This window comes from Cannabis sativa, chromosome 1 (genome assembly GCF_029168945.1).
Source record: "Cannabis sativa cultivar Pink pepper isolate KNU-18-1 chromosome 1, ASM2916894v1, whole genome shotgun sequence".
NCBI classification, from domain to species: domain Eukaryota; kingdom Viridiplantae; phylum Streptophyta; class Magnoliopsida; order Rosales; family Cannabaceae; genus Cannabis; species Cannabis sativa.
The window spans coordinates 52,637,231-52,709,319 of NC_083601.1; the positions used below are offsets into that span (position 1 = coordinate 52,637,231).

Here is a 72,089-nt window from a genome sequence, read left to right on the forward strand (position 1 = left end):
GATTTGCATCTGGATTATCATCCATTTCGAATGACGGCTGAAGGAAGTCATCCACTATCGGAATCATCTCGTCAATTTCAGTATCATCATCAGCGGCATCATGGTCATTCATTGCATTAGTGGCACTAGATTATGCCTCCCCGTGGTAAGTCCACTTCTCGTAACCAGTAAAAAAACCCCAATCGAATATATGTGCTTTCACAACAGGTAAAGTTTGAAGCCTATTGTTCACACATCTTACACATGGGCACCTAATTCTACCATCACAATCTTTACATTTCGAGGCCATCTCTAAAAATGCATTTAGACCATCCCAATATTGTGGACATTTACAATTTCGCAAAGTGGTCCAAGACTTGTCGATTGTCATCTAAAATTTTATGAAGACATAAGATTTAATAGTATAAAGAAAAATTGAATGATAAAATTTTATGCTATTTTAAGCTATTTTATGATATTTTATTAAAAAATTTTCATTATTATTTTAATACTTACACAATTATTTATATATTATTAAAAAAACATTCCTTATTAAATATATTTTCTATTTTTAATTTTTTAAGAAAATATTATTTAAAAATATTTTCCTATATTGAATCTTTTTCTTAAAAAAATTATAATTAAAATCGTAAAAGAAATTTTAATTTTTTACATCTAAATATTTTTTTTTGCTTTTATATTTTTTTTTCAAGTATATATTACAATAAAATTTTCATTTATTAATTTTTTTTTATATTTAAAAATTTTTTATTTTATTAATATTTTTTTTTACATATTTTAATGTTAAAATTATATTATTTAATTAATTTTTTAAAGAAATATTATTTAAAAATATTTTCCTATATTGAATCTTTTTCTTTAAAAAAATTATAATTAAAATCGTAAAAAAAAATTTAATTCTTTACATCAAAATATATTTTTTTTTTTGCTTTTATATTTATTTTTCAAGTATATATTATAATAAAATTTTCATTTATTAAATTTTTTTAAAATTAAAAAAATTATTATTTTATTAATATTTATTCTTTACATATTTTAATGTTAAAATTTCATTATTTAATTAATTTTTAATATTTAATTATTAAGTATATATTTCATAAAATTTTTGTTGTTAAATTTTTATAATTAAAAAATTATAATTTAGATTTTAAAATCTTATTTAATAATTTACATGAAAAATTTTATTTTTTATGTTGTATATACATAAAAATTATTTATATTTATTTACATTTATATACTTAATGTTAAAAAATATTATACTTCTAAGTATTTTTTTCCAATAATAAAGATTTATTCTAATTTTTTAACTACATTTTTTAAAAATAATCAATTATATATCAATTTTATAATTTCCTATATATATATAAGTTATATAAGTTGTTTATATATATTATATATACAGTATATATACATTATATACAGTATATACACTGTATATACAATATACAAAATACAATATCCAATATACAATATACAAAACACAAAATACAATATTTCCAAACACATATTTCCAAGTATAATGTGTATATTACATATATTATATATTAACATACAATTGATATCCATGCATATTTTATATAAAAAAATCATACACTTATACTTACACTATCAACAATACACACAGATTTATATATATTTATATACCATTTACAAAAAAATCACAACACAAAAAATAAAATACCAACAGAAAACTAAAAGCACCAACCTCTTTAATTTCTGGTAGAAATTTGTATTCTTCCTCCGATGTTGCAAATCTCCGTTAGCTATTATACTCCTACCCAAAACTTAAACCAAAGATAACAAAAAAAAATAATTACAAAAAAAATTTTAAAACCGAAATAATATAGCAAAAAAAAATATTATAACAAAAACTTTACCTTTGCAATGGCTGGAATGGGCACCGGAGATGGAGGAGGAGAAGGGGGATGGGCGTCGGAGATGGAGGCAGAGCAGAAGGGGGATGCGCCGAAGGCTGGATGGGTTTTCTTTGAAGGAGTCGTGGGGTTTTTTTTGAAGGAAAATGGAAAATATTTTCAACCTTGGGGGGATATTTTATAGAATTTAATTAACGGTGGGACCCGCCGCTAATAAAAGGGTTTCGCCGGTAATAATACAACGGTCAGACTCCCCTGACTATTATCGGCGGAACCCGCCTCTACTAATCCGCCGGTAATGGTTGTTTTAAATTTTGGGCGGTCAAATTCTCGCCCAAGGAATCAGAGGCGGAATTTTCGCCGGTAATAGTGTGATCCGCCGGTATTACCTTGTTTTTTAAATATTAATTTTTTTTTTTAATTTTCAAAAAAAAATACCGGCGGATGACCAATTCCGCCGGTAATAACCAATTAATACCGGCGGTTTGGCTCCGCCGGTAATTAATAAATTTGTTGTAGTGAGACAAATCTTGTATATTAGAAATTTGCTAATTACTCTATATTATAAATAAAATCAATAATAGTTACCTTTCGTAAATAAAATATATAGTAAAACTTATTAGTACACTATTACTAAGGTGATGAATATGGAAGAATTTCAAAAACAATTATTAAACTTCTAATTTCCATCAACATTGGATAATAAGGAAAACAAGGAAGTTATTCCTGATGAGGATATTAGTGGTTTAATTGAAGAGTTATATTACGAAGATGATTTAATAAGTAATAATAATTCGATGCAATTAAACTTCCAATTATTACCAATATCAGAAGATGATGATTTAATAAGTACCATTATTCTTAAAGAAACTATTTTTTTTTATGAGGAGGCTGTTGGTGATATTATGCAACACATATTTAAAGACTCTAGTACTTCTCCTAATAATAACAATCCTCATCAACTTGGCATCTCAAATTTCATGCAACAACTCAATATGTAAGTTTATTTTATTAATTAATTTCTCTCATTATATAATTTTATGATATATATATATATTAATTTTGTGTTTTAATATATGATACTAGTGATGATCATGTGACTAATGAAACTCAAGTACCATTCTTGATGAATAATGAAGATCCCTTTGCTTCAAATTCAATGCCCTTCCGGCCACTAATACAAAATCAGGTAAAATTATATTATAATCTTATCTTCAATATATATATATTTAAAAAGATCTTTAAAATTACTAGAATTACATAAGAAAAAAGTGAATTCTCTTTCTTCATTATCCATCTCTTCTTCTGCCTGTTTTGAGTTTTGATAATAAAGATTAATTTTGTAAGAAAATTTGGACATAATTTAAGTTTTGTTGAGTTGGTTTGATTTGTCAATTTTGAATAGTTTGTTTGCTGAGTTGATAGTCAGAATTATTTAATCATGCTCTCGAAGCATAATCCTTAACTAAAAGGAAATAGAGTACCTTGGAGATTTTGTGGTGAATGATCACCTTCAAAACCGATTGTTACAACAATAACAATATTCAAGAATGCATAAACAAAACTAAAACCAATCACAAAATTAAAATTAGAACTTAATTAAAATTAGACAAGAAAAACTTAGCTCGAGAATGAATGAATCATGGATCTTTTATCAATTAGGAATAGTCAATAGTACACAATTGAATAAGCCTAAGATTAAAACTCAACACAGTGAATAATTACAAAGAAATAGAAAATCACTTCTAGAGTGATACTCCTATTACATTCCTTTACACACACTCATTATGATCTTGGACTCTCTCTCTAAACTTGACTCTGAATCTCATGAGCTTTAAAGATTGGAGATCAGAACTCCCTTTTAGAATAGAAAAACACCTATTTATAGTTGTTACATTTAATCTCAATAGATTCTCTAAGAAATTAAATCCGATTCAATCCCGAAATTAAAAAGGTGTTTAGTAGATATACATATATATATATAATTAAAGTCGAAATTTTATTCTTTTGCATTTGTTATTATAAGCTCTACTTGAAGCAAAAAATTCTGAATTTAAAAGATTATTGATGAATAAATTTTTTTTTAAGGCTCCTCAGATGGATCTGTCAATCAATAATGCAGAAGCAGTATTAGAAAGGTTTAAAGCAGTGGTGAATCAGGTTATTATTATTTTCTTTCTTTATTATTTTTTTTAAAGAAAAGATTGTTTAAAAGAACAAAATTATATAAAACATAGATTTTTGTAAGTATTTGATTCATTTGTTAGTAAATTTTTAACACAATTTTATTTTTAACATAGATGCCACAAAGTGATCGGGTTTATTATAACAATGTGTTCCGTCACCTTGCAACAAGCTTGGAGGAAAGACAAAGCCAAGGTGGTAGAGAAGAAGAACCAAATAGGTGAAAGAGAATTGATTTTTAAAAGTTCTACCTTGCTAGTAATTAATTCTCAAAATTTATTTTTTGGCACAAAACTCGTATTCTGTTAGCAGTTTGATATATTTATTTATTTTTTGCTATTAACGGCCATGGTGGACTGCTCATGTATTTATGGTGTACACATGACACATTTAATTGACATAAAAAAATATATTTTTTGTTTCTTTTTTACTATTTCTTTTTTGGAGATTTTTTTTTCTTCTACTATTACCTGTATATATCAAGTATTATTACCTGGCAAGAATAAGTTATAAATGTCTAAGAATTTTTCACCATTAATTAAGTAATAAATGAATATAATATAGGGTATATATAATAAAAATAATTAAAAAGAATATATAAAATATAAAAAGGAAAATAGTAAAAAAAAAAAAAAGAATTACTCCATATACTATTTTTTTTAAATTTACAGTTTGGGTGTCTAAAGTGGTTGCAGCGCTAGTTGCAATAGCGGCCATTTCTATACGATTTTTTGTTGCAATTTAGGTTACAGCGCTAGTTGCAATAGGAGTTTTTATGTAAAATTCTGTAAAAATGCAAAAATTACTATTTTGAAGTGTAAAAATAAAAAAAACAGAAAAAAAAAATAAAAAAACAGTAATGAAGACAATTGAGATACAGTAAATAGCTTTGAAGCGACGATTTGGACCATAATTGTGGTTAAGATGGCAATTTAGGCCATCTTATTGGCACCACACCACCCGCTCAAAGCGCCACTCATCCAAAATAACACTGAATCCAGTATGCCTTTACTTGGAGATTACTGCATTCATAGTACAGTTGAAGTACCGTTTACTCTAAAGACTACATAAGCTAATCATTTTTTATATAGCTTACCTATGAACACCTCAACTCAAGTTTTGAACTTACTTCAAATAGTACTTGAAATACTATTGAGTATGAGCTAATTGTTTCCAACTTGAAGAGAGAAAGAAGAGGCTTGTCTTCCACTGACTAGTAGTGAATGATGACAACAACAACAATTCACATACAACTTTAATTGCTTCAAATGGCAGTACTCAAGATGCCTCTTCATATGTTGTTGATTCAGACTCAGATTATGGTCGTCTGATTCAAGCTCTATTCTACTCTTCCTAATTAATTACTTTGAGGTTGGAGATATGCAATCCAATACTCTTGTCTTGAACCATATATCTGTTTTACAGTGTTTAATTGGATAAAGAGTTTAAAACCATTTCTCCAATTCCTCATCCATCTTTTGAGGCTGTCTCTTCATTAATGTCTCCTGATATGAGGCAACATGGAATTGGAGGCCTTGGTATGCAATGCAAGGGGAATGAACAATATGCTATTCATAACCATTTATTTGCTATGGAATGGAAAGCCATTCAAGTAACTTATCAGCATCAAAGGTATATATATTATTAGTATGTACAGTATTGTGTTATATACATTAATTCTATGTAGTTACTTATAATGCCATTTACATTGCTCTTAACATGTTGATTAGGCATGTTATATACATTCTTAGCATCACAGATGGTCAAGCTGAGGTATGGTCTTGTTAAACCCCATTAATACTTATTAATTGCTTCATAACAAATGATATATATACTTTTCTTTTTCTTTTGTTTTGATTGATCTGAATAACATTAGTGAGGTTGTTTTCCCATGTGATGAAATCGTGTTGTTCGAACGAGAGCTAGTCACTGTGACCAAAGCCATGCTGCAATTTCTTCAAAGCAAATTAGGCCTCTGTCTCATGCCTGTTGCTCTTGCTTCTGCCATCCACTCACCAAAAAAAGACAAATGATCTCTTCTGTGTCTCTCAAGATTACACCAACAAAAATGACTTAAAGAGAGCGACCTAGTCCGCGACTCAACCCAGTTCTATTTCGGTAACTTCGTTCCTTTTATTTTCTGCAGCAACTAGTTTCTAACAATAAGTTTTTATTTTTGCACATCTTTCTACTTTTTACATTTTTATAAAAATAAATAAATAAAGAAAAAATAATTAATTACAGCAAAATACACGTAAACATATATCTTCATCATCTTCATCTTCTACCTTCAGATCTGATTCAGAAAGTTCTCCCCATATCATCCATAAGCTTTCGTCATTAGGAACTTGCTGCCAATGTCATGAAGCCTTCTCCGTCAGAACCAAGGGACTGGTGCGGGGTTTCAAGGAGAAGATATTGCAATGGCGGCAGCTAGCTACGCTTCATGAAGAAGATGAAGATGATCAAAAATCGGGAGAGAGAGAGAGAGAGAGAGAGAGAGAGAGAGAGAGTGTGTCAAGAATATATGTTTTTTTAATTAGTTCAGATGAAAAAGAAAAAAAAAAAGAAAAATATAAATAAGATATATATTTTTAATTTTGATAATTTTTAAATTATTTTTATATTGTAAAATAATTTTAATATCACGTGGACTATTAAAAACTTGACACGTGTAAATGAGAGTATACGTGGGTGGTCCATCACGTGAGTTTGATAAGTTTTACCGTCAAAAAATTAGTTTATGTAATTAATTGTTAAAAAATATAAAATTTAAATAATTTTACCGTTAAAAAAAATAAATAAATTATCATTACTTTGTAAATTGCTTTCACGCATATACCTCATATAATAATTTTAATTAACTTAAAGTAACATAAGAAAAAAAAAAAAGATAACATAATAATTTTTAAACTAACTTAAAAAAGAACAGGTATATATATAAATTCTAATGTAATTAGGAAGTGATAATAATGTCTATATATATAAGAACGTAATTACTAGTATACCTAATTTTTTTGTATTCTTTCTTTACTTTACGATAGATAATTAAATACATACAAACTTAGTTTGTGTTTAATTATTCGAAACACATTATTATTGTTTGATACATTTAGTTATATATCATGATGAAGATGAATGATTCTTCTCGTAATGATGATAATAATAATAATAATAATAAGGGGAAGAATGTTAAAGATATAGAAAATGAAGATTTATTAAACTTCAAATACCCAACATCAAATATTGAAGAAGATGATATATCAAAGTATTTTCTTGAAAATAATGATGTTGGTCGTATTATGGAAGACATCTTTAAAGAATCTCCTCTTCCTCCACATTATTCTCAACATAGCCTCTCAAATTCCATTCAAAATCTCAACAAGTAAGTTTCTTAATTAATTAGTTATCTCATAATTATGATATATAATTCATTTTTTTTTTCAATTATAGTACTAATGTTTTGGTTTCATACTAGTAATGATCATGGGACTGAAATTCCAACAATTAATAAAGATGATCCCCTGCTTTAATGTCCTTCCCACCAATAGAACATCAGGTGAGATGTATTTTTGGAATTAAAAAGCCTAATTATTTGGTTGTCATGTCTTCTTTATATCTCTATTATATTAAATGTGCGAGTTTTTAGCGATTAAACCCTTCCAGTTATCATTTTACTTACACTTAACATTTCAACCTCAAGTTCGCAATTAACTGTGAAAAATAGATGACACTTTAAATTTATTAACCGTTTAATAGTTTGGAGGGTTTTACCACTAAAATTTGAATTTAGAGAATTAAGTGTAAGTGGAATGATAGTTGAGAGGGTTTAGTCCTAAACCTCTTAAATGTGCTTATGTAATTGCTCTTTTTTTAAACATTGTGATTCAAATTTAAATTTACTGTACATATCTAAAAATATTTAATATTGTGATTCAAATTTAAACATACTGCATATATCTAAAAATATATTATTATTATTATTATTATTATTATTATTATTATTATTATTATTATTATTATTATTATTATTATTATTATTTAAACTTATTACTATTATATTATATTTGTCTTATATTAAATGTGAATATTTAACGAAAATGATTAGTTTAACGATTTTTTTATTTTTCGTTAATCGGTTAAAACTAACACAGTTAAATCAATCAACTAATTATTTCTTTTTAAAAAAAATTAAGACTAAATTTAATTTATTTATTAAAATATAATTTAGATAATTATTTAAAAGTATCAACAAAATTAGATAAATATTTTTTTATATATAAATCTTAATATAAATTTAAATTAGACATTATTCAAATAATTAATCATACTTTATATCAAAAAATTTTAGTTATTTACTTAATTTATTATTTAATAAAATTAATTAGTTAGATACAATTTTTTATAAATAAATTTAAAATCGTATTTTATATATTTAAAAAAATATAAGAGTTGTATTAAATTTACTTTTTATTATTATTATTTAAATTAATAATTAAGGTTAACAACTTTGATACAATTTTAAGCAAACATGCATTACATGTTACTAATGCCTAATACTATATAATATAACAAAAGTTGAAATTGCCTTCTCTTGCGTTTATTATTAAGCTCTACTTTAAACACTTAATTTAAAAGGTGAAATTTTATTGATGAATAATTTGTTTTATTTTAAGGCTCCTGAGATGGAAATATCAATCGATTTTGCAGAAGCAGTATTACAGAACTTTCAATTAGTGCTGAATCAGGTAATTTTATTTATTTTTTAATTTTCTTTTAAAAGAAAAAAATTATATAATAGAGATTCGATAAAATACTAGATGTATTTCTAAGTAAATATTTGACACAATTCTAAAATAGGTCCCAAAACGTGTTCGAGATTACTACAAAAATGTATTGTATCGCCGTGCAAGAATATTGCAGAGACAAAACCAATATGGATAAACAATAAGGTAATATTACATATAGTTTTTTATAATTCTAACAAAAAAAGTGTACTTTTTTATTGCTTCTATAAAAATTATAATTTTTTTTTTTTTTTAATTTACACTTCTAATAATTTCAGGACAGACACAGTGGAAGAGATATTCACTAATTATATTGACACAAGACTTATATCACTGTTGTTCATCGACGACAAACTTTAACCACTCATGTCTTTTATTCAGTCTTTTAGAAGAGAATGATGAGTTTTTTTTTTTTTTTTCCTTTTTATCTAATGAAATACTTTTCCATTCAAAAAATATATATATATTATTCCTTTTCATATTGGGAATTACAAAAGTCACCCTTTATACTTGAGATTCTCTTTTAAAATTTGTAACCTTGACGATGTGGTATGGGAAATTTCTATATGTATTTTTACTAGTGACAATGTCCATCAACACTCATAATGTCATCAACTCAATTTTTTATTGGCCACTAAATACTAATCATAAGCAAAAATTTATTGTGAACAAAAATTAAAAAAAAAATAGAGAAATTTGCGGCTAAACCCCCATATATTTTTAAGGGTGATTCTATAATGCACCCCCTTAAAAAGGATGTATTGATGCACCCTTAACTTATTTCAGCATTTAGAAAAAAAAATTAGTCTAATTTTTTTTCATATTCATGTATGTTATAGCTATTTAAGATATCCTATATAATTTTAAGAAATTCGGAATAATTTACAATATAGAGAACAATGTTCAAACAGTCGATTTTACACGCATATAAAATAAAATAGTCACGAGTGCAATACACTGTTTGAACATAGTTTTCGGCGTGTTAAACTTTTTCAAATTTCTTAAAATTTTGCAGGATATCTTAAATAACTATAACGTACATGACCATAAGAAAAAATTTAAATAAAAAATTATTTCAGAAGCTAAAACAGATAGGAGTGCATCAATATATCTATTTTAAAGGGGTGCATTGTAGAATTTTTCTATTTTTAATTGTTATACACTTAACTTTTTTTTTTTTTTGTAAAACCCTCTTGTCTTTAATTCTGCATCGTTAAATTTGGCCATTAAATACCAATTGAGTTCACCGATATGTACACGTGTTTTCATTGGCCTTAACAATTTTAATAATTTAAAGAAAAATTCGCAGCAAAAGTCCTCAAAATGTTCACTTTGTTACAGATTAGTCCTCAAGCTCGAGAAATAGCGGCAATAGTCCTCAAGGTCGCACCCTTTGTAAGTCCGTTAGTCCTAAATTTAACTGCTCTGTTAATTTATTCAAGAGTGCCACGTGTTGAAGCCTTATTGGTCCAAATAATAATTTTAATTAAAAATAATTAAAATAAAATAAAAACTAAAAAATATTTTAAAATTATAAATTTATCTTATTTTATTTATTTTTTCTTAGTCATCTTCTTCCTTTCTGTTGAATATCTCATCAGTTAAAAAAAAATTCCAAATCACATAAAGTAAAACTTAAACCCTAAAAACGAACAAAACTAAACAAAATGGAATCTTCCCAATTCAGACATCCAAATAATGAATTGATAATAAAAAAAGAGAAAGCCCAAACCTGAGGAATGAATCAATGGTCGTGTTCCTTGGTGTGCTGCTGGTGCTCGAGATGGTGATGCTCTACGGGCAGAGCGACGAGGAAGGAGAAGATCATTCCACCGAAGCAGACATGGTAGAACGGATCGATGGAACCGGTCTGAATGTGGGTTGGGGGTTGGCGGGTTTCTCCACGCCAAGAGAAAGGGCTGGGGGTTGGTAGGTTTTCTGGCAGAGTGAGAAGAAGAAGAAGACGAAGAAGAAAAGAAAGCAAAGAAAAAGAAAAAGAAAAAGAAAAAGAAAAAAGAAATTATTTTTATATAATTTATTTATTTTTATTTTTATTTTTATTTTTTAAAATTAAAATAATCATTTTGACCAATAATATTTTGACACGTGTCAATTTTTAAAAAATAAACGGCTCAGTTAAAATTAAGACTAATGGACAAATAAAAATCATGAGCTTGAGTACTATAACCGCTATTTTTCGAGCTTGGAAACTAATCTGTAATAAAGTGAACATTTTGAGGACTTTTGTCGCAAATTTCCTTAATTTAAACAATATAAAAATTTATTTTTAAATAAATAAATAAAAAAGAAACAAAAAAATATCCTAAAATCCAAATCCATGGATGAACCCCTTTTCTCTCACCAATCTGATTTCACTCTTTCTCTCTGCGATAAACCAAAGCACCACACTACAATACTAATCGTCCCCATTTTGATCTCTGAGATCTAGAGTTTTATTTATTTGATTTGGGTTTTTTAGGTTAGATATGAAAATGTAATTGTTTTCTAATTTTATTTTGGTGTTGATTTGGATTAAAGGAATAGATTGTGGGTCGATCATGGATAGTAATGGTGGATGAACCATAGATCCAAGAAGAAGAGAAATAACTTATTTTATTTTATTTATTCTTAATTTAAAACAATTTTTGTAATATTTAAATTATTAAAATTATTAGGACCAATCAAAATATGATACGTGTACATATGTGCATTTATAGTGGCAAACCCAATTAACAGTCAAACTTAACGGATTTAAATCCCTATCTATTTTAAAAAAAAAAATTAAATCCCATTTTTTATTTATTTACATTTTTTTTTTTGACAAAGTGATTAGAATCACTCATGAATTTACGACGCCCACGTCTGCCACCGGCGCTAGAACCTCCTCGAACCAGGATAGCTCATCGTCTAACCGCAGAGCATGCTTTGCCAACACATGGGCCGCTAAATTCTCAAAGCGAGCCACATGGGACAAAACTGCCCCCGGAAATTTAGACAATAAAGCTATAACATCTTCAAACAACACTCCTAACTTGTTGAAATACATTTTCCCATTGTTGATAGCCGTCACCAAAGCTAACGAATCTGAATAAACTGAAAACAAATCAAAAAACCAAAAAATTTTATTAGAAAATAATCAATCCGATCAAAACACTCAAAACTCAAAATTGAAAAACTAGATCCCCATATAAAATACTATCCCTTTGGCTAGTGGCAACTTAACTCTTGTATTTTACTTCATCATCATCTTAGGATTACTATCCCTTACTAAGACCCTAAAACCTAAAAAATTTTGATATGTAATCTAATAATAACAAAAACCTGCAATGCTCCCATCCATAGGATATCAAAAGTTTACTTTGAAAATTATCGCAATAATAAAGTAAGCAACGAATAATGTATTCAATTACCTTGATTATCAATAATTAGTGTAATTCAATACAATGAAACAAAATAACATTGATTATTAAGCATTAATGACCCATTAATTTCATAATCCTTCCCAAAATAATCAAAATCAACCATATTAATTCATTATTAATGTTCGTATTTCCAAAATATTACAATTTTCTTTATTGTACTTATCCCAAAAAAAAAATTATACATATTTATTTATGGTAAAACTTTATTATAATCAAATCAATCTATATTGAATTGAAATTACTTAAAATAATCCAATTCAGTTATTATGACATAATTATTCCTATTTTAATTTCCAAAAGACAAGTTGTAAAACTTCCAAAAATTGTATCACCATAAAACATTTATAATGATACCTTCTTATACGATATAGATTGCAAACTAAATTCCATAAAATTTGACTTCCCAAATATATCTGAACACAATAAATTCGCATTTGACAATTAGTATTCCCACCTCCTTTTATTACAATATCTTCGTATTTATTATTCTTCAAATTACTTGATTAATTTTAAATAATAATATTAGAATCTGAATACTAAATTCCACCACTTTCCCTTTTTGCTAATAATTCCTAAAAATATGAACCAACCATAGCTAAAAACTATTATCGTTTAAACTTAATCCTTCTTAAACCTTATTTCACTTGAAAATATTTTTAAAATATCACTTTAAAATTTCTTTACATCATACCTTAACTTAAAATTTGTCTAGTGCATAACTTGTTTATTTTGCAATTTTATTGTGCCAACATTTTGTTATATTTTCAATACAAGAAGCCGTAAAATTTTAAACAAACTACCCTAAATAATTAGGGGCCAACCATATAATAGGCGCTATAGCCTTCTAAGGCGCCAAAGCCATAAAAATGGCGCAAATATAGAACAAATCAATAACAAAAAGATTACAATATATCCCATTATAACAATTCAACATTATAGAAACAAGAAATTTTCGGACAACAAATTCTTTGAAGAAAACTTTATAGTTTGCTCCGTACTCTTTCCTCTTACAACTATCAAAACAAGATTATACAAGAAAAATAATAAAATTAAAAACAGAATATGCAAAATTTAAAATGCAAAAGAAAAAACTTGATGGTAGATCTTATAAGAAAACGACACCATATAAAACTTTAAAGATTTTTTCCATATATTTTGACATTGATTAGAACAGAACAAACCTACACGAATTCATTGATGAAAAAAATGGCAAAAACACTAAAGAGAACTTGATTCTAATCTTATTAAAGAGAGAACAAGATAAAAGAATGCCAGAATGAACCTTACCTCCAGTGAGCAGGCCGAAAATAGTCTCATTTAATATTACTAAAATGAAAAATAATAATGCAACAAATGTAAAGGATTTTCTTAAACATCTCCCACAATTACTATATATTTAATAATGTTATAAATAATTATTACTACAATTAATTAATTTGAAATTAATATAAAAAATGAATTTCTTTAAATATATTGGATTCAAAACTTAAATTTAGAATCAATCTTAATGCATTAAAAAACAAAAATAATGCAAATATGCTAGAAAAAGATCGTTGACTCCTCAACAAACATTACTAAAAAAACATAATCAATGCAAAATAAGCCCAAAAATATCTCAGAATTTATAGCTCCCATATTAATATTTTTTTAATTTAATATAAATTAAAATAATAATATATATTTATTACGTGTAATTAAAAAGAATAATTAATTAAAGCAATCCCAAAAACTAAAACTCCAAAAATCTTTGCCATTAATACACGTTAAATGACAATGCCGCAAAAATCTCAGCCATTACTGCCAAAATCATAATTTGCGCCACCGCATTCACACCCCAACTCAAGCCGCCACTCTCACTACCACCTTTAATCATCGGCAACAACGGGCTTGAGAGTCTCCACAAGTCCAATACATCACTGAATCCGATAAGCCCTTCCTTTGGAATGTATCCATAAGGAAATAAAACCAATCAGATCAAGGCTTAAACTTCTGCAACACGAAATTAAAAACTCCAACTAAGAGATTAAAGAAAATATGCATGGAAAAAAAAATCATTTGCTAATGATACCAAATAAAATTTTAATATATCCAAATAAATCAACATATGATAATGAAAAAAAGAAAATCAACGACAGAAGCATGAAGAAGAAAATCAATAATAATAATAATAATAATAATAATAATAATAATAATAATAATAATAATAGACGCTGAGGAGTGATCTGTGGAGATCCAAAACACAACCCGATGAAACAACTAATTTCTCTTTCGTTATGTGCTATGCCGACGATGGCACAACACCACAGTGGGTCTTACCTCTCAGCATATGTTGAGTTAGTTTATTTATTTACATTTAATTAGTTCAAAAATAATAATCTTTTTTTTGTCAAAAAAGATAACATAATTCTTTTAAGGGTAAATACCATTTTGGACTTTTGTAAAAGTTACCAATTGGACCCTGTGTTTTGTTAAATGACAAAATGGATCTTGTATTTTCTAAAATAGTATAAATAGGACCTTGAATTGATTTTTTGTCAAAATAAAATTTAATTATAATCCGATCTAAAAGTGCTATGAAAAAACTGTTTACATTTTTTGTATCTATTCGTATTAAGCATTGTCTTCAAGTTGGTTGTATTAAAAAAAAAATTGTCATAAATTAAGCTCAGGGTCCTATTTTTACTATTTTAGAAAATACAGGGTCTATTTTGTCATTTAACACAGGGTCCAATCTGTAACTTTTACAAAACACAGGGTCCAAAATAGTATTTACCCTTCTTTTAAAAACTAATTAGAAATAATAAGCCTACGTATATAAATAGACAAATCATGTACATTAGGAATTTGCTCATTACTCTATGTTATAAATAAAATCAATAATAAGTCTACGTATATAAATAGACAAATCTGTATATTAACAGTACGATGAATATGGAAGAATTTCAAAAACAATTATTAAACTTCCAATTTCCATCAACAACATGGGATAATAAGGAAAATAATGAAGTTATTCCTTATGAGGATGTTGATGGTTTAATTGAAGAGTTATATTACGAAGATGATTTAATAAGTAATAATAATTTGATGCAATTAAACTTCCAATTATTACCAATATCAGAAGATGATGATTTAATAAGTACCATTATTCTTAAAGGAACTATTTTTTTTGATGAGGAGGCTGTTGGTGATATTATGCAACACATATTTAAAGACTCTATTACTTCTCCTAATAATAACAATCCTCATCAACTTGGCATCTCAAATTTCATGCAACAACTCAATATGTAAGTTTATTTTATTAATTAATTTCTCTCATTATATAATTTTATGATATATATATATATTAATTTTGTGTTTTAATATATGATACTAGTGATGATCATGTGACTAATGAAACTCAAGTACCATTCTTGATGAATAATGAAGATCCCTTTGCTTCAAATTCAATGCCCTTCCGGCCACTAATACAAAATCAGGTAAAATTATATTATAATCTTATCTTCAATATATATATATATATATATTTGAAAAGATCTTTAAAATTGCTAGAATTACATAAGAAAAAAGTGAATTCTCTTCCTTCATTATCCATCTCTTCTTCTGCCTGTTTTGAGTTTTGATAATAAAGATTAATTTTGTAAGAAAATTTGGACATAATTTAAGTTTTGTTGAGTTGGTTTGATTTGTCAATTTTGAATAGTTTGTTTGCTGAGTTGATAGTCAGAATTATTTAATCATGCTCTCGAAACATAATCCTTAACTAAAAGGAAATAGAGTACCTTGGAGATTTTGTGGTGAATGATCACCTTCAAAACCGATTGTTACAACAATAACAATATTCAAGAATGCATAAACAAAACTAAAACCAATCACAAAATTAAAATTAGAACTTAATTAAAATTAGACAAGAAAAACTTAGCTCGAGAATGAATGAATCATGGATTTTTTATCAATTAGGAATAGTCAATAGTACACAATTGAATAAGCCTAAGATTAAAACTCAACACAGTGAATAATTACAAAGAAATAGAAAATCACTTCTAGAGTGATACTCCTATTACATTCCTTTACACACACTCATTATGATCTTGGACTCTCTCTCTAAACTTGACTCTGAATCTCATGAGCTTTAAAGATTGGAGATCAGAACTCCCTTTTAGAATAGAAAAACACCTATTTATAGTTGTTACATTTAATCTCAATAGATTCTCTAAGAAATTAAATCCGATTCAATCCCGAAATTAAAAAGGTGTTTAGTAGATATACATATATATATATAATTAAAGTCGAAATTTTATTCTTTTGCATTTGTTATTATAAGTTCTACTTGAACCAAAAAATTCTGAATTTAAAAGATTATTGATGAATAAATTTTTTTTTAAGGCTCCTCAGATGGATCTGTCAATCAATAATGCAGAAGCAGTATTAGAAAGGTTTAAAGCAGTGGTGAATCAGGTTATTATTATTTTCTTTATTTATTATTTTTTTTAAAGAAAAGATTGCTTAAAAGAACAAAATTATATAAAACATAGATTTTTGTAAGTATTTGATTCATTTGTTAGTAAATTTTTAACACAATTTTATTTTTAACATAGATGCCACAAAGTGATCGGGTTTATTATAACAATGTGTTCCGTCACCTTGCAACAAGCTTGGAGGAAAGACAAAGCCAAGGTGGTAGAGAAGAAGAACCAAATAGGTGAAAGAGAATTGATTTTTAAAAGTTCTACCTTGCTAGTAATTAATTCTCAAAATTTATTTTTTGGCACAAAACTCGTATTCTGTTAGCAGTTTGATATATTTATTTATTTTTTGCTATTAACGGCCATGGTGGACTGCTCATGTATTTATGGTGTACACATGACACATTTAATTGACATAAAAAAAATATATTTTTTGTTTCTTTTTTACTATTGCCAATATCAGAAGATGATGATTTAATAAGTGCCATTATTCTTAAAGGAACTATTTTTTTTTTTATGAGGAGGCTGTTGGTGATACTATGCAACACATATTTGAAGACTCTAGTACTTCTCCTAATAATAACAATCCTGATCAACTTGGCATCTCAAATTCCATGCAACAACTCAATATGTAAGTTTATTTTATTAATTAATTTCTCTCATTATATAATTTTATGATATATGTATATTGATTTTGTGGTTTGATATATGATACTAATGATGATCATGTGACTAATGAAACTCAAGTACCATTCTTGATGAATAATGAAGACCCATTTGCTTCAAATTCAATGCCCTTCCGGCCACTAATTCAAAATCAGGTAAAATTATATTATAATCTTATCTTCAATATATATATATATGAAAAGATCTTTAAAATTATTAGAATTACATAAGAATAAAGTGAACTCTCTTTCTTCATGATCCATCTCTTCTTCAGCCTGTTTTGAGTTTTGATAATAAAAATCAATTTTGTAAGAAAATTTAGACATCATTTGAGTTTTGTTGAGTTGGTTTGGTTTGTCAATTTTGAATAGTTTGTTTGCTAGTTGATAGTCAGAATTATTAAATCATGCTCTCTAAACATATTCCTTAACTAAAAGGAAATAGAGTACCTTGGAGATTTTGTAGTGAATGATCACCTTCAAAATCGATTGTTACAACAGTAACAATATTCAAGAATCCATAAACAAAACTAAAACCAATCACAAAATTAAAATTAGACAAGAAAAACTTAGCTCGGGAAGAAATGAATCATGGATCTTTTATTGATTAGAATAGTCAATATATAGTATACAATTGAATAAGCTTAAGATTACAACTCAACACAATGAATAATTATAAAGAAATAGAAAATCACTTCTAGAGTGATACTCCTATTATATTCCTTTACACACACTCATTATGATCTTGAACTCTCTCTCTAAACTTAACTATGAATCTCAAGTATGAGCTTTAAAAATTGGAGATTAGAACTCCGTTTTAGAATAGAGTTCCACCTATTTATAGTTATTAAATTTAATCCCAATAGATTCTCTAAGAAATTAAATCATATAATCAATTCAATCACGAAATTGAAAAGTTGTTTAGTAGATATACATGTATATAATTAAAGTAGAAATTTTATCCTTTTGCATTTGTTATTATAAGCTCTACTTGAAGCAAATAATTCTAGATTTAAAATATTATTGATGAATAAATTTTGTTTTTTAAGGCTTTTCAGATGGAACTGTCAATCAATAATGCAGAAGCAGTATTAGAAAACTTTAAAGCAATGGTGAATCAGGTTATTATTATTTTCTTTATTTATTATTTTTTTTTTAAGAAAAAATTGTTTAAAAGAACAAAATTATATAAAACATAGAATTTTGTAAAGTATTTGATTCATTTGTTAGTAAATTTTTGACACAATTTTATTTTGAACATAGATGCCACAAAGTGATCGGGTTTATTATAACAATGTGTTCCGTCACCTTGCAACAAGCTTGGAGGAAAGACAAAGCCAAGGTGGTAGAGAAGAAGAACCAAATAGGTGAAAGAGAACAGATTTTTAAAAGTTCTATCTTAACTAGTAATTAACTATCAAAATTTATTTTTTGGCGACAAAACTCGGGTTCTATTAGCATCTTCATATTTTTATCTATTTTTTGGAACGCAAACTGTCATGGTGGACTATTTATGTATTTTTGGTGTACCCGTGATACAATTTAATTGCCATACGTAAATAAATGTTTATAAATAAATTAAATTTTAAAATTACAAAAAAAAAAAAACATAAAAATATATATTTATTTTTCTTTTTTTTTTTTCTTTCTTTTCTACTATTTCTTTTTTAGAGATTTTTTTTTTTCTTCTACTATTACCTGTATATATCAAATATTATTACCTGGCAAAATAAGTAATAAATGTCTAAGAATTTTTCACCATTTATTAAGTAATAAATGAATATAATATACGCTATATATAATAAAAATAATTAAAAATAATAGATAAAATATAAAAAAGAAAATAGCAAAGGCCACAACAATACAAAAAAATAATGAAGGCAATTGAGATACATACGTTAAGGCTAAATCCAAAACTGAAACCAAAATCATTTAGGCTAAATAATGTAGTCTCTCTCATTTTAATTATGCATAGTACTTTTAAATTTATCTTCTCATTCAACTCAAGTTAGCTAGTTAGGAGTTATTAATAATAAATGGGATTATTGCGGCAAAAGTCCCAAAAAACTTGAGGTTCATGCCGATTAGTCCTCAACCTCAAAAATTGGCGGTGAAAATCCTCAAGGTGGACAAAGTTGTTTGTCCGTTCATACTCAGTCCGTTAGTATGACTAACGTGACACGTGGACGCACCAGATTTAATCCCCTTTTTCTTTTTAATTTTCTCCTAAAATATAAAAGTAATAAGTTAAAAAAATTAATAAATAAAAAACTTTAATATTTTTTTTATTTCTTTTTTGTTTTTCATTTATTTTCTCTTTGACTCAGTCTTCTTCATTATCCTTGAGCAGGCACAAACCCAAAATTTGTTCAACCAACAAATTTTTTTTTTTGCAAGCTCTATTTCATATCTTTTTTCTTTCTTGCCTTCCACCACCACTAAAGGTTGGCTTGCCGGACTTTGAAAACGCCCAAGTCGAAGCCATGGCGGGTGAGACTTAGCTACACACAAGGCCCAAACATCACGGGGAGAGAGAAGCGGTAGATTTGTTCAGATCTTATCGACAGCGAGTGGAGGTAGTCCACTTTTTTTGGTCAGATCTCGTCGACAGAGAGTGCCATGGATGACGAAAGTGATGAGCTCTTTTGTAACCAACATAAACCACTCTTAAAGCCCACTCCCACACCATCGTCGACGTCCACCGCACCAAGAAGAGGGATGAAGAAATTGGGGCTGGGTAGTGAGTACCAAATCGTTTAATTTCAGGTTTGGTTTTTTTTTTATTTTCTGGGTTTTGAAAAAAAAAATATTAGATCCTCAATCTTCTCTTTTCGATTAATTAGAAAGTGGGATGTTGATTTCTTGTATAAGGAATCCCAAGGTTTCTGTATCTAGTAGCTCTGAAGGAATTATCATTAATAGAGTAGATTTTGCTATGTCATTCTTGTGTTTTTTTAATAGTTTTTTCACAGCTCTGATATAGAAGCAAAGTGATTTCACTACACACATTCACCCACACTCATGATAAGGTTGATAACTTGAATAAAAAAAAGATTGAATAAGGCTAATAAGATAACAAATATAGCTATGGTTGAATGATATACAATTCATTGTGCTGTTGGAATTATGAAAGTAAATATTCAATCTTCTCTATATAAGTTGCGAAACCCAAAAATAGATTTGGGCTTTTTAATTCGATTGTATGTTATTTTATCAAATATGTGAATTATTTTTATTCCTGAAAAAAATTGGTACAGATTCGGTTTCAGATCTGAGTTTTTACCCAGCTTTCTTGATGGGTTATAAAAAAAAATTGATGATTGAATTCGTAACTCGTGGTTGTGGTGGTATTATGATGGTCATGGTGATATAGTGTGTCAAGAAGACTGAAGGAAAAAAAATTAAAGAAAAACCATCTGGAAAAAGCAAAAATAATCGGAGAAGAATTGAGAAAAATGAAAAAAAGAAAAAAATAATTATTATTTTTTAAATAATTTATTTTAGTTTTTTTAATTTTAAATTATTTTTTAATTAAAATTATGAGTTGGCCCAATAATCTTTAAACACGTGGCATTATTGTCAGTATTTAACAGGTCTGTTAAATTGGGTATCAACGGACTTACAAATATGACGAGATTGATGCCGATTAGTCCTCAACCTTAAGTTTTTGGGGACTTTTGCCGCAATTATCCCATAATAAATTATTAAGTTCTTGTTTAGTTAGGATTATTGGTTTCTGATTGTGTTTTTTCACGTACCTTTACCTTTTAACTTTAATACAAGTATTTGTTGTTTTACAAAATCTATATCTTATGTTGGGATTTCTTATAATTTCATGTTCCATTGTGGCATAGGTAAAATAATCCAATATTTACTGTTGTAATTCTGTTTATAGAATTTTTTTTTTCTCTCTGATCACTTTTGAACATTATATATATTTTTTTCATATTAAAATCCCTTCATGTGCTTTCAGAATTGGAATTCCCATAGTGATATTTTAAAAACTACATAAGCTAATGATTTTTTATGTTCCTTACTTTTATATAGCTTAGCTATGAACACCTCAACTCAAGTTTTGAGATACTATTGAGTATGAGCTAATTGTTTCCAACTTGAAGAGAGAAAGAAGAGGCTTGTCTTCCAGTGACTAGTAGTGAATGATGACAACAACAACAATTCACATACAATTTTAATTGCTTCAAATGGCAGTATTGAAGATGCCTCTTCATATGTTGTTGATTCAGACTCAGATTATGGTCGTTTGATTCAAGCTCTATTCTACTCTTCTTAATTAATTACTTTGAGGTTGGAGATATGCAATCCAATACTCTTGTCTTGAACCATATATCTCTTTTACAGTGTTTAATTGGATAAAGAGTTTAAAACCATTTCTCCAATTGCTCATCCATCTTCTGAGGCTATCTCTTCATTAATGTCTCCTGATATGGGGCAACATAGAATTGGAGGCCTTGGTATGCAATGCAAGGGGAATGAACAATATGCTATTCATAACCATTTATTTGCTATGGAATGGAAAGCCATCCAAGTAACTTATCAGCATCAAAGGTATATATATTAGGGAAATTTGAATTCCTATACTTACATAACCTAAAAATTTGTCCCCTAAATGCAAAGTTATTAAAATTGGTAATATATGACCATTTTATCAATTTTCCTAAACTACCCCTCTCATTTGTAATCAGCTCTCTTCCTCTCTCTTCGTCTCTCTCAGCCGATTTCCCACACCAAACCCACACAGTCGCTCGCTCGCCGGACCCGTGACACCCAAACGACCAGGACACAGTCGACGAACGCAACCCGAACCCAACCCCGACCTTCGACGAACTCCCAACATCGACAATGTCAAAGGTATGGTTTTTTTTTTGTTTTTTTAGAAAAGATTTAAAGATTAATTATGTTTGAGATTGTTTGTGAGATATTATTGGTTAGATTTAGGTTTTTTTGTGAAAATGGGATTCGGATTCCGACTGTGAAGATGGGGTTCAGATTCCGACTGAAAAATGGCCTTCGGATCTGGGGAAGAAGGCCGGCCCGATGGTGTGCAGTCGGTCCGATGGTCCGATTGGGGTCCGAGTATGGGTCCGATGGTCCCATTGGGGTCGGGTCCGATTGGGTGTCCGAGTATGGGTCCGATGTTGGGGCTCAGACTGTTGTGCTGTATGGGCAGGGAGATTGGACCGATGGGTCCGATTGGACCGATGGGTCCGATGGATACCCAATCGGGCCAATTGGACCAATCGGACCCAATATATTTTTTTTTTAATATTAATGATTTAGTAATTGTTTTAGGTATTAATTTATTATTATATTATTTAGTAATTGTTTTAGGTATTAATTTATTTTTAATGACTTAATAAGTATTTTTTAATTAATTATTGGTAAGTAATAATTTTTAATTTATTATTAATTATTAATTATTGTTTTAATTTTTATTGTTTTATTAATTATTGTTTTAGTATTAATTAGTAATTATTGTTTTAGTATTAATTATTAATAAGTATTTAGTGATTGTTTTATTTTTTTTGATTAATAATTGTTTTATATTATTTATTAATTATTGTTTTATTATTAATTATTAATTTTTGTATTAATTTTTATTGTTTTATTAATTATTGTATTTTTATTAATTATTAATTAATGTTTTATTATTAATTATTGTATTAATTTGTATTGTGTTATTATTTATTATTTTTTACTAATTATTAGTTATTAATTATTAATTTTTATTAATTATTAATTAACATTTTATTATTAATTATTAATTATTGTATTAATTTGTATTGTGTTATTATTTATTAATATTTTACTAATTATTAATTATTAATTATAAATTTGTATTATTTATTAATTATTGTTTTATTATTAATTATTAACTTTTGTATTAATTTTTATTGTCTTATAAATTTGTATTATTTATTAATTATTGTTTTATTATTAATTATTAACTTTTGTATTAATTTTTATTGTCTTATGAATTTTATTATTTATTGATTATTGTTTTATTATTAATGATTAATTATTGTATTAATTTTTATTGTTTTATTAATTATTAATTATTGTTATATTATTGTTTTTTCTATTGTTTTATTAATTATTGGTTTTTTATTAATTATTGTTTTATTATTAATTATTGTATTATTTTTTATTGTTTTAATAATTTTTAATTATTGTTTTATTTTTTATTATTTTTTTAATAATTAATTATTGTTTTATTAATTATTAATTATTGTTTTATCTTTTATTATTTTATTACTTATGTATTATTGTTTTAGTATAAATTATTGATTATTTTTTTTTAATTTTTATTGTTTTATTGATTATTGTTTAATTATTAATTATTAATTATGAATTATTGTTTTATTTTTTATTGTTTTATTCATTATTGGTTATGTTTTATTATTAATTATTTATCGTTGTTGGTTATTAATTATGTTTTATTCCCACATAGGTTATGTAAGTATATTACCAATTGTATTTTTGTATTATTAATTATTAATTATCGTTGTTGGTTTTTTTTTCAGGGAAGTGCACATCTTATAATTCCAGTGTCGGACCATTACACTGGCCGTGTCACATGGCGCGGGGGTAGTTACTACTACCCGAAGATTAAGGCTAAATTTGAAGAATTTAACCTATTGGACAGGGTGAGGGAATCCCCTTTCAAACAGTTTTTCGAGAGAGCGCCCATACAATTTTCTGGAGCATTTTTTCATCAGTTGATGCTTCACAAAATAAAATCTGACAAGCCGGACGAGGTGCATTTCTATGTGGGAAGGAAGAGATGTAGATTTGGGAGGGTGGAGTTCGGCTTGGTCACCGGTTAAACTTATTGCCGGCCTACTGCGAGGAAGACATCAAACAAAATGGAAGCTCTGACCGGTTGATTCAGGAATATTTCAACGGTAGTGCTTCGATCACCTTCGGCCAACTGCGCAGAGTTTTTGAGAGCTGCACAGAAGCTGATGATGTTTACAAGTTGGGGATGGCCTTGTTTGTTATGGGCGTCCTCACTGGTAAGGAGGAGAAGACTGTCGTTCCTCCTTTTGTGATAAGAATGGTTGATAACCTTCCATTCTTCTACGAGTATCCCTGGGGAAAGATTTCTTACACCAAGCTGATGGAAAGTTGTAACAAGGATTACTTGGATGTGAAGAATAAGATGTTGAAAAAGATTGAGAAGGGAGTAACTCAGAAGGAGGCAAAATACTCAGCCTACGGCTATGCTGCAGCGTTGCAGTATTGGGCATACGAGGCCATATTACAGCTGGGCAACGAGTATGCAGTGAGGAGGTCGCATGGCTTTCCGAGAATGGTCAACTGGGAGAGTAAGCCGAAAACTACACTCGAGAAGGATGAAGTGACCAGATTATTTGCTGAAAATGTAAGTTTGTTACACTTTATTTTGAATTCATGTTAATTTCCATATATTATATTAATATATTTGTTATATTTTTCAGTTGACAGTGTACTCCGTGTTATGTCCTCGGCCGAACGAGATTGAGTTTGTGAGTTACATAACCGGGGGTCAGCCTCCGTTATTTGTTGACTTGGAGGAACTTGTGTTGGGTGAGGATGGGCAACCAACACAGGATGCTTTGCGAAGCCAGGCCGAAAGCTTGCCTCCACATTGGAAGAACGAGCGGAGGCAACCCGAATATTTAAAGACTCTACACCACCTCCACCGTCTCCTCCACGTGCACCGCCCGCAGTTCCAGATGGGTCTGGTGTTGACCCATCTCCAGCTTCAGTTCCTGATGGGTCTGGTGTTGACCCATCTGCAGCTTCAGTTCCTGATGGGTCTGGTGTTGACCCACTTGCAGCGTCACAGGGTCCTCCTGTTCCCCCGTCAGCTTCCATTCCCAGCACCTCGGAGGCTCGCGATCCAGTATACCCTGCCATTTTGGCAAGGTTGGAGACTGTGGAGAGGGGGCAGGCCGCTCTGCTAAGAGGACAAACAGCGATTATGGATCAGTTGAAGACCATAATGACGCTCCTGCAAGATCCTGGAAGGCCGGCAGCAGATTCACAGCCACAGCCACAGCCACAGCCACAACCGGAAGAGGAGGCTCGGACACCGGAAGATGACTTCATTCTCCCAAATGATTACCAACCGGATGATGATGACATGTTCTGTACACCTGAGAAGACGAATATCACCAGCATCGGGGATACTCAGGATTCTGAGGTGCAGGTGTTAGAGACAGCTCCAGAAGTCATGGAGAACCGGAGGAAGAGAAGGCGGCCTAGGTGGTTCGCTGAGTACACTGAAATGAAGAAGAAGCCTAGGGCTACTTCGACACTCGTGAATGCGGACCCACTTAGAGTGGTTGATCGGAAGCTGCTCAAGACTTTTCACAATTGGGTACTCGGCCAGATTGGGAACAATTACCCGAGAGAGTGCTTCACCGGTCGACACCATTCGTCTTGGTTCCTCGAACTGCATACTCCGAAATTTTGGCTTGGGAACGATGTAAGTTTTTAAGACTTTTTTACTGCTTTTGCTTTTAAAGACTTTATCTAACTCTTTTTTATTTAACTCTGACATATTTAATTTTCATGTTTTAGCATTTGGATGCGGCATTCCATTTGATGAGGAGGCGTCAACACTTTTATCCCGAGTCCTACCCGAATAGATGTGTCATAATGCCGTGTATTTTCCCAGCAGGAGTTATTGCTCGGTGGGAAGCTGCGGGTGATGACCAGGCTAACTATCAGTGGGACGAGAGCATATTAGATTTGATTCGAGGGGATGAAAGTCAATTTTTGGCCAGTTGGAAGAACAAGGAGAGAATATATATGGCCCTCTACTTCGATGGAGCAAAGCATTGGGTGGCATTAGAGATAGATCTGGATCATTGGTTGTTGAACATATTTGACTCCAGCCTCGGATCGATTTCCCCGAACGAATTGAACCGTCACCTGGCAATGTGGGAAAAATTACTACCAAATTTGCTGCTGCAGGCTGGCCTATTCGAGAGTCATGACATGATCCTCTTGCCTCAACTTACCGCCTCAGAGAGCCAGGTCAGAAATTTCACTTCAAAAGTCATGGATCGGGCCGTTGTTCCACAGACAAAGACAAGGTAATTTAATTACAATTGATTTTTTTTGTTATTTAACTTGAATTTAATTTGCACACTTTTATTCATTTACTTTTTATTGTCTCATACAGCAGTAACTGCGGGATGTACGTGATAGAGCACATCGAGCATAGTATGCTGGAGACTACGTTTGATAATGTGCACGATGAGAATATGAAGAAATTTAGAGAGCGGTGGTGTGTAGATTTGTTTTACCAGAATTTAGCATGAACAAATATTTTTTTTTATTTGGTATTTATTAAGATAACAATGTAACTGGTTTTTTTTATTGGTATGTTTATGTTTTTTCAAGAGTTCATACAAATTTTACGCCTTTCTTTCGTGCAACAAATTATAATAATTATGTAAACATAAAATATCACAAATTCTAATGTTTAAAATAGTCCAACATTAATTCAATAACAATACATAATAGTCCAACCCATCACGATACAAATAAACTAAAATAACATTTTTAACCTCGGTAGTTGCAAGTGCTTCTGTTGTGCCCCTTGGCACCGCACATGCTACAATTTCGCGATTTGATAATCCTTTCACCGTTACAAGCAGTTCGGTTGTTCTTAATTCTTCCAACCTTTTGCTTCTTGGGTCGCCCTACTGGTTGCTTCTCAACAGGCACTCCAACTCTCATGTTCTTGATGTCATCAGGCAATTCCCAATCATCCTCGTCACCAACTGGCATAATTGTTCCTTCATATGTCCTCCTCCAATATTCAGTTGTGTAATATGGCGAGCATAGTGTGTACGCGCTAATACTTCGCTCCTGAGATGCAGCACATGCATGAGGACAAGGAAACTTCATGCACTGGAACAAGCCGCAAGTGCAAGTATGTTCCTGCAAGTCCACTACGCCACCGGTCATAACTGTTCCTCCAGGGTGAACCTGCAACGTGTAAGGCCCGCATGAGTCAACGTTCAAATACCGACCTTTTTCAAAATGCAATGTCAAGTCCTCCTCCATTTCTGGTGCTAGGGGTTTCGTCCACTTGTCAGCTTTTTCTTTTCGTGAAGCAAACCACTTCTGGACTTTGGACCTCAGGAATGCTACAGCAGCAGTGATCGGGAAGCCTCTTGCATCCTTAGTTGTGTTGTTGAAGCTCTCATCCCAGTTGCTCGTCATTACATTGTAACGTACCCCTGGAAAGTACGACCGGACCCATTTTTCAAATCCGATTTCCTCAAGATATTTTGCAACCGCTGGATTCATGGCCCGAATGTTCTCAAATTCTCTGTGAAACTCTGATCTTGAATACGTGTACGCACACGTGTAAATGTGATTCGTGAAGACGTCAGTCTTGAACTTGTGGTTGACGTTCATAATAATGTGGTGGTAGCATGCACCGTGGTGTGCATCAGGGAACACGATATCCAAAGCACGAACAATGCTTTGATGCCTATCCGAAACAAAAGCTAAGTTCTCAACATCACCAATCGTTCTTTCAATTTTCTCATAAAATAGGTCCAGGAATTGTGGTTTTCACTGTCAACTATAGCAAAAGCTATCGGAAAGATATGACTCCCTGCATCCAAAGCCACTGCACACAACATTTGCCCACCATACCTAGTCTTCAAGAAAGACCCATCAACGCATATAACAGGTCGACAAAACTTAAACCCCCGAATAGAAGGACCCAGAGAGAAGAAACAATACTTGAAGCGACCATCTTCTACCACAAAATCCGTGATCGTACCTGGATTCCGCAACTGTAGCATGTGCAAGTAACTAGGTAATAAAGAGTACGAATCTTCAGGTGTACCCCGAGACAGGTGTATTGCCTTCTCTCTGCACCTCCATGCCTTTTCGTAACTCATTTGGATCCCGTAATCCTTGTGCATACTTTTTCTTATATCAGAGGGCAACTGATCCGAGCCGTCAGTTGTGAACTTATCCTTAATTAGATGGGCAACTATTACAGGTGATGCTTGACGGTTATCTTTTCCTCGAAGATCAAGGGAACATGTATGTACATTATGAAATGTACTCACCTCAAACATGTTAGAAAGTACGTTCTTCTTCGCTCTTAATCTCCACCCACAATCCGTATCCTTACATGTGACGTACCAAATATCGATGCTGGGACTTCCTAACGTAGTAGTCAAACCCTTTCTTCATTGCATACAGGCCAACAACCATCTTTAAATGCTCTTTGTCTCTAAAAAACTTTCCCACATGTAACTCCCCGCCTGGTGTGCCACCCGTAGATATATAATGACTATGATCCTCGATGTCTTCTCTTGTATATATTTTCTCCTTGAATTTACCGTAACTTGTCGAAGAAGAAAATGGATCACTCCATCCAGTCACATTGGTACCTCGAGCATCAGTAGGACCACTAATATCATTGGTCTCTCTACCATTATTAGGACCTGTACTGTCAGTAGTTCCTCTAGCATGACTGGTTTCGCCTGGACGACTACTACTAGTACCAGGTGTTTGGCAATTTTCTCTACGGGGCATTCTTTTCCGTGTCGGTGGCCTCGGTGGTATTTGGTACGATAGTGGAGTCAAGTTCAAAGGTACAGCAGCAGGGGCCTCTGTACCTTGGTCGTCTCTCACGCCATCATTGCCCTCAACATAACATTCAGGGTCTGGACCATTAAAAAAACCATCGATGAACGGCATTTGTGCTACAATATCAGCACTCGGCATCATATTGTTTAATTCAGGTAATACATCTGCAACCAACACCTCTGGATTTGTTTCTGGACCAACAAAACTCCCAACCTCGCTACGATTATCCTTAACAAAACTTGGTGTGGGACTAGGATCGACGCAAACATTCTTCTTTAACAGAGTCACAAACAAAGGAGTAAATTCATCTGGCTTCTTCGCAAGTGTAGATAAAAAGTACCTTGCACGCTTATCATTTCCAATAACTTCAGGGCGATACTCAAAGCCTTTCTTGTACTTGTAATGTACTTCCAATTTCAAGTCATACTCCACTTTGTCGACATCCAGTTCTTCGTACAAAACATCAACCAAACCTGAGTAGCTGAGGTTTGGATTAATGTCAAATGTCAAATTGTCGCCCCGTTTATAAACCCAATCTCTACCATCAAACTCCCAAACACCATTATACATAACACACGCATTAACAGTTGAACCTGTCACATATATTTAAAAAAACACAGTTATAATTTACAACAAAAATCTCACCGAAAAAAAATCTTAATTAATCATTAATAACAAAACAATAATAATTAATTGATAATAAAATAATAATTCATAATTCATAATAAAACAATAATTAATATTCATAATAAAAAAAATTTAATGATTAAAAAATAATTATTAATTGATAATAAAATATAATTAATAATTATTACTCAAACCATAAAAAATAAACAATAATTAATAATAATTCATAATTTATAGTTAATAAAATAACTAAAAAAAAATAATTCTTAAAACATTAACTAAAATAATAATTAATAACTAATAATGATTAATAAAAAAATAACTAATAACACAAATAATAAATCAATATAAAATAAATTAATAATAATAAATAAAAAATAATAATAGATACAAAAAAAAAAAATCCCGTAGGGTCCGATTGGTCCGACCATCGGACCCCACAAGGATCGGACCTTATATTAAAAAATTTAAAAAAAAAATAAAAAATTCAAAAAAAAAATAAAAAATTGGGTCCAATGGGTCCGATGGTCCGACCATCGGACCCCTATGGGGACCATCGGACCCGTGTTCCAAAAAATAAAAAAAATTAAGAAAAAAACATCGGACCCTCCTCGGGTCCGACCATCGGACCCATCGGGTCTTCACCCCTGTCAACAAATTTTTTCCCACATCGGGCCACCCATCGGGCCAACATCGGGCCCCATCGGACCCGACGAAAAAAAATGCAGAAAAACAGCAAAATCCCAGTTTTCACATGCAACAAAAATTATAACAGAAAAAATAGCAAAATAACAGCAACAATCCACAGATCAATCATCAAACACAACATTCTTAATTAAATATGACAACAACAAACAAGATTTAGAAAAAAAAAAATAAAATTAATTACTTACCCATTGATGGAGCTTGTATGTGTTCTTGCTTCTAATGTGGTGGATTAGTGTGGTAGCTTGTAGTGTGGAAGGTTGTAGCTTTTAGTGATGAGTGAAGAGAAGAAAATTTTTTTGGTGGTTGTGGAAGCTTTCGGGTGGGGATTTTGTTTGTTGAATTGATGAGAAAAAGGTTGGAGTGGGTAGATGTAGGTGGGGAGTGTATTATGGGAAAAATACAAAAAGTGTCATATAAAATTAATTATGTATAATATTAGTTTAGGGGAATAATATATGGGTTATTTAAGCATGGAAATTCAAATTTCCCATATATTATTAGTATGTACAGTATTGTGTTATATACATTCTATGTAGTTACTTATAATGCCATTTACATTGCTCTTAACATGTTGATTAGGCATATGTTATATACATTCTTACAGATGGTCAGGCTGAGGTATGGTCTTGTTAAACCCCATTAATACTTACTTATTAATTGCTTCATAACAAATGATATACTTTTCTTTTTCTTTTGTTTTGATTGATGAAACGATCTAAATAACATTAGGTGAGGTTGTTTTCCCATGTGATGAAATCGTGTTGTTCGAAGGAGAGGAGAGCTAGTGAAGGTGATGGAGTCCTCAAAGCCATGCTGCAATTTCTTCAAAGCAAATTAGGCCTCTGACTGTCTTATGCCTGCCTGTTGCTCTTGCTTCTGCCATCTCCACTCACCAAAAAGACAAATGATCTCTTCTGGGTCTCAAGATTACACCAACAAAAATGACTTAAAATATAAGTTTTTATTTTTGCACATCCTTCTACTTTTTACATTTTTATAAATAAATAAATAAATAAATAAAGAAAAAAGAATTAATTACGGCAAAATACACGTAAACATATATCTTCATCTTCTACCTTCAGATCTGATTCAGAAAGTTCTCCCCATATCATCGATAAGCTTTCGTCGTTACGAACTTGCTGCCAATGTCACGAACCCTTCTCCGTCAGAACTAAGGGACTGGTGCGGGGTTTCAAGGAGAAGATATTGCAATGGCGGCAGCTAGCTACGCTTCATGGAGAAGATGAAGATGATCAGAAATCGGGAGAGAGAGAGTGTGTCAAGAATATATGTTTTTTTAATTAGTTCAGATGAAAAAGGAAAAAAAGGAAAAGAAAAGAAAAATATAAATAAGATATATATTTTTTATTTTGATAATTTTTAAATTATTTTTTATATTGTAAAATAATTTTAATATCACGTGGACTATTAAAAACTTGACACGTGTAAATGAGAGTATACGTGGGTGGTCAATTATAACACTTGAATGTGAGTTTGATATGTTCTACCGTCAAAAAATTAATTTACGTAGTTAATTGTTAAAAAATATAAAATTTAGGGAAATTACCCATTGTACCACTTTTTTCAACTTTTTCCTATTTTTACGTTTTCTTTTTAAAATTTTTAATTCTATAAATCTTTATTTACATAAATATTGATTTTTCAAAGTGAAAATTACACCATATATGGGATTCTATAGAAAAAGTTTCATAAATATGGCTTTTTTAACTTTACCACTCTTATATGGCATTTGTCCAAATTTAAAGTTTTTTATGGTATTTTTTTTACCACATTTTTTAAATTTAATTTTTAAATCCCATAAAAGGAATCATCTTAAACCTAAACGCTACTCTCTCTCTCTCTCTCTCTCTCTCTCTCTCTCTCTCTCTCTCTCTCTCTCTCTCTCTCTCTCTCTCTCTCTCTCTCTCTCTCTCTCTCTCTCTCTCTCTCTCTCTCTCTCTCTCTCTCTCTCTCTCTCTCTCTCTCTCTCTCCAATCGGACTGAAACCGAAGGCCACACCACTCAGTAGCTGCCTCTCTCCTTTCTTCTCTCTCTCTGACCACCGATCAGTGGTAGCTCCGGCGACTAAATCCCTTCTCGACCACTGCCTTTTGCCTTCTCTACAAGTTTTGCCACCACCACCACCATCACCTTAGTTTACAGCAACTGAAGTTTACATCAACTGAAGAGGATCAACAACAGTGTGTTATGCCTTCAAAAACAACAGTTTATTCCTATTAACCGAAACCACAAAGGTTCGGCCAATTCCATCTCTATTTACCGATCAACCTAACTTGATATATATATTTATTTTTTTTACATAATTTTGGAATATTTGATCTGTAATTTTCATATTGTGTATATAATTATGAAAGAAAGAGAAGAAGAATTTTGTGAAATCTCTGCTTTTATTCTTAATTAATACATAAATTTATTAAAGCATGATTCCTCCAAATTCAATAATAAATTTTCAAATTCTATAATATGAATCTCAAAGTGATATTATATGTTCTTAGGAATGTTTAGAAAAATATAAATAATAATTTATTTTTTTATAGGCTCGAAACAGGTTTCACAAATTTTAAAGGTTTTATAATGGGATTGCTTCATTTTATAATTTTTTTTTTATTTTAAGTTTCTTTTTATTATTTTTTTTTTTCTAAATTTGAAACTGGTTTTTCACATTTATATTATGTTCTTAAATTATTTTTATGTGTTGTTTTCGATTATTTTTGTTAGTGTTTTTTTTTAAAAAAAATTATTGTTCGAAACTGGTTTACATATTTTGAGAGTTCTGTAATGAGTTTGCTCTATTTTATAATGTTATTACAAATTTTTAATTTTAAGTTACTCTTTTTATTTTTTTTAGATCTAGGTTCGAAACTTACACTTATATTTTATTTTCAAATTATTGGTATGATTATATTTGTGATTAATATTTTTTTTTTGTATTTTTGTATGTGTTTTTCTTTTTTCATTTTTCATTTAATTATTTGATGAAACTGGTTTCAGTTAACTTTATTATTTAACATTTATTATTTTTATGGTTTTCATAGCGTCAAAACTAGTTTTACAGGGTCGAAACTGGTTTCCCAGGTTTTAACTGTTCTGTGATGGGATTGCTCCATTTTTATGATGTTATTGTATATGTTTTAGTTTGTATAAAATCAATTTTATTATTGTAAGATATATGAACAACAATTTTTGTTTTATTTTTAATAATCAGTTTCTAACACACATTATTTTATTATTTTTATAACTGGTTTTTTTAAGTAAATAGTTTTCATAACTGGTTTTTTTTATTGTTGTTCATAATTGAGTTTTAAGTTTCAATTTTTTATTTGATTATTTTAGGAAACTGGTTTTTATTTGTTTGTTTTTATTTTAATTGTTTTTACTAATTGGTTTCTCACATTCTACTATTTTTTTTAGTCTTTTATAGTTTTTATTGCATTTTGTCTCTTTAATTTTTTTTTTTTTTTATCTTTGATTTTACTTTCTGATTCTCTTTGTTATATTTGTTGCATATTGTATGCTTAAATCAACTCTGGTTTTTGAGCAAGTAAATAAAAAATTAAATGCCAAAATAAAGAATGAAGTTAAAAAATTGGTTATTAGATATTGATATAAAATTTATCTGTTCGAAACTGGTTTTTAAATTTAGTATCGTTTGTAAAAGTTTAGTTATTAGACATTGTGTATTTTTCATTATGTTATTGATGAAATTATTTTTTTCCTCTTTTAATGAAATAATTAGTTTATCTTAATATTCATGAAACTGGTTTTTAAAGTTAGTATCGTTTTTAGATTAAATTTTTTTTTATTATCTTGTTGATGAAACTATTTTTTTATTCTTTTAATAAAATTATTAATTTCTTTCAATGTTGATGAAACTGATTTTTAAAGTTTGTATTATTTTTAGATTATAATTTTTTATATTATTTTTTTTTCCAGGATAATGTTGACGAAACTGTTTTTTTTTTTTTTTTTTTGTTAATGAAATAATTAGTTTTTAATAAAAAAACAAATAAACAGTACTTTAAATAAAAAAAATATGTTTAATTTCTGAAGAAAAAAAAACAGCATCTATATTGGAGATTATTTTTTATTTATTTTAGTGTTTTATTTTTTAAAAAAGATAAAAAAATAAAAAGAGACACAAATTTAAAGTTTTTTATGACATTCCTTATAACTTTTTCCCATATTTGTAAGTTTTTTTTAAAAAATATCATATTTAGTGTAATTAAGTATTTAGGCCATATATATCAAAACTTATCTTCATTTTCCCATATTTTTGTAAATAGTCCTCTTTCAAATTCATTTTTACTCTCCTCCTTCCTCTTCGTTTTTGTTGCTAAATTTATGTAAATAAAGGTTTTTACTCTCCTCTTTCCTCTTCAAATTCAATGGCTCTTCCAAACGATCAGCCCCAACTCCTACTGATTGTAAAGACGCTACCCATTATTTTATTGCCATTGTTTGATCAAAAGTTTCGATTGGTGAAAGTGTTGGAGTCGGAGCTACCTCTGGACCAGTTTCTGAAGAGAAATGCAATCTCAGTCCGAGCGATGATTGCCAGCCACGCCACCTCCGTCAACGCCGACCTACTCCAACTGCTTCGAGCACTGCGAATGGTGGTGACTTCCAGTGCGGGCGTCAATCAGGTCGACTTGCCCGAGTGGTTTCGGTGGCCAATGTTGGGAACGCTTACTCGAAAGATGTGGCTAATATGGTCGTGGGTTTATTGATTGATGTGCTTAGGAAAGCTGCCTCCGATTGCTACATCAGACATGGGTTCTGGAAAGTCAAAGGGGATTTTCCTCTTCCTCACATCACAAGGTAAGCACTACTACTTTTTTTTTTGGGGGAGAAATGCAATAGTTAAGAATATCCCATATATTTTATAACTGTAATTTAACAAAAGCTAAGAATTTATCAAACTATTTAAGGATTTGTCAAACCGAATTTTGCTAACTCCACTTTGTCAATTCAAATTACTATTTACAATTGCTTAGAATTAAGTCTCTGATTAGCCAAGAATAAGATATTGAGATAAAATCCCACTTTTTCTTTTAGGCATATTTAGATTTTGTTGGTTGTATCACATTTTTTATCATTGCAAAATAATAATTTAATAAGAAGAATCAGGGTTCTAAATTTCAGCTGGGAGGAAAGCGTGTTGGAATTGTTGGATTGGGGAGCATAGGCTGTGAAGTTGGTAAAGGGCTTGAGACATTTGGTTGCACAATCTCTTACAACTCAAAGAGCAAAAAACCCTCCATTACATACTCTTTTTATTCTAATGTTAAAGAACTTGCTGAAAATAACGTTATTATCATCTTGTGCTGTAGTTTGACAGATGAAACATACCATATGGTTAACAAGGAAGTTCTTTCTACTTTGGGAAAGGAGGGAGTGATTGTTAACGTTGGGCGTGGTGCTCTTATTAATGAGAAGGAATTGGTGAGGTGTTTGGTAGGAGAATATATCAAAGGAGCTGGTTTGGATGTGTTTGAAAATGATAATGCCTCAAATGTTCCTGAAGAGCTGTTCCAATTGGATAATGTTGTGTTCTTTCTCCACACGCTGCTGTACTTACTCCAGAGTCTTTTGAGAAGGCTGCTTCAGTTATGATTGCCAACCTGGAGGCTTTCTTCTTCAATGAACCGTTATTAACTCCAGTGACCAATCCCTAGTAAGTTGCCTATTTTCTTATATCATTGGTTTAAACATTTTTAGCTATATATATAATTGTAGAAGTGACTCTGCTTTATTAGTTTTTAGCATCCATATAATGTTCCCTGATCCCTTCTTTTCCTCAACTGCAGGATTCTGAAATATTCATTTGATGAAAGATGAAATATTGAACCATGAAAAGAAGGCTTTTTGACAATATGAGCTTCTGGATTTAATCTATTATTTGTTCAGGTTAGTCTGTAATAGATTTGTGGAAGTGCTAACTAGTGAGGAGGAACATGATCCATCTAGTTAAAATATGTTTACATGCATTATAGAAGGACTAGAAACAAGGTGGATGCTTAAGACTTTGATGAGCAGAATGGTATATATGCATAAGTGGGTGGGGCAATGATGGTCTTAAATATTTGACATTTGTTCATATTAATATTATGTGGTCCTTCAAAATAAATAGGAAAGCCAGGTGCCTATGGTTATTGTTTTTGCAGTATAGAAGATCATTTGTATAAATGACACAGTTTGTCTGTCATGTGTGGTTCCAGAACAACAAATTGATTATCAACTGAATGATCGTTTCCAGTTTATGTACTATGTATATCAGCTAATTTAGTTATTCACAGTACAAGTTACAACCATATTTTGAAAAGAAACCTGTTGCTTGTAGAAAGACCCAAAATTCCATCATACATGATGTGTAAAACTTACATTCTTGATTGTTTTTCTTTCCCAATACGTATGGATTATTATTATGTTTCGCTAATTAAAATGAACGAAATCACTAATTAGCATTTGTTATTTGTAAACAAGTGACAAGGTCTAGTGCAGGCAGTGCTCTGGATTTTCCCTAAATCCTAAAAAGTTTAACGTAATATATAAGATTTGGAAAAGTGATTCGATTTTTTCATTGATTATGTACAGTCTTTATATAGGCAATATAAGAATCTTTGCAACAGATTTTGGAGAGTAAAACTCTTGCACGCAAGACTAGCTAACAAGTTAAGGAAATTAAATACATAAGAATAGACTAATGGGGCGTTTGGTATGATACTTGGAATCGATGAATTTGTGTTTTCAATTAAGTTTCACTTTTTAAATTAATAAGGTAGTAATGTTAATTCTCTCAAACGTATGAGTTTCATATTTCTTCCAAGTCTTTATTTTAACTTTACTCTCTCTAAGTTAAATTCTTATAACAAATACTCATTTGGTGATGTTTGGTTGCAAGAAGTAAAAATATAGCTAGAATAAAAACGACATTTCAATACTTTAAAATAAAATCAAATAAAGGAATAGAATAAAACTTGTTTACTTTTCATTCCATTTCATTCCTTCCAATCAAATGCGACTTAACAGAATTAAGAATTGGTTTTCATTTGGTTGGTTAATAGTTTCCATTAATGAAAGTTGTTTCTATTTGGTTGGTTAGTTGTTTCCATTTCATGATTAAATGGTTTTATTTCAATGACATTGTTTTCCATTTCATATAATTTTCATTTTGATATTGAATTGTTTCCATTTTGATGTTTAATTGTTTCTATTTTTTCAGTTTAAAATGTTTCCATTTCACAAACTATAGTTTTCATTTCAATGTTAAATAATTTTGAGGTTAAATGGTTTCCATATTTCAAGGTTAAATTTTTTCTATTTTATTGCTTCCATTAAACACTCTCACACACATAATGCTATTTGTTTCCATTTCACACACACATAATGCTAGTTGTTTCCATTTTAAGATTATGCTGTGTCCATTTTGTAGGTTAAATTGTTTCCGTTTTTAATATAAGTTATTTCTATTTTTTATGATATTTATTTCTATTTTACATATATTTTTGATGATATTTGTTTCCATTTTGTATATCTAATTTCAAATGCAAATTGTTAGTATGCTCATATAGAAATGTTATGATCATTCATTCATTCCAAAGTCATGAATAAGACTTGTGCTCATATATGCCATTAGATTTGAAAATTTACTGAGTTATATGGGATGATGGGACAAAGCATTTGTCTCAGTTTGGTTTGACAAGTGGATTAGAGTTTATATGGGAATGAATACCAAAACCCACTTGAACCCAATAATTCTTTTTTATTTCTTGGTTTACATATCAACTAAAACAAATCCGTCCCATTCATGGCTAAAGATTGCTTTTCCTTGCTTCCATATTATATTGTAGTTGTTAGGCTCTTGAAACTCTAGCATGCCACCCACATTCTCAGCAAAAGCAATGAAATCCGCTTCAGCCAAATTTTAATTTGAATCTCATTTTGTACAACTTATTATTATTATTATTATTATTATTATTATTATTATTATTATTATTATTATTATTATTATTATTATTATTATTATTATTATTATTATTGTTTCCATTTTTAATGTGAGTTGTTTTCATTTGTTATGATATTTGTTTTCATTTCACATATATAGGGTTATATGCTACTTGTTTCCATTTCACAAACTATAATAACCATTTCGTGGTTAAATTATTTCTATTTTTCAAGGTTAAATTATTTCTATTTTCAACGTGAGTTGTTTCCACTTTTTATTATATTTGTTTCCATTTCAAATATATGAAGTTAAATGGTAGTTTTTTCTATTTCATAAACTATAGTTTCTATTTCGAGGTTAAATGAAACTTTTTTTTTTCGAGATTGAATTGTTTACATTTTTTAATGAGAGTTGTTTCTATTTTTTATGATATTTGTTTCTATTTTACACACATATATATATATACTAGTAAAAAGTTACGTGCGAGGCACGTATACTATATTTTATGCTAGTTTTATCTACGTTATTAAAAAGTGATACAATTAAAAATTAAAAAAAAATATTATTAGTTATTAGGTTCAACCTGTGTTCATTTTTAAGAAAAAAAAATATTTACGAAATAATAATTTGTTGCAACACGAGTACAGACAAAATTCAGAAAATATAGCATTTATTAGTAGAGTATTGACAATTTCAACAGTAAATTAACTGATTGTATATTTTTTTGTCTGCTAACATTAAGCTTTTGATATTTGAGTGGTGAACTCTTATTTGTCCGCTTTTCAAATTTTTCTAACACTCTCATTTTATTCTTCCAACTTTCTGTAGTTGGAGTGATGTCCTTAATTGTTTTATATAGTGTAGTCATTTATTCACTTGTTTTCAAATAAAACAATAGATATACAAAATAAAATTAAATATAACTAAGCTCATATTAAAATCAATCTCACCTTTCAATATAGTAGAAGGTTTTTAAATTGATTCATTCTCACTTAATAATAATTGTGACAGACCTAACGAATAATAATATTATGTTACCTAATAACAAAATAGAAATCCACCAAACAACATTATGAAAATTCCAGGTATAATTATATAAACCTATTACTCATTGAAGTCTATAAGAAACTCTAAAAAGCTCACAATACGAAATTTCACATCAAAAATCTAAAAATGATCAACTATGTAGCAGGAATAATAATACAATAACCAAAATTGCCTAGTCATATACAGTCTTAAAACTTAAAAGAGTGGCATTATTCATTCAAGTTTCGACTAAGTGTTTCTGAGTTTGAGTTATAATATTGTGTCATGTGTTTATGTCCAAATATTATGTGTCTCTGGCTAATCTAGTGAAGAAGATTGAAGTTTTGATTCTCAATAAATTGAATGAATATAAGTGTATACTTTGTAGTAGGTCATTATTGTGTCATTTTTAAGTTAATGTGTCAACTTGAAAATAATTCATTTAATAAACAGAATGGAGTCAATCTAAAAATATTTTTCTACCTTAATAAGTAGAGTTATAGAAAACAAACTCAGTAACTTTTTGAGTGTTAAAAAATTGTAAATGGTTATAAATTCAGAGTAAGTAAGTTGTGTGTGGCAGCTGGTTAAAGAAGCCAAAATTGAGGTTTATGATTAGAAAGTAGAAGCACTTATTTAAGAACTTTCCTTTGTTTGAAGTAACAGTATAATAACTAATATTTTTTATTACATATTAATAATTAATTCAAGATGAACTTTTCAAAGTATTTTTGAAACATCGTGGGATATATAAATGCAATACTTTTGCATCTTTAGCAACATATATATATAATATATAAATAGTAGTAAATTCTTATTTAATTTTTAATTGTATCATGGCAAAAAATTTAATATATAGCTTTTTACTTACCATGCATGGTCGGCACCTCAATTGAATAGAGTCCTATCCAATTAGTTTCTGTTTTTCGTGTCTTGATTTCAAATTATAAGAAATTATTATTTTTCTTTAGACCTTGACCACTTAATCTATGATCGTATAGTTTTAGAATAAAATTCTTATATGATCGTAGATGTATATTTATGGTATTGTTTATTAATAATTAAGATATCAAATTAAATATTTTAAACTATGAATTTTTCATAAACCATTTTATTTTTATTAATAAATCATTTTATTTTTAATATAAATATACATCTACGATCATAAACTATATTCGGTTCCCTACTCATCCTTTCAACCTCAATTATCTCTTTGTGATTTACAACCAATTTTGTCATTTTTTTCACCTACAAAATTAAATTTATTTAAAAGTCCACCCCATATATATCTATTATCAAACTTTACATATATACAAAGGCTTGATTAGTTTAAAATTCAAAAAAGTTTTATGTTTCTGAAAATTTAAAAGATGAGTCCACACGAAAATTTTTTATTGGTTGGTAGTTTTAAAAAATCTGTTTGGTTTGGTTTTGTTTTTACTTTTTAATTTTTAAAATTGTATTTTCAAAATTAATAAACCATTTTATTTTTAATATAAATAAAAAGTCACCATGAATTTCTCATAAACCAAGAATTTTATTATATAGGCACACTTTATATAGAATAAAAATAATTATATAATATTCTTCGCTTTTATTTATTTATATATATCACAATTGGTATTCTTTTTTTTTCCTCTCTCACTACGATTCTTTGAGTGTGTTTACTGAGAATATTTAATGCTTAATAATCTCTTCTCATTCTTTCTTAGTTTACTATGATTTTGAACTACATTTGTGTTTTTGCCACTTTTTCTGTTCATTGTGATCTTAAACCACAATAAATTATTCTAAATAATATAAATAAAATGGACGATTATTTTATATATATATATTTTTAATTTCTAGAGTTATAGTTGTAATTATATATAGAGTTGAAATATGCTAAATATCAATTCAAATATTAATAGGATTTGTTTTATTATTATTTTATTATATATAAATAATATTTTATTATTTTATTAAATAAAAATAAAAAGTCACCCATAAATTTCTCATAAACTAAGAATTTCAGTTATATAGGCACACTTTATATAGAATAGATATATGAGATTAAATGCTAATTATTTCTATTTCGAGTTTAAACTGTTTCCATTTTTAATGTAGTTGTTTCAATTTTTGAGGTTAAAGACTAGTTGTTTCTATTTCACATTTAGAGGTTACATTGTTTCAATTTTGTTGTTTCCTTTTCTCAATGTGAGTTGTTTCCATTTTTTATGATATTTGTTTCCATTTCACACATAAGGTTAAGTGTTACTTATTTCCATTTCGAGGTTAAATTGTTTCTATTTTTTAAGGTTAAATTATTTCCATTTTTCAAGGTTAAATTAGTTTCAATTTGTTGTTTACATTTTTCAATGTGAGTTGTTTCCATTTCACAAACTATAGTTTCAATTTTTCGAGTTTAAATTGTTTCTATTTTATTGTTTTCATTTTTAATGTGAGTTGTTTCCATTTTTTATGATATTTGTTATCATTTCACGCATAAGGTTAAGTGCTACTTGTTTCCATTTCGATGTTAAATTGTTTCTATTTTTTAAGTTAAATTGTTTCTATTTTTTAGGTCAAATTGTTTCTATTTTTTTAGGTCAAATTGTTTTTATTTTTTTAGGTTGAATTGTTTCAATTTTTCAAGGTTAAAGAATTAGTTCCAATTTGTAGTGTCTATTTTTCAATGTGAGTTGTTTTAATTTTTTGAGGTTATCTACTAGTTGTTTCCATTACACAAACTATAGTTTCAATTTTGTTGTTTTCATTTTTAATGTGAGTTGTTTCCATTTTTTATGATATTTGTTTTCATTTCACACTTAAGGTCAAGTGTTACTTATTTCCATTTCGATGTTAAATTGTTTCTATTTTTTTAGGTTAAATTGTTTTCATTTTTCAAGGTTAAATTAGTTCTAATTTGTTGTTTCCATTTTTCAATGTGAGTTGTTTCAATTTGTTGAGGTTAAATGCTAATTGTTTCCATTTCAGAAACTATAGATTCAATTTTTTGAGTTTAAATTGTTTGTATTTTGTTGTTTTAATTTTCAATGTGAGTTGTTTCCATTTTTTATAATATTTGTTTCCATTTTACACATAAGGTTAAGTGGTACTTGTTTCCATTTTGAGGTTAAATTATTGTCATTTTTCAAGGTTAAATTAGTTCTGATTTGTTGTTTCCATTTTTCAATATGAGTTCTTTCAATTTTTTGAGATTAAATGCTAGTTGTTTCCATTTCACAAACTATAGTTTTAATTTTTCGAGTTTAAATTGTTTCTATTTTGTTGTATTCATTTTCAATGTGAGTTGTTTCCATTTTTTATGATATTTGTTTCCATTTCACACATAAGGTTAAGTGCTACTTGTTTCCATTTCGAGGTTAAATTGTTTTCATTTTTTGGGTTAAATTGTTTTTATTTTTAATGTGAGTTGCTTCTATTTTTTATTATATTTCTTTCCATTTCACATATATAATATTAAAAGCTAGTTGTTTCCATTTTATAAACTATAGTTTCCGTTTCGTGGTGAAATTATTTCCATTTCGAGATTAAATGTTAGTTGTTTCCATTTCACAAACTATACTTTCTATTACGAAGTTAAATGGTTTCTATTTTTTGAGATTAAATGCTAGCTGTTTTTATTTTACAAACTATAGTTTTCATTTTGAGATTAAATGCTAGTTGTTTTCATTTTACATAAATGAGGTTAAATGCTAGTTGTTTCTATTTCGTTAACTATAGTTTCCATTTTGAGGTTATATTGTTTTTATTTTTTATTATATTTGTTTCCATTTCACATATATGATGTTAAATGCTAGTTGTTTCCATTTTGAGGTTAAATAGTTTTCATTTTTTGAGATTAAATTATTTTCACTTTCGAAGTTAAATTGTTTCCATTTTCAATCTGGGTTGTTTCTATTTTTTTATAATATTTGTTTCCATTTCACAAACTATAATTTCTATTTCGTGATTAAATTATTTATATTTTTTAAGATTAAATGCTAGTTATTTCCATTTCACAAACTATACTTTCCATTTCGAAGTTAATTGGATTCTATTTTTTGAGATTAAATGTTAGTTGTTTCTATTTCACAAACTATAGTTTCCATTTCGAAATTAAATGCTAGTTGTTTCTATTTTACATAAATAAGGTTAAATGCTAGTTGTTTCTATTTCAAAAATTATAGTTTCTATTTTGAGGTTATATTGTTTCTATTTTTTGAGGTTAAATTATTTCCAATTTCAATGTTAGTTGTTTCCATTTTTTATGATATATTTTTTTTTTCTATTTAACATATATGAAGTTAAATGCTAGTTGTTTTTATTTCACAAATTATAGTTTTTATTTTAATGTTAAATTATTTTTATTTTTGAGGTTAAGTTGTTTCTATTTTCGAGGTTAAATTCTTTCCAATTTCAATGCTAGTTATTTTTATTTTTTATGATATTTGGTTTATATTATTTTATTTTTCAACTTCAAATTTCAACTCCATTCCCATTCCCGAATCTCTACTGTGTATTACCACCGATTCATCGCTGATTTTGTCCCTCTGTCTTCAATTTTTCACCATACTATAAATATATAATTAGATGCATATCTATAAATTTCACACTTTAACAGTGTTCTTTCTGTTGAGTAAACTGCTAGCAAAATAAAAGAGGAACGATATTACCGAATGAAGAATTCTGGGTTGAGTCGCGGACTAAGTCGCTCTCTTTAAGACGTTCGCGGCACTGCCCAGGAGTGTGCAAGCAGTCAGAAATTGCCGGTCGTCCCCAGGATAAAACAGCCCAGTCGTTGCACTGTATCGGAACCCCACTGCACTGTAGAGCACCGTTGAATACACCCAAAAAATTTGATATCGCAGATGGAATTTTAATTTTATGAAAACTGTGTTTTTCTGATACGAAATAGTGTTGGGTTTTATGCCCTAAATAAAACTCATTTCATATAATCAGATTTACTTATTAATAAAGATCAGAAATAACATTTTATGTTGCATGGTTCACATGATTTATTTCATGATTATATGTGTATATAATGTATGAATTCCTTTTAAGTCCAGAACATATGAGTTGGTTAAAGATTATAGTGTTGTCAGCACAGTGGAATATAATCTTTATTATATGTTCAAAAGTAGATTTCCTGATTTGTCAGAACACTGGATTTAGACTGACATGGTATAATCAGCGATAGGTATTCTTACACCTTGGAAAAGTGTTATGTCCTTTCCAGGACATTGGCAAAGTTTACCAGTATCGGATGCATGGAGTATGCATTGGAATGGACCGATATTGAACTTTGAATTAGATTTTGAAACTTACCGTAAATATCTATTCAATTCAATATCATAAGTTGATCCTAGATCACATGATCGAAATCCTGATATGGTTAGGCTCAATTTCAAGAGTGTTACTCGTGTTCTTTGATTTGTTAGTTAAGCCCAGTTTTGTATCAGGGTAATACGTATATTTTGGGAACACGGTAATACAATTGAGTGGGGAGCGCTAACATAAATATGGAATCTATAGCTTCTATTTGGCAAATAGAAGTAAAGGATGATTTCCTTCGAGCTTAACCAAACGAAGATAAATGGTGGAGATCTCATTTCACTTAGGTGAAATATCATTTATACAGGGTTAAGTGTTTTAAGGATAAACATTGTAGGGTGTTACGGTAATTTAATCCTGTACAGTGTAAATCATCTATATAGAGGATCATTGATCACATTAGGGTTATAACAATGGATAACTGATGACGTGTCTATATCGTGGAACATATAGAACGTTTCTATATGACTGAGAGTGCAATTCCAAGTTCTAAGTGTGGATTCAATGAGGAATTAATAAGTTAGGGAATTTACTTGGTAAATTCGGTTCGACTTATTGGAAGCTCGGTTATATAGACCCATGGTCCCCATACTAGTTGAGGCCATACTGCTTGTAAGACTCAGTTAATTGATTTTAATTAATCAATTATAATTCTAAAAGTTAGACTATGTCTACTTTATGAATTCTCACAGTTTAAGGATGAAATCGTAAAGAAAAGGGTTTCTAGGTTTAATTATTAATTAAGAGACTTTGTATGTCTAATTAATAATTATTTTAAATGACAATATTATTTAATAATCTATTTTAGTTATTAAATAATTAGTTTTGGCATTTAAATGATTAGAATTGAAAAAGTGGCATTTTTGGAGAAATAGAAATAAAATTGAGGAAACTGCAAAATCCAAGTGATGCCCATTTCCCTCTATGGCCGAGCACTCCCTTTGTGTTTCCCAATTATTATTTTATTTTTTAATTGTCATGTAATTGCTAATCAAAGCCTAGCTATAATAGGAAAGTGGTGGATCACACTAAATAAGGCAGTTAATCAATTACACAGTAAAAGAGGAAACTGTTTTATTTGGAAAGTTGTGTTCTCCCTTCTCCCTATATAAAGCAACCTTTGTGTCTCTTCTCTTGTATGCTATCAGCCACGAAATTAAGAGAGAAAAGAGAGAGAATTTTCGAAATCCTTGTGAGATGAGTAGTGCCCACACACATCAAGTGGTATCTCAATCATAGTATGGAAGACTATGGAATTTCTGCATCAAAGAAGGAGAAAAGAAGATCCAAGTTCAGATCTTGGTGATGCTCTGCTACAGAAAGGAATCAAGGGCTAGAGATCTGAACGGAAGGAGTCATATTATTCCGCTGCACCCACTGTAAGGTTTTCTAACTTTATATGTGTTTATTTTCATTGTTTTAGAATACATATTAGGTTGTTAATTCAACATACTTGTTAGTAAATCTAGATCCTGGTAAAATAATTTCCAACAACTGGTATCAGAGCCATGGTAATGATTTACTTTCATGTAATATGAATTAAAACGATGAATGCATGTTTCTGTGTTGATTTGGATGGTTTCATGTTGGTTTATGTGCTTATGTGATGAATGTTAATGTTGTACGAAATTTTTCCATGAAATATAATTTTTCAATTTTTGAAAATATTTTATTTGGATTCCTTGTGAAAAATTAAGCAATTTTGTTTTTTACGGAACTCGATTTCGATAAAAATTGAAAAAGTTATGAATTTTGGAAAATCGGGTTTCTTGGATGTCGAAGCTAGGTGCACGAATGCACCAGGTGCTTCGATCCGCGCGCGCGTGAGCCTGGGTGTGCACCCTGCAGACGCCGAAGTCTACCGCACACGGGACCCTGCTCCCGCCGAGGTTTCTCGCCCATGACACTCCATCCGCGCGCGTTTGAGGCTGCTGGCAGCCTCCTGGGCTGCTGCATGCAGCCACTTTCCCAAAATTGCGATTTTTGGGATTTTTTCCCAAAAATCCAATTTTTCCAAGGGATTGTTTCCTAAAATTCATTTTTACTTTTTTAAATATTTCTAAATTGAAATGTTTCCAATTTTAAATATTTTCAATTTGGAATTTTTCCAATTTAAAATATTTCTATTTTGGATTGTTTCCAATTTTTAAATATTTCCTATTATGGTGAGATTTAAAAATTTGTTAAGTTCTTTAATATTTATTTATTATTTAATTATAAGATTAGATATTTTGATATTTAAGATATTTTAAATTAAAAGATAACTTTGTCTTTTTATTTAAAATATTATATTAAAATTATCTTATATGACAAATTAAATAATTAATAAATTTGAAATTAACATAGATATTTTTATAGATATACTTACCATAATGTTTTCAAATTCAAAAATTTGTTATTTTGTTAAATATTTAATTATTTATAAATTATAAGTATAAAAATGATATTTTTTCTATATATATCATTTTTTCCATATTAGAAATTTATAAATCATATCTTAAATATTTAAATAACATAGATATTTTTGTAGGGATTTGAATATTGCTTAATTTGAGATATTTTGACATATAATTATGGTAATTATTATTTAACCAAATCTATTTTAAAATTGGTTTATTTTATTAAATTATAAGATCTGAATGTGATATTGAAGATTCTTTCCTTTCAAATCATTGATCTTATTAGATATTTAATTTAATTTTGATTCAAATAAACCTAGATATTTTAAAATTAGTTTCCTTTATTTGGTTAGTTTAAGAATAATAATTTAATTATATTAATATCTTGATTCACATCTGTTACATGGACAATGTTTGTTTGTTTATATTGTTTATTCAAAACTTTTTAACAAACCTATTATTTATCTGATCTAAATTGCTATGATTAACTTGTTGACAGATCATGATCCAATGATCTGATTTTAATCATAGTCCAATTGACGATAGATCTTATAAATAATTTGTAACAGGTAAATTTTGTACTTCTTTCATCTGTGTAAACCTAGTAACATGATAGGGTCCATCCAAATCATTTGACCTGTGTGAGCCTATATGTTTGCTTTTGGGTTTAGATACATATAGGGAGCCCATTTAAGTTTTTACTAAGTAAATGGACTAGGTTGCTAAAATAAATTTTGACATAAGGAAATTTATTTAGGCCCAATTAGATTTGGGCTTATTCAATGAATAACAATTGTTTATTTTAAGGTTAAATTCCTCTCTTTTGGGCCTTGTGTGAGATGAAAAACCGTGTTTTTGCAAATGTCAGTTGTATATAAGAAAATATAAAAACTGTAAGTGTTTGCAGCAGCAGAAAGTAATTCTGCTACAGCAAAACTGAACAGACAGAATATAAAATATTTGCAGAAAAATAAATAACTTGACACAAGAGATTTATACGTGGTATCAGTGTTCTCACGAACACTCCTAGTCCACGGGGCCACGCCCAGAGAATGAAATCAATTAATAAAGTATCAAAATTACAAAGACAATTGACTTAAACAAGTTTAGACTCCCTCTAAAGTATTGCCGCAATCCTTTGTAATCCACTTTATGAATCTGACTTCTTGAAACACCTTCAAGCCCGAACTCCCTTCGTCTTTGAAGTGTGAGTGCTTACTTCCTCCCGAAGTAAGGCTTCAACAAGTCTTCTCCCGAAGACCAAGTGCTTACTTCCTCCCGAAGTAAGGCTTCAACAAGTCTTCTCCCGAAGACCAAGTGCTTACTTCCTCCCGAAGTAAGGCTTTATCGAGTCTTCTCCCGAAGACCAATCTCTTGTTCAGTCAAGTAGTTCTTCACAACCTCTAGGATAGAGTAAGAACAGAAATAGAACAACTAGAACCTAGATGAACAACTAGGCTCTCACAAAACAAAGAAAGACTCTCTTCTCTCAAAAGATAAATGTAGAAAATGAATAATGGAAGAGGTAATCCGAATGGTTGCTCTCTAGGCTCTATTTATAGATCATAGAAACCAAAGAGGCAACCACAAGTTCGAATTAGCAGCTGAACAAAAACTTTCCAAAAACAAACACGATCTGCTACATCAGATTCGGTTGCTGACGAAGCAGATCTGCCCAGAAACGGGAAACTTACTAAAATCGGGTCCGATCTTCTTTCAAAGCTTGAATCCTGCCAAAAACAGATTAGATATTCTGATTGTATCAAGATACAATCGAAATCAATAAGGAAAAGGCAATAAACAAAGTTTCCCTAAAAAAGGATAACTTTCCAAAAGAGAATTCCTTCTCTTTTGAGAAGTTTTCATCAAAGGAAAGTTCAGCTGAAAGTGCAACTTTCCAAACAAGGAAAATGGCAACTAAAACCGAATAAAAGAAGTAAGATTTCGAAAATGAATGCAAGGCAATCTTACCATAAAAAGGAAAAATTATTTTGTCACCTAACTTGCCAAAAAAGGACTTTACAATCTCCCCCTTTGGCACTTTAGATGAACAAAATAATTTTTTCATAAAGTACCTGCAAAGCAGAGTTAGCAAGAGCAAACGATACTACTCCCCCTGAGTAACACAATCGAATATCACAACAAAACCAAAAAAAACATGCTAACTTTAAATATTAAGAAACATTAAGTTCACAGGTACTAACACACCACAACTCCCCCTGAAACAGAGGGTCCAGAGTTGGGCAACAACACAAACCAAAAAATAAATATCTCTCCCCCTTTTTGTTTATCGGAGTGCCAAAGTAAACAAAGAACAAAAATAGACCAAAGTTTAAGAAAAAAGAAACAAACGAAAACACTTTAATTTTTGTAGAGTTGAATCAAGGTGGACAGTTGCCTGGACATGTCATGCTGGACATCAGCCATTGCTTCAAGACGAGTGTACACATTCTGAAGTTCAGACTTGACTTCCAGGAGCTGCGGCGGCGAGCACGAACTTGCACCGGCGAAGCGAAGGCGGCACCAGCCTTTGGCCGTTTTTGGAACACACCATCAAAATACTCAGAAGGTTGGAATGTAGGGCCAGTGATGGGAGGCTCAAGTGTTTCATGTGCTTGGGCCACATTCTTCTGAGAGGATAGAACCTTATAGATTAAATTTGGAAACACAAGTTTGAAGGTTGGCTTTTTACCTCTTCGAAAGGAGACAATCTGGTTGAGAATATGAGAGGCTAGATCAATGGAAGTTCCAGAGGTGATGCGGTATAGGAGTGTAGCCACTTCTTGAGACACCACGGTCTTGTTCGAATTTGGAACCCAATTGCTTAGTGCAAACCGCATAAGGGAAGCATGAGCAAAAGTGAGGTGAGTAATTCGAAGACTCTCCCCTGGTTTCAATTCTGAACGTGCACCAGTGAGTTCAGAGTGCATCAAGTCACGATCCATGGACATCACAGCATTGGAAACATTCTCGGGCAATTGCGGGGCACGAGCAATGTCCTTTTCGTAAAATGAGAACCAATGACCCCTAACATACACTCTTCTATACAGTCTAGAGTTCTCATCAAGGAAATCATCAGTAAGATTAGCATAAAACTCTTTAATAATGTTAGCAATGAATCCAATAAAACCAAAAGAAGAGTGTGTTCCCATTGATGAAATTGAATGAACTTTACAATACCATAAACACGATGGGCATGCAAATCATAATTCCTCTCACTTTCAAACTTACGAGTTGCATAAAGATTCCAGTCACGCTCATTGTCTCGATAGTAAAAAGTTGGACAGCCAGAGATAGAGGAAGGGATATTACCCGATGGAGGTTCTTCCATGGGCTGCTTGCCTTTGGCGACGGCGAGAGGCCTTTCTTTGCGAAGCGAGTTTTGAACGAGGAGGCTGCGGCTCGAGTTACGTGTCCTCACCGTCCTTCTCGGTATGCGAGAACCGATTTGTCCGAAGAGACTTCCATTGGATCCTCTTCTTCGAACCGGAACTCGAGGAAGCCGAGGAGGATTGGTCTTGAGTTTCTTCTTGGCTGGAGGAGCGAGACTTCTCTCGAGATTGAGAGGCTTGAAGTTCTTTCTCGGCCGAGGCTTGCCGGGCTCGAGTTCGAGTGGAAGGGCTCGTTGGAGTGGTGCCGGCCATTGATGCGGCGGGAGGAGGAACGACCAATGGAGGAGGAGATTCCTTCGAGGATTCGGACAACGAAGTCCGGGTGCGATAGGGCCTTACGGATTTGCGAGCAACTTGCTTGGGTGGACGTTTTGGCTTCACGGCTTGAGATTCACGGCGGGAAGCGATGAATCTCCGAGGCTTTGCAACGGCGGGGAGGAGGAACCGAGGCGGCGGGGGGTGCACTAGAAGGAGTTGGGACGGTTTCTTCTAATTTTTTTGAGTGCCCTAGATTCTTGGTTCTCACCATTTTGAAGCGAAAGAGAAGATGAATAGTGTTTGACAGAGAAACAAGAAAGGGGGTTCGGGTAGGTGGTGAAATAAGTGACAAAATTTGGTTTATATAACCTTGGAATCAAAACAAGAAAAAGGAAACCAATTTTGAAAATTCAAAATGAAACCGCCGGCCCATGAACCAAAAGAGGAAACCGCCCACTTCTCAACTCCTTTCCCCTTTCCTCTTTTTTTTTTTTTTTTTTTTTTTAAAAAAAAAAAATAAAGGAAACTAGAAATGCCAACAAATTTTTCCAAAAATAAAGCAATCTTTCAAGAATAAAGACACATTACCATATAAAGATTAATCTTTACTTGGAAAAATATCATAATAAATCAAAGAAAGAATGAATGTTGATACTTACCATTTATGCACAAGATTTTCCTTGACCCATGAAGCAAGTCACACGCCTCCCTCTTTTTTTTTTTTTTTTTTTTTTTTATTTTAAAATAAAACCGAAACTAAAAAAATAATGTGTACGGATGAGTATATGTGATTCGAATCAAGCGAGAGAAATCAAATATCATTGACAATTGACAAGGTAGATTACATGTTATGCTTTCAAGGAAAATAACTAATTAGAATCTCATGAGATGATCATACTTAATTGATGTTGAGGAAAAAGATATGCATGTTACCGAGAATTGTGAACCGGGATTATTACTTTAATTTTAATAGAGGAGACTTACGAGTTGAACACACTTGTCGGACATAAGTGTGTGCGGTGAAAATAGGATCATTGTCCTTGGCATGATTTTTCATTTTCGCCTTTTTCAAATTGATCCCGCAATCGGATGCTTTCACACCATACCTAAGGTAGCCCTTTTCTATGGTAGTGCATCCTCATCATAGTTGCTAATTACAATGTTCCGGCTTACTCATCGGATGGCTTTCACACTTCGGTATGGGTAGCTCTATTCCAGCAAGGGGCACGACAAGCATGAAACAAAAATTGCTCAACTACGTATAAGAACATTATTTAATCCCGGACACAAATAAAGAGTAACATGAATCTTTTAACACAACATCACAAAGTATGATCGAACAGAGATCCTAACTAATTATATTCCAAAAGCATAAACATGATTTGTCAAAAACAATGATAGAAGAATTAGAGCTAGAGAAGAATCACACAACACTATTGTACACGAATGATGAACGAGATAAAATTAAACAATGCATACTCCCAAAGACTTTCGAGGGAGTCAAAGCGACTTTGCATCTAGGGCCTTTGTGAAAATATCGGCTAATTGTTTTTCAGTATCAACATATTCTAATTGCAATGATTTATTTTCAACAAGTTCCCTAATAAAGTGGTGTCTTATATCAATGTGCTTTGTTCTAGAGTGTTGAACTGGATTTTTGGAAATATTTATGGCACTAGTATTGTCACAAAAAATAGTCAAAACACCCAAATCAAACCCATAATCAATCAACATTTGTTTCAACCACAATAGTTGAGTGCAACAACTGCCAGCGGCTATGTACTCAGCTTCGGCGGTGGATAAGGAGATGGAATTACGTTTCTTGCTATGCCAAGATACTAGATTATTCCCAAGGAAGAAACACCCTCCACTTGTGCTCTTTCGATCATCGGCATTTCTGCCCAATGTTGCATCACTAAAACAAGCAAGATTTGAATTGGTATCTTTCGAGTACCAAATTCCATAATCGGGGAGTGCTATTAACATATCTAATAATCCTTTTTACGAAGTCGATACATGAGATTCCATAGGATTACTTTGATATCTAGCACACACTCCCACACTGTAACATATATCAGGGCGACTAGCAGTTAAATACAAAAGACTTCCAATCATGCTACGATAGAGTGTAGTGTCTACCTTTACTCCATTCTCATCTTTTGTTAATTTCAGTGTGGTGCTCATAGGAGTACTTACCTGCTTAGCCGATTCAAGGCCAAATTTCTTGACAAGGTTCTTAGCATACTTGCTTTGAGATACAAATGTACCTCCTTCCATTTGTCTCACTTGAAGACCAAGAAAGAAATTAAGCTCACCAACCATGCTCATTTCAAATTCACTTTTCATTTGATCAACAAATACCTGCACTTCATGGTTAGATGTAGACCCAAAAACTATATCATCAACATAAATTTGAGCAATGATAAAATCAGATTTTATATGTTTGATGAAAAGAGTTTTATCCACACTACCTCTGTGATAGCCATGAGAAAGTAAAAATTGAGTCAACCTTTCATACCAAGCTCGAGGAGCTTGTTTCAGACCATACAAAGCTTTTTCAAGTTTGTATACATGGTCTGGAAATTGAGGATCTTCGAATCCTTTTGGTTGCTCAACATAAACTTCCTCATTCAAAATACCATTAAGGAAGGCAAACATTTCACATCCATTTGAAACAATTTAATATTGAGAATACAAGCAATACATAAAAGTAAACGTATTGATTCTAATCTTGCAACAGGAGCAAAAGTTTCATCAAAATCAATACCTTCTACACCGAGTGTACCCTTGTGCCACCAAACGAGCCTTGTTTCTTACAATTGTACCGAACTCATCACTTTTATTTTTAAACAACCACTTTGTTCCAATAACATTTATACCTTTTGGTCTTCGGACCAAAATCCATACCTTGTTGCGAACAAATTGGTTGAGTTCCTCTTGCATTGCATTGAGCCATTCCTCAAAGGTCATGGCTTCCTTCACATTTTTCGGTTCATATTGAGAAACAAAGCAAAGAAAGCTGATTAAATTAATATACCTTTTGCGAGTTACCATGCTTTCTTCAGGATTTCCAAGGATGAGATCTTTTGGATGATTCAGTTTGACTCTGGTGCTTGGTTCTTTCTGAATAGAGTCAGTGATGATGTTTGGATGAGTCAAGATAGGCGGTTCTGGTTCTCCAGTTTCAGTTGCAGCAGCAGATTCGTCATTTGCAGCATCAGCAATGGGTTCTGCTGCATCAGGATCTGCTGTTACAACTTTTGGAGGAGTATCCATGAGACTATCTATCTTGGCTTCTGTGGAAAATTCTGAAAAATCTCTAAAATCATCAACAACCACATTAGCTGATTCCAAAACAGTTTGAGTTCTCATGTTATAAACACGATAAGCTCTACTGTTTAAGGAATATCCAATAAACACACCAACATCACTTTTAGCATCAAATTTACCAATATGCTCACGATCTCTATAGACATAACACACACATCCAAAAACATGAAAATGACTTACATTGGGGCGCTTACCTTTCCAGATTTCATAAGATGTTTTTGAGGTACCTGGACGAATAAACACTCTGTTTATTATGTAGCAAGCTGTGTTAATAGCTTCAGCCCATAATCGCTTAGTCAACTTCTTGCTATTTAACATCACTCTTGCCATTTCCTGCAAAGTTCGATTCTTCCTCTCAACAACTCCATTTTGTTGAGGAGTTTTGGGAGCTGAAAATTCATGAGTTATACCTGTAGACTTGCAAAAATCATCATACACAGAATTTTCAAATTCCTTACCATGATCACTTCGAATTCGAACAATTTTCCCAATATTACAACCTTTCTCAACTCTTAATCTCAGACAAAGAGTTTTAAAGGCATCAAAAGTGTCAGATTTTTCTCTTAAGAAATCTACCCAAGTAAAACGAGAGAAATCATCAACACACACAAAGATATATCGTTTACCATTCAAACTTTCAACTTGGATTGGACCCATAAGATCCATGTGAAGCAATTCCAATACCTTTGAGGTATTGATATCAGACACAGGCTTGTGAGTGATTTTTAATTGCTTTCCAAGTTGACACGGTTCACACTTACCTTCACTTTCCTTACCAAGCTTGGGAAGACCTCGAACAATACCTGCATTTGACAATTTTTTTCAGGTTTTTAAAATTGATATGCCCAAGCTTGGCATGCCACAGATCTGTGGTGTTGTTGATAGCTGAGTGACAAGTAAACACAGGGGTTAGAGTGTAACAGTTATCATTGGATCGAAATCCTTGCAAGATACATTCATTGTCATCATTCATAACATAACAATGATCACTATCAAAAGAAACAGTAAACCCTTGATCACAGATTTGACTGATGCTAAGTAAATTAGCCCTCAGTCCTTCAACTAACATCACATTTTTCAGTCTAGGTAACCCTTCAAAATTTAGAGTTCCCATACCAACAACTTTTCCTGATAAGCCATTACCAAAAGTGACTTCTCCACATTGCATAGGCCGTATGTTAGTCAAGAAATCCTTGTCACCTGTCATATGTCTAGAAGCAACCACCGTCAAAGTACCACATTTGAGATGCAACGGTTTATCGGAAAAACCAATTAGACACTTCTTTTTCACCCATATTTGTTTCAAACCTTTATGTTTCTTTTGAGATTTTTTCAAATTATCAAAATAATTTGTTTTAAACAGGTTGTTCAATGTGAAACATTTAGGTCTGATATGTCCTTTTCTACCACAAAAATGACAAATGGGAACAAATCTTTTTACCTGAGATCTTACCCTTTTCGAAAATCCTGGAGATTTTACAGCATCAGAAGCTGTTCTTGCTGCCACAGGCTGTGAAACTGTTACGGCAGAGTTTGTAGCCTCATGGTGATTCGTTGGAACACTAGATTTTACAAACTTCGTGACTCCAGAACTTTCCATTCCATTAGAACCAAGGCCTGCAAAACCTCTCTGACCTGCATTCTGAGCTTTTTCAAAAATAGAAGATCCAGGATTAAGCATTTGAACATTTTTCTTAAAGTTTTCAAGTTCCTTCTTCAATAGAGAGATTTTTTCATCTTTATCACAAACACTTGTCTCATATTCTTTTATTTTCAACTCACACATTTCAATCTGATGAGACAATTTTTTATTCAATTTATTCAACTCTCTATTTTCAGAAGCAACCTGAATCCATTTTTCATACATGACTTTGTATGATTCAGCAAGAGATTCTTCACAGATTTCAGACTCATCTGAATCTGATTCCTCTTGTTTGGTGGTATTATTCAGACATACCAATCTATCTTTCACCTGTGAATCACACAACACATTAGTCATAACAGAGGTTAGGGCAACATTTTCAGTAATATCTTCATCACTTTCGGTTTCATCATCACTCCAAGTGACATTGAAACTTTTCTTATTCTTTTTCAAAGTGTTTGCACACTCAGATTGAATATGCCCAAAACCTTCACATTCCCTGCACTGAATTCCCTTTTTGTTAGAGACAGATGGTTTAATAAAAGTATTACCTTTTGAACCTTTCGAAATATTCTTTTTATTTCCCATCTTTTTCATATATTTCTGAAAATTCTTAGTTAATAAAGCAATCTCATCATCACATTCACTATCAGAATTTTCATTATCAGCAACTTTCAAAGCAATACTTTTACCTTTATCAGCAATGGATTTGGGTTTGTCCTTTTGTTTAATCTGTTGATTTAATTCAAAAGTACGTAAGGAACCCATCAATTCTTCTACCTTCATTGTGCTAAAATCTTTAGCTTCCTCCATTGCTAAAAGTTTCGTATCAAACCTTTCTGGAAGTACTCTAACAATTTTTCTCACAAGAACAGAATCATCAAGCTTTTCACCAAGAGCAAAATATTCATTAGCAATGTCAGATAATTTTTCATAAAATTCAGTTAAAGTTTCATTATCAGACATTCTAAGCTCATCAAATTTAGTTTGAAGCATGATAAATCTAGATCTTTTCACATCAGAAGTTCCTTCAAACTGAGTTTGAAGGATCTCCCAAGCTTCCTTAGCAGAAACACAAGATGATATAAGTTTAATGAAACCCTCACCTACACCATTAAAGATAGCATGCAAGGCTTTGCTATTATAGGCAGATAGTTTATCATCTTCAATAGACCATTCCAGTTCAGATTTTATTATAGTATTACCTGAAGTATCTGTCTCAACTGGAGGAGACCAACCTGATAGAACCATTCTCCACGCCTTCTCATCTTGAGATTTGATGAAGGCCCTCATTCTAACTTTCCAATAAGGATAGTTAGAGTCATTAAGCAACGGTGGTCTAGAAATAGAACTTCCTTCTGCAAAAAATGACATTCTAACAAAAACGTTATAAGACCACACTAAGAGTTTAGTGTCCTGCTCTGATACCAACTGAAAAACCGTGTTTTTGCAAATGTCAGTTGTATATAAGAAAATATAAAAACTGTAAGTGTTTGCGGCGACGAGAAAGTACTCCGCTTTCAAGAAAAGCGAACAATAGAATATAAAATATTTGCAGAAAAATAAATAACTTGACACAAGAGATTTATACGTGGTATCAGTGTTCTCACGAACACTCCTAGTCCACGGGGCCACGCCCAGAGAATGAAATCAATTAATAAAGTATCAAAATTACAAAGACAATTGACTTAAACAAGTTTAGACTCCCTCTAAAGTATTGTCGCAATCCTTTGTAATCCACTTTATGAATCTAACTTCTTGAAACACCTTCAAGCCCGAACTCCCTTCGTCTTTGAAGTGTGAGTGCTTACTTCCTCCCGAAGTAAGGCTTCAACAAGTCTTCTCCCGAAGACCAAGTGCTTACTTCCTCCCGAAGTAAGGCTTCAACAAGTCTTCTCCCGAAGACCAAGTGCTTACTTCCTCCCGAAGTAAGGCTTTATCGAGTCTTCTCCCGAAGACCAATCTCTTGTTCAGTCAAGTAGTTCTTCACAACCTCTAGGATAGAGTAAGAACAGAAATAGAACAACTAGAACCTAGATGAACAACTAGGCTCTCACAAAACAAAGAAAGACTCTCTTCTCTCAAAAGATAAATGTAGAAAATGAATAATGGAAGAGGTAATCCGAATGGTTGCTCTCTAGGCTCTATTTATAGATCATAGAAACCAAAGAGGCAACCACAAGTTCGAATTAGCAGCTGAACAAAAACTTTCCAAAAACAAACACGATCTGCTACATCAGATTCGGTTGCTGACGAAGCAGATCTGCCCAGAAACGGGAAACTTACTAAAATCGGGTCCGATCTTCTTTCAAAGCTTGAATCCTGCCAAAAACAGATTAGATATTCTGATTGTATCAAGATACAATCGAAATCAATAAGGAAAAGGCAATAAACAAAGTTTCCCTAAAAAAGGATAACTTTCCAAAAGAGAATTCCTTCTCTTTTGAGAAGTTTTCATCAAAGGAAAGTTCAGCTGAAAGTGCAACTTTCCAAACAAGGAAAATGGCAACTAAAACCGAATAAAAGAAGTAAGATTTCGAAAATGAATGCAAGGCAATCTTACCATAAAAAGGAAAAATTATTTTGTCACCTAACTTGCCAAAAAAGGACTTTACATGAGAGTTGGGGGCCATAGAAGTGGGTACGACATACTGAACCCAGCTCCCCCTCACATGAACTACCCCAATTGTGAAGGTCCATTTGCCTTATTTAAATAATTGTATTAGGTTAATTATATTAGTCTAACCTAATTAAAATTGAATTAGCAACATAATTAACTTTTAAAATATATGAAATTTATTTTTCATTGTAATATTTTAAAGTTAATTTTAGAAAAACACTTAGTCAATGATATATTCTAGATAGTTATTTCTAGTACTAGTTATTATTTCTAATATTAAATAGGAAAATATCATTGATTGTGAAATTAATTGTCTCGTAATCAATTTTGGTACAATCTAAGTTTAGAATATTTTCCTAGTATTAAACTAGAATTAATAATTAAGTTTCCTCTTTACTTAATTATTTATTTCTTGAATTTAATACATTTAATTAAATTGAAAATTTCAATATCTAAGTTGATTTTCATCATGATACTTTAATATTGTTATTTTCATGTTATTTAATTAAAGTTGAAAATTGTCTTAAGTTTGGAATTTTATTTCAGAATAACTTAAGTTTGAATAATTTTCAAAATATATTTTATTTTATTTTATTAATCATTTCCCAAAATTTCGAAATTGCATTTCTTTAATGCAGAAATTTCGAATTTTATTTGAAAAATAGATTAAAGTTGAAAATTATTTATTTAATTTTGGACCAACTTAAATCAATGACTTTTTCATTTAATGGTTAATTAAAATAAATGAACTAAAATATATTATAATTAGAAATTGGATTAATTAGTCAATGAAAGTCTAGATAGATATTATCTGTTTTGCTTGAAGTATTTTTCTAGTGTATTTAATTAAATAGAAAATTAATATTTATGTTGATTTTTTAATCATGATACTTAAATATTTGAAATTTTTCTTAGATATTTAATTAAATAGGAAAGTTATATTTTTGTTGAAAATTAATTTTTATTAATTTTGGGCCAACATAAAATTAGAGTAATTTTCCAGGATTTATTTTATTTTATTTTAAAGCATTTTCGAAATGCAATATATATTTATAGAAAATTAAATTTGAGTTGTAAATTAATTTAAATTAATTTTGAAACAACTTAAATTGAATAATTTTCTAAATATTTATGGAAATTATTACTAAGATGGAAATAATTCACGTTATTTTCATATCCATCTAAAGTATAATTTATAAATATTACATTAAAATTTATATTTAGAATATTTTATTCTAAATTGGAAATTTTAATTAAATAAATATATATTTAAAATAAATGGATTAAAATAAATATTAGAAGAAAATACATCCCTTCATTAAATAATGAGCTTTTTGTTATAAGGATATTCGATCTCCATTGTTGGTTTTACATAGCTATTGTTTTAGTGAGTAATCCTCCCTAATGGAGGAACGTTCATTAGCAAGTTAGCACCGTTTAATCTCGAAAGATAAGTAATCTTGTAAGTTTTTTATATAGTTTATGATCACCCTAATGGTGGCGACTGTATAAGACTTGCAAGAATATGAAACAATGGTGGAAGCTCATAAGATAGAATAGTCTTGACTCTCGCCTAAACGGGACAACGCGGATTCACATCTTGATCGAATAAAAGGTTGCTAGAATGTTTGACATTTTAGACGAGCTGACAACTCTATTCAATGGATGGTAGCTTTGACTCTCGCCTAAACGGGACACTGATATCAGTTTGTTGAAAACCTTGGAAATTATTTAGGATTGTATGTTTTAGTATTTTCACTTGTCATTCCTACTTGCTATGTGCTTCATAATTTCTGAATTGTGTATGAATTTGTATTGAACCATGTTATTTTCTGTTCTTAAATTGTAGTTTAATTTCGAATCTTCATTGTTGGTCTAACTTGGTTTGTTTTTCTAATGAGATAAATCCTTAATGGATTTTCACCATTAGACTAACATAGTAGTGTTAGATCTCGAAAGATAAATATTGTATATGCAACATCTAACTGTTCATCAATTGATGACACCTTAGACTAGTATTTTACAATATGAAACAAGAAGATTGTATAAATAAGATTACTTTGACTCTCGCTAATCGGAGCATCGTTGGATTCTTATTTAAAACGAAATTATCCTAATTACTCTTAGCTTATTCATTTCGAATTAGCTTAATGACATATCATTGGATGAATGGTCTATAAATCATATAAAGTCATATTTTCTCTTAAGAAATTAGATGACGCATATGATTATATTCCCGGAATTCTATCCCTAAATGATATAAATCCTCAATCTTAGATATCTCCTACTTGTATAGGCAAATCATAGAGTTAGATTAGTAGTGGTGGTCCAAGAAAGAATTACTAATTATACAGTTACACTTTCACAAGTGTTTCATAACCATTTTCTTTCAATGGATTTAAACTGTATGAGTTTAGTATTTTGTGACCAGAATCCACTTGCACTATTCTAAGAACTCTTTGATGTTGATGTAACTTAAGTCATCAAAAGATACAACGACATATTTTATAAATCTATGGCATTTATATCTTGTTCATAGTGGTTTTGACAAGATCATTCTCTGCAAAGAGTTAATATGCCTATATCCACTGAAAGTAATTTCATCTCATTCGCAGATGGATGTACATTCAGGGGTGGATATGAGTTTTCGTTGTATTATTAAAACGATCACTCTAGATTTTACCTTATGCAAAAGAAATTTGAAATGTTTGAAAAATTTCATGAATTTCTAGCAATGGTGAAGGTAAGTGGTTAAAGATCTTGCGAACTGATAGGGGTGGAGAAAAAGTTAGTAGATATGCAGTTCAAAGATCATTAATTTGATTTTGAATAATATCCAAACTTACCTCCCCAGAAATTCGAGTTGCATATTGATGATTAGTTACTAGTCGTTGCCTAAATCCTTCTATGGAAATAAAATTTCAGAATGATGTAATGGTTGTATACTTAATGTAAATCATTACTAGATTCATGGATGACCTAATCGAAATCTTAAGAAAAGCTAGAACTGCTAACCCTGGTTTGCATGTTTGTTAGCTATTCTAAGAGATTAGGGGTGGAGCATCCCATAGTCATTAGACAAGAAAGTGTTTGTTTAAACAGATACTACTTTTCTAAGAAAATGACTAAGTCTGAAAATAAAGTAACAAATAAAGGAGATATTTTTTCTTGATTCCAAAAGTGTTCTATCATCTTATTTTACAAGATGATCCCACTGCCTCTGTTGTCTTAACACAACTGAAGAGGTCTATACCATTTAGTTTTCTTAGACATAGTCACGGTACCTTGTCGTAGTGGGAGAGTTTCTAGGAACTCACCTTCTTATAACTTGGAAGATACTAGTGATTAAAATCCATTGTGAGTTTAAACAAGTAATGGATTGTCAAGATAAGCAACTAAGAAGAAAGCCAAGAGAACTATGGTTTGATCCCTTCACATGGAGTAACCTAAAGTTTTCTATTACAAGGACATGAAAGGAAATTTTCGTTCATAAGTCTATTCAATGGACTTAACAAAACTTCCTGTTCCTAGTATTATAGGTTTGAGTTTATCTAAACCTATGGCTTGTGGTATACCTGGAAATTACTTACTCTAATGCAAGCAACTTACTTTAGTAAGATGCTGGAGCATTTTTCTTTCCAATGGCAATCTATAGAAGCTTCACAACTTCTTAGATATAGATTTTATTTATCTAAGGAAAAGTCTCAACTATTCCAGAGAAGATAAAGCCATGAAAGAATTCTTAAGTCAACAGTGAGAGGTCTTAGATATGCTTTAGTATGCCTTAGACCAGACACCTACTGTTGAGTGGGAGTAATGAGTAGGTATCAGATTAATCCAGGAGAGGAACATTGGAAGACAATCAAGTAAATCTTAAGATTAAGAAGAGGAACTATATGTTAGTCAATAAGGGTGGTTTTGAAACTCTTAGACTACACCACATCAGATTTCAAGACTTGCCTTTGTGCTAGAAAGTCTGCTGATGAGATGGTGATTACTTTGGGGGTGGAGTAGTGATTTTGGAGAAGTGTAAAAACCTATCTGAAATCTCTTGGTCTACCAGAAAGAGACTGAATGTTAAAAGTTGCAGGAAAGATACTTTTTCAGTTTAAGGAAAGTTCTATACATTTGTGGCAGTGTTCCAACTTGCCTTAACTACTAGGGTTACTTCCTGTATAACAAAAGAGTAGTTGCCCAAAAGTATAGAATCCAGTATCCCAAAAGAGTAAACATATAGAGAGGAATTTCACATTATCAAGGATTTTGTGATTAAGGAAGAGTAATGGTGGAGAAGAGGTTGTGTTTAATTCAACCTATCAGATCCTATTACGAGGAGTATACTACTATTACACTTGATTGTTATATCAAGGTGTTAATGATTATTTGAAATGCACTTTTTGTTTTATATTAGTGCAAGTGGGAGTTTGTTGGGTTTTATGCCCTAAATAAAACTCATTTCATATAATCAGATTTACTTATTAATAAAGATCAGAAATAACATTTTATGTTGCATGGTTCACATGATTTATTTCATGATTATATGTGAATATAATGTATGAATTCCTTTTAAGTCCAGAACATATGAGTTGGTTAAAGATTATAGTGTTGTCAGCACAGTGGAATATAATCTTTATTATATGTTCAAAAGTAGATTCCCTGATTTGTCAGAACACTGGATTTAGACTGACATGGTATAATCAGCGATAGGTATTCTTACACCTTGGAAATGTATTATGTCCTTTCCAGGACATTGGCAAAGTTTACCAGTATCGGATGCATGGAGTATGCATTGGAATGGACCGATATTGAACTTTGAATTAGATTTTGAAACTTACCGTAAATATCTATTCAATTCAATATCATAAGTTGATCCTAGATCACATGATCGAAATCCTGATATGGTTAGGCTCAATTTCAAGAGTGTTACTCGTGTTCTTTGATTTGTTAGTTAAGCCCAGTTTTGTATCAGGGTAATACGTACATTTTGGGAACACGGTAATACAATTGAGTGGGGGAGCGCTAACATAAATATGGAATCTATAGCTTCTATTTGGCAAATAGAAGTAAAGGATGATTTCCTTCGAGCTTAACCAAACGAAGATAAATGGTGGAGATCTCATTTCACTTAGGTGAAATATCATTTATACAGGGTTAAGTGTTTTAAGGATAAAATACATTGTAGGGTGTTACGGTAATTTAATCCTGTACAGTGTAAATCATCTATATAGAGGATCATTGATCACATTAGGGTTAGAACAATGGATAACTGATGACGTGTCTATATCGTGGAACATATAGAACGTTTCTATATGACTGAGAGTGCAATTCCAAGTTCTAAGTGTGGATTCAATGAGGAATTAATAAGTTAGGGAATTTACTTGGTAAATTCGGTTCGACTTATTGGAAGCTCGGTTATATAGACCCATGGTCCCCATACTAGTTGAGGCCATACTGCTTGTAAGACTCAGTTAATTGATTTTAATTAATCAATTATAATTCTAAAAGTTAGACTATGTCTACTTTATGAATTCTCACAGTTTAAGGATGAAATCGTAAAGAAAAGGGTTTCTAGGTTTAATTATTAATTAAGAGACTTTGTATGTCTAATTAATAATTATTTTAAATGACAATATTATTTAATAATCTATTTTAGTTATTAAATAATTAGTTTTGGCATTTAAATGATTAGAATTGGAAAAGTGGCATTTTTGGAGAAATAGAAATAAAATTGAGGAAACTGCAAAATCCAAGTGAGGCCCATTTCCCTCTATGGCCGAGCACTCCCTTTGTGTTTCCCAATTATTATTTTATTTTTTAATTGTCATGTAATTGCTAATCAAAGCCTAGCTATAATAGGAAAGTGGTGGATCACACTAAATAAGGCAGTTAATCAATTACACAGTAAAAGAGGAAACTGTTTTATTTGGAAAGTTGTGTTCTCCCTTCTCCCTATATAAAGCAACCTTTGTGTCTCTTCTCTTGTATGCTATCAGCCACGAAATTAAGAGAGAAAAGAGAGAGAATTTTCGAAATCCTTGTGAGATGAGTAGTGCCCACACACATCAAGTGGTATCTCAATCATAGTATGGAAGACTATGGAATTTCTGCATCAAAGAAGGAGAAAAGAAGATCCAGGTTCAGATCTTGGTGATGCTCTGCTACAGAAAGGAATCAAGGGCTAGAGATCTGAACGGAAGGAGTCATATTTTTCCGCTGCACCCACTATAAGGTTTTCTAACTTTATATGTGTTTATTTTCATTGTTTTAGAATTCATATTAGGTTGTTAATCCAACATACTTGTTAGTAAATCTAGATCCTGGTAAAATAATTTCCAACAAATAGATGTCTTCTTCCCATCAGTTCAATCGCATTATATAGGCGAATGGATTGAATAAACATAACGGGAAGAATAACGTTTTCTGAAGTGTGGTGAGTTGGTTTTTTTAACGTGTCCCGTTAACTGATACGACTAAGTAATCAGTTTAATTAAACACGTTTCTTAATTAAATTAATAAATAAAAAAATAATTATTTTATTAAATAATTTTTCTGTAAAAAATAATATTGTGTCACACCACACCCACCAACCCGGCCCGGCCCGGCTCGGATCTGACGGACGGACGGCGCGTGCGCGCGTGTGTGGTGGGTCAAGTGTGTGTGTCCTCACCCATTCGCACAAAACTGGGTACCCCTTGGGGCCCAAACCCAAATGCCAAAGTTGCACTCTTTATACCCTTGTCAATGAGGGTTCATATCCCATGTGGGACTCTTTCCAACTCACACACACTAAGACACTTATATATTTTGTTAAAATATTCACAACATTTCCAACAATCCCCCACTTGAATTTTTAAAAAAAATATTTCCATTTACTGGTATCATTCAACAATAAGATTGAGCATAAACAAAGGTATCTTTCGATTTGAACCTCTGCGTAGTGAATATGATTTAGATTTTACTAGAGTGACCGTAGTCTTGAACTCTATCTCTAACATTGTACCACGCAACAACCTTTTCAAGGGTGTAATCAAAAGCCCGTGCGTTAATGGCCATGCACGTCTATCCCAGTATAGTGAACGCTCTAGAAATTTTGCCCAAAATTTCATAGGAAGCGGCCCCACTCCCACATTCACATAGGTGAGTCTATCAAGAGTACTCCCGTAGCTCGGTACTCCACTCCACTTGGAGTATAGATCTCATTAAGAGTTTCTATTAACTCAACCTTAAGTCGCTTCAGGAATTCATGCTTCTCTTTTCGTATAATTATAGCATGATCTCACTTTTATCACTTCATAACTTGTTATTACCCATTGAACCTATTTCTTGGGATCTCCAGTCTATAGGTCGGGTTGCCATTATGAGTGATTCATCAATCTAAGGGCAATAGTCTCATTCCTTTCAATGTTTTAAGGACTTTCTCTCTAGCTAAGCCTTTCGTCAAAGGATCAGCCAAGTTATCATCAGTGCGCACATGATCCACTCTAACAGCTCCTGTTGAGAGAAACTCTCTAACAGTGTTGTGCTTACGACGTATTTGTCGTCTCTTACCGTTGTAGTAACGGTTCTGTACTTTTGCAATAGCCGTGGTACTATCGCAATGGATCAACACAGCTGGAATAGGTTTTTCCCATAAAGGAATCTCAGCTAGCAGGCTTCTCAGCCAACCTGCTTCTTCACTAGCAGTAGCTAGTGCTATCATTTCAGACTCCATTGTAGATTGAGCCAGAATAGTCTGTTTCTTAGATTTCCATGAAACAGCTCCACCAGCTATGCTAAAAATATAGCCACTGGTTGCCTTGGAGTCATCTGATAAAGTGTTCCAGTCAGCATCACTGTACCCCTCAAGTACAGCTGGAAACTTTTGATAATGTAATCCAAGAGTCAATGTTCTTTTGAGGTATCTCATGACCCTCTCTATAGCATTCCAATGCTCTGCACTAGGTCTACTAGTAAACCTGCATAGTAATCCCACGACATAGGCAATGTCGGGTCTAGTACAATCAGTGGCATACCGAAGACTGCCAATGATGCTCGCATATTCAGATTGCCTTACACCATCACCAGTGTTCTTAAATAATTTTACACTGGGATCATATGGTGTACAAGCAGGTTTACAGTTAAAGTAATTATATTTCTTTAAGATCTTCTCAATGTAGTGAGATTGATCCAAAGAAATTCCCTTTTCAGTCCTAGTGATCTGTATACCAAGGATTACATTCGCTTCACCTAGATCTTTCATGTCAAAATTTTCACATAACAAAGATTTCACATTGTTCACGACATGAATATTAGATCCAAAAATTAGCAAGTCATCCACATATAAACAAATAATGGTACACACATTATTTTCAGATTTATAGTAAATGCATTTGTCACTTTCATTTACTTTAAAGCCATGTGAGATGACAAGATTATCAAATTTTTCATGCCATTGCTTAGGTGCCTGTTTCAAACCATACAAAGATTTATCTAATTTACACACTTTATGTTCTTGACCAGGAACAACAAAACCTTCAGGTTGGTCCATGTAAATCTCTTCTTCTAATTCACCATTCAAGAAAGCAGTTTTAACATCCATTTGGTGCACAACAAGATTATGAATAGCAGCAAGAGCAAAAAGCACACGAATAGATGTAATTCTAGTAACAGGTGAAAATGTATCAAAGAAATCTACATTTTCTCTTTGTCTAAACCCTTTGGCAACAAGTCGTGCCTTGTACTTTTCAACAGTACCATCGGGTCTTAATTTCTTTTTAAGAATCCACTTACAACCTATTGTCTTACAACCTGGTGGTAACACAACTAAATGCCAAGTTCCATTTGACTCAAGAGAGTCCATTTCATCATTAATAGCTTCATTCCATAAATCAGCATCTAGTGAAGTCAAGGCTTCTTGGAGGTTAGAAGGATCCTCCTCTAGAGTATATGCACAAAAATCAGAACCAAAATCTTTGGTAATTCTAGCTCTTTTACTTCTTCTAGGTTCAGTTTCTATACCCTTTTCATGCTCATTATCCCTAAAAGCAGTCATGTTACTAGATGATGCACCCCCACTATTTCTCAATTTAAATGGAAATCTATGTTCGAAAAAATCAGCATCATTAGATTCCAAAATAGTATGCGCTTTTAAATCATAAAATCTATATGCTTTACTATTAACAGCATATCCAATAAAAACATATTCATATGCTCTACTAGCCAATTTAATTCTCTTAGGATCAGGAATTCTAACATATGCCAAACAACCCCAAGTTTTAAAATATGAGATATTGGGTTGTTTATTTTTCAAACTTTCATATGGAGAAATTTTCCTTTTAGATTTAGGAACTCTATTAAGCACATAACATACAGTTAATAAAATTTCTCCCCACCAATGAGAAGCAGCACCCGAATTCAATAAAATAGCAACAACAGATTCAGTAAGAGTTCTATTTTTTCTTTCAGCTTTGCCATTCATTTCAGGTGAATAAGGTGCAGTCTTATCGTGTATGATTCCATGTGAGTTATAAAATTCAATAAAAGCAGTAGAATCATATTCAGTGCCTCTATCGCTACGAAACTTCTTGATTTTTCTACTAAGTTGATTTTCAATTTCAGCCACAAATATCTTAAACATATCAAGAGCTTCACTTTTATTTTTCATTAAATACACATAGGTAAAGTCAGAACAATCATCAATAAAAGTGATAAAGTAGCGTTTACCATTTCTAGTCAAAGTTCCATCAAGTTCACAAATATCAGAATGGATTAAATCTAGAGGCTCGGTTTCTTTTTCTAACACAGATTTATGTGGTGTTTTAGTAATCTTGGCTTGGCTACAAAATTCGCATTTTTCAAAGTCATTTAAAGATAATTTAGGAATTAGGCCTAAACTACTCATGTTCTTGATTATGCGTTTATTTACGTGACAAAGTCTAGCATGCCAAGTATTAAAAGAACACAACATATAAGCAGAAGCATTAACTTTATTGACTTGAACATTCAATTTAAACATTCCCTCAGTTGCATACCCCTTCCCTACAAATATCCCATTCTTAGTTAAAGTAAACAAATCAGCTCCTATAGTCTGAGTGAACCCCGCCTTGTTGAGAAGGTAGCCCGAGACCAAATTCTTCCTCATCTCTGGAGTGTGCATCACATCTTTTAGAATCACAGTTCTTCCAGAGGTGAAGTTCAATTCCACATTTCCAGTACCAGCAACTATAGTGGTGTGGGAGTCACCCAACAACACTTTCTGATCCTCAGTAGCAGCAACATATGTTTTAAACATATTTCTATCATAGCAGACATGGCGAGAAGCGCCAGTATCTACCCACCACCCTTCAGATCCACCAATAAGGTTGATCTCTGAAATCATAGCTGTAAAAGGCAGCTCTTCTGTCAGGTTAGCCTGCGGAGCAGAACTAGGCCTGTTCTTACACTTTCGTGCCATATGACCTGGCTTGTTACAGTTGTAACACATGAACAAACCAGAGTCATTTCTATTAGGGGGTGGTTGCTGCCTGTTATTATGGTTCCTTTGATGGTTCCAATTCTGATTGTTGTTATTGGTTCAAGGTTGATTGTTGCGGTTTGGATTCGCTTTGCGATTCTGATTCTTAAAGTTTTTTCCATTGGGTTTCAGAACAGCAGTGGATCTTTTATTAGTGTTGTTGTTGTTTCCAACAACAAGCACCTCTTCCTTTTGGTCTTGTTTTCGAGCTTCCTCCTCAATTCGAAGACGAGTGATCAGACTTTCCAACGAAAACTCTTTTGTTTTATGCCTGAGAAATCTTTCCACGAAGGGGGTAATTTATCAATCATAACAGCAACTTGAAATTGTTCATCAATAGTCATACCTTCAGACAGAATTTCGTGAGCTATTTTCTGAAGCTCGTGAGACTGAGCTTCGACTGATTTATCATCGGTCATTTGAAACTTCAAGTAGCGGCTGACAGCGTATTTCTTTGTTCCCGCCTCCTCGGTGTCATATTTTTTCTGTAATGCTTCCCATATCTCCTTGGCAGATTTGTCAAAATTATAATAATCATACAAATCATCAGACAAACCATTCAAAATAAAATTCTTACACAGAAAATCATTCTCTACCCAGGAGTCCCTTTCCTTAGCCTGCGATTCGTACTTCTCGACTTCATCCTTCTTCTCGGCAGGAGGTGGAGTCTCAGAAACGACTGGTTTCAAAACAATAAGCACATACACAACTTTTTTCATGGTCAGAAAAAACAACATCTTCTGTCTCCAACAGGAGGTGGAGTCTCAGAAATAACTGGTTTCAAAACAATAAGCACATACACAACTTTTTTCATGGTCAGAAAAAACAACATCTTCTGTCTCCAACGTTTAAAGTGCAAACCCTCAAAACGAAAAGGCTTGTTAATATCAGCAGTAGAACCAGAACATTCATCGGTAGTAGTCATAGCAGAAAGAACGTCTTAAAATTGTTGAGTAAACTGCTAGCAAAATAAAAGAATAACGATATTACCGAATGAAGAATTCTGGGTTGAGTCGCGGACTAAGTCGCTCTCTTTAAGACGTTCGCGGCAGTGCCCAGGAGTGTGCAAGCAGTCGGAAATTACCGGTCAACTCCCGTTAAATAATTAATAAATAAAAAAATAATTATTTTATTAAATAATTTTTCTGTAAAAAATGATATTGTGTCACACCCAGCCCGGCTCGGATCGGACGGCGCGCGTGTGGTGGGTCAAGTGTGTGTGTCCTCACCCATTCGCACAAAACTGGGTGTCCTCAAAACGAAAAGGCTTGTTAATATCAGCAGTAGAACCAGAACATTCATCGGTAGTAGTCATAGCAGAAAGAACGTCTTAAAATTGTTGAGTAAACTGCTAGCAAAATAAAAGAATAACGATATTACCGAATGAAGAATTCTGGGTTGAGTCGCGGACTAAGTCGCTCTCTTTAAGACGTTCGCGGCACTGCCCAGGAGTGTGCAAGCAGTCGGAAATTGCCGGTCAACTCCCGTTAAATAATTAATAAATAAAAAAATAATTATTTTATTAAATAATTTTTCTGTAAAAAATGATATTGTGTCACACCCAGCCCGGCTCGGATCGGACGGCGCGCGTGTGGTGGGTCAAGTGTGTGTGTCCTCACCCATTCGCACAAAACTGGGTACCCCTTGGGGCCCAAACCCAAATGCCAAAGTTGCACTCTTTATACCCTTGTCAATAAGGGTTCATATCCCATGTGGGACTCTTTCCAACTCACACACACTAAGACACTTATATATTTTGTTAAAATATTCACAACATTTCCAACACTTTCCAAAACAAATAAAATCACACTTGTTAATTACAATATTTTTCTTATTCAATTTGGTATAGAGAACTAAGAAAGATAACTAATAATTAAACTAAACTAAATTAATTAATAAAGTGTCATATATATATATATGGTCGGGTATTCCATTATAAACAAAACGTGGGCCCAGTGGAGCCTTCCACCTAGTTTCAATTACGACTTCACATTTTAAATTCTATTGCCATTTTTTATTGTTATTGTTTTTTCTTTGTTTTATTAAGTTTTTACTGAAGCAAATGAAGCATTAAGTTTGTAGATAAATCCTTTTACTGTTCCTTTTACATAAAAGGAACCAACATGGGCCCTGCTATACTAGCTATAGACTTGGTAACAAAAGATCAACTTAGTTTAAGTCTCATGGCAGACAAAATACAAAACTTGTACACATTGTTATTAAGGTTGCCAAAAATTTCAGGGCTGGAATGGACCAAACTACTCAATATCAGCAGCTTGTGCAACTAGCAATTCTTGTATACTGAATGCAGCACATCATATTACCAGTGGTAATGCAGTAAGTTCTCACCTTTTTACTCTCAGTTGGATTGAGATTCTATGTTGTTTTGTGTCTTAGCAGAATGTTTTGACATTTTTCAATTTCTGCATTGTAAGAACCCATGTGGAGTCTCTAGTCTAGTTTTGGCAAATTTTGCAGGACATGGTGCTTTGTGGTGGATCAAAATCAGCGATTGTTCCCATATGTAATACAACCAGTGCTTACATTCTTGTGTATTTCAATTTCGAGAAAAAGTTTTGAACTTATGGAAATTAATGGTGGTGGTGGGACTTTGACTGTAATGGATCACAAGCTTCGATCCATAGCCAGTGACCGAAGTCACAGCGCTTACGACCTCATCGAACGAATGCCCTTTCTCTATGTTCGAGTTCTGAAAGCAAAGCCCATAGCTAATTCCTCTGTTTACGCCAAACTCGTGATCGGAACTCACTCGATCAAAATTAAAAAACAGAGCTCGCTTTCAACAAAGACGGACTTAACTCAACCAATCTGGAAGTCTCCGTTTGGACAGAAGAAGAAATCAAGAAAGAAACAACAAAAAACGACAAGATCGTTACCACCATTACCGTTACCGAAAGCTCCTTAGGAACGCTATCGTTTGATCTTCAAGAGATCTCCAAGCGTGTGCCACCAGATAGTCCCCTCGCTCCCCAATGGTACACTATCGAATCAGAGACTTCACCGGGTAATGACGTCATGCTCGCTGCCTGTATAGGAACTCAGGCTGACGAGGCTTTTCAGGAGGCTTGGTAGTCCGATTCAGGTGGCTTGATACCGGAGACCCGAGCCAAGGTTTACTTGTCTGAATAATGATTGTCGTGAGAAGAAAATAGATTAAAAATATAATTGTGCTCATATTTTAATATTAGCGTATATTTGAAAAAAAATTAGATTAAAAATAAAAAAAATTTAAGTGATTTTACCGTAAAATAAAAATAAATAAT

At 31.4% G+C, this 72,089-nt stretch overlaps 1 protein-coding gene, 1 long non-coding RNA gene and 1 pseudogene across 2 annotated transcripts; all 3 read left to right on the top strand.

Annotated features, from left to right (window-relative positions):
* The first annotated feature begins 19,659 nt into the window (after positions 1-19,659).
* On the top strand, positions 19,660-21,926 carry LOC133033608 (uncharacterized). Its single transcript, XR_009685753.1, has 2 exons — positions 19,660-20,161; positions 21,443-21,926. It is a non-coding gene; the product is annotated as an uncharacterized LOC133033608 (long non-coding RNA).
* Positions 21,927-24,824: 2,898 nt separating this feature from the next.
* LOC133033609 (uncharacterized) lies at positions 24,825-26,740 on the top strand. Its single transcript, XM_061108562.1, has 2 exons — positions 24,825-25,886; positions 25,982-26,740. The coding sequence occupies exons 1-2, from the start codon at positions 25,380-25,382 to the stop codon at positions 26,501-26,503; spliced, it is 1,029 nt and encodes a 342-aa protein (XP_060964545.1). The 5' UTR covers positions 24,825-25,379; the 3' UTR covers positions 26,504-26,740.
* Positions 26,741-34,611: 7,871 nt separating this feature from the next.
* On the top strand, positions 34,612-36,711 carry LOC115703958 (glyoxylate/hydroxypyruvate reductase HPR3-like; annotated as a pseudogene).
* The last annotated feature ends 35,378 nt before the right edge of the window (positions 36,712-72,089 follow it).

Excerpts from the sequence above, each read along its gene's own strand:
- LOC133033609 (XM_061108562.1), top strand. The coding sequence starts at position 25,380 with ATGGATCAGTTGAAGACCATAATGACGCTCCTGCAAGATCCTGGAAGG. Across the intron at positions 25,887-25,981 it reads AATTTTGGCTTGGGAACGAT|CATTTGGATGCGGCATTCCA; the intron begins GTAAGTTTTTAA and ends TTCATGTTTTAG.